Source organism: Manis pentadactyla, chromosome 8, assembly GCF_030020395.1.
Source record: "Manis pentadactyla isolate mManPen7 chromosome 8, mManPen7.hap1, whole genome shotgun sequence".
NCBI classification, from domain to species: domain Eukaryota; kingdom Metazoa; phylum Chordata; class Mammalia; order Pholidota; family Manidae; genus Manis; species Manis pentadactyla.
The window spans coordinates 87,467,357-87,539,445 of NC_080026.1; the positions used below are offsets into that span (position 1 = coordinate 87,467,357).

General features: G+C 35.4%; 1 long non-coding RNA gene across 2 annotated transcripts; it reads left to right on the plus strand.

Annotated features, from left to right (window-relative positions):
• Nucleotides 1-3,803: 3,803 nt before the first annotated feature.
• Nucleotides 3,804-23,391, plus strand: LOC130684585 (uncharacterized). Of its 2 annotated transcripts, XR_008998916.1 has the most exons (4): nt 3,804-4,008; nt 15,670-15,809; nt 19,264-19,417; nt 23,145-23,391. It is a non-coding gene; the product is annotated as an uncharacterized LOC130684585 (long non-coding RNA). The 2 variants fall into 2 exon arrangements; XR_008998917.1 differs by lacking the exon at nt 15,670-15,809.
• Nucleotides 23,392-72,089: the final 48,698 nt, after the last annotated feature.

Genomic DNA, 72,089 nt, shown 5'->3' on the forward strand with positions numbered 1-72,089 from the left:
GTAGTTTTATTTGTAATACCTAGTCTCATGAGTCAACCAGGGCCACCAAACTATAATTTACTGACAGATTGTTTTCTAAAGACACAAAAGAGTTTCAGATTAAGCGTAGTAATGAGAAGACTCTAAAGTAAAGTCGGTATTATACACTGGCTGCAGACACCAACACTTTTCCATATATACTATAATAACACTGAGATAACAAGGGGAAAAAATCTTATAGGGGTAGGACTATAGTCACATTTTGAGTTTTAATAAATGGGGCATAACTTATAAACAGCAATCACTTTAGAAAAGAAATAGCTTTAATTTTGGCATTACTGTGGACTTTTTCAACTATTTAAAGTATACTACATTACAGAAATCAGGAAAGAAATAGTCATATGTAATTCATCAGTATATAAAAGAGAAATCAAAACAGTTTTATGTGATAGCTTTAGTACCTTTACAATCTCATATAAAGCGTTTACCAATGTCACAAGATTGGAAGCTGCTGAAATAGAAAATAAAATATCATTATTATACTTTAGAAGGAGTAACTCAATAGCATATTTAAAATGCTAGTTTCTCTGGGTCTTGAAAAGATTTCCAAACTTCCCAAAGACTGTTTTTTGAAATCACACTATAACATATTTGTATTTAAAGGACTAATTTCAAATAATATGTTATGATAGTAGCTCTGAGATCTAGGAACATAAGAAGTAAGAAGGCAAACTCATCTCATCATGACATCTAAGATCTAATCCCAATATATACCTGGGAATATTTTTTTAACATCCTTGTCAGCTGTCCATGGAGTCTTCCAACTTTGAAAGACCCACGTAGGAAAATGCATCTCTGGTTATTAATTTGTTTATAGTTATATAAAAGCTTTTGCCTAAAGACAGCTTCTTAGGCAGTAAATGAATATCTCAAAATTTATGAATATGATTATGTAATGATGTACCCTGAATGTCCAAGTGAAGTAACTGAAATTTTTTAAAAAACAGAAAATTCAGTAGAAGTGAAATACGCGAACTATCTCTTTACAAAAAAAATGTTTTATAACATAGTAAATATATAATATAATGGAAATTATATTAATGATAAACACAGTATACAGAAATACATTTTTAAAAGTAGTATGAAGTTTTTCCATTGGAAATATTACAAAATTTGACTAGAAACATAAGAGAAATCTAGATGAAATATAATTATGTAGCAGTGTATTTATGGATGGGCAAGCCTCACTACTGTTTAGAAGTTTATTCACAAAATAATAAAGAATATTTTGAGGGCAATAGGATTTCTATCCCACTAAGACTAGTATGTTTATGTTATACTATTTATTTATTTACCTGCTGAAGTCTGTACGGTGTGTTGTAGCTGTAGAATGTCTCACCTGTACTTTCAGAAAAGGGTCTTCCCCACTGGAGATTAAAGCCTTAGAAGCTCATTTAAGGGTAAAAAGAACAAACTCCTAGGCCAAAACAAGACTCATGGCTACTAGATAGTGTAGTCACTGGGGAAATTATATCCACTCAAAATTTCTTTATGAGGGCTCACTCTTGACAAAGAATGCTTCAACACAAATTTTTAGTCATAAATATCTGGTCATTAGGAAGAAAATGGATTAATGTCCTTATAGTCATCACAAAGGAGGAAATAACTAAAATCCTGGTACCTTCCCTTTGGTGGTTCAATATAATTAAAATTCCTCAATTTTATTTGAGGATTAGGGTAGTTAATTAGGATAGCCCCAATTGAGGGCCCTAGGCAAGAAGGTCACCAAGGGCCTCCTAATATGAGAAAATAGACTCTGGTGTAGTGATCCAGACACAATGACAGGTGTTGTGGGAAGATGGTTAGTTCCAGGATTATGTCACACTGAAGCTGAAAGTCGCTATGGACCAAGAAACCTGACATGATCTTATGCTCTTGGGAAAATATTATGAGCGTTGTCTGTGAACTGAAGTATCTGGAATCTTGGGAAACTGCTGTTCATAACATTTTAAAGCCAATTTGGCACCAAAGATCATATCTTACTGCCATCTGCAAAACTACTTCTACTGAACTTTGATACTACAAGTTCTATACTGAAATTTCTTTCTAGGACATTTATTCATTTTTTTAAGGATATTATTTATTTATATTACTCAATAGGTTCTTCATGAGCTTCAATGGGAGAAATTTTACTCCAGAATTGGTATTGCAGAGTTGCATTTCTTCTTGACAATTAGTCTTTATCTCATGGGACTTTGTAGATTTCCTAAATGACCAACCTTCCCTTTTTTATACTCTGGTCCTTGGAAAACTTATTGCTAAATTTAGTTACAAAGGCAAATGTTTAGAAGATTTTGCTACATATTTTTATTTTTCATTTTTTCTTATTCTACCTTTAATATATGTTATGTAATGGATATACCTTTAAACATCTCCTTAAATCCTTCTGTATTTCTGATTAAATGATAGAGAGCAGATACTGTCATTGGTCACCACATTCTCCTAATATCTACAAAAATGGTGGAAAAAAAATAAAGATAACCTTTTGCCCTTGTGGGTTTATTCTCTGCTACTGCCATCATTTTAATGTGATTTTGAAAGTACAGAGAGAGAAATGCATACGTTCATTTTGCCTTGTTTATATAGAGGTCAGCACAAACTTTTAAAAATAATAAGCTATGGCTCATTGAATCTTAATATGATAAAGGAATTGTTATGTAAAGCTGGAAATAGCAATTAATAGTAGTAATTTTAACAACTGTTTGTCTCCTGGGTGCCAAGTACTCTGCATTTTAAGATATATTGCCTCCAATCCTTATAGCAATGCTGTAGGTAAGTGTTAACATTGTTTTACTTATTAATGTTTAATTGTTACTAGATAAGTAATTTAGGAAAACATTTTTGATATGAAACATTACATTAAAACACACATATACAGGACAATATTCAAAGATCACTGCAGTTTTTTTCTAATTCTACCCTCCCTGAGATGCTGCCACCCTACACAGTCACATTAAAGCAACAACCTGTTATTAAACACAATGGTCCAGATATACATGCTGATAATTTAGCTTGGTGCTGTTCAGATAATATCTACTGAAGTGCCCTTCACCCCTGAACAGTGATCCTTTACTTTCGTATCAGCTGACTTACACCAACCTGCCCCTAGTGAGTAAAAAATACTTGAACTCAAGATGTATTAGCAATTTTCTTAGGTGGAATCTAATATTAACTGTAGTTCTTTTATTTGTTTGAAGCTTTAACATTACTGTGGCTATTTTTCTATTTAATTATACAGAAAAACAACAAAAAATGTACAAAAAATTTCCTATGGACTAGACAAAGAGTGAAAGCAAGAGCTAGAGAGAGAGAGAATGTGAGAGAAAGAGAGAGCAGAAATTGCCCCTACTAAATGCTTACACATGATCAAGTATTGCACATTCAGATAGATGATTGCACATGAAAATTGGTGCTTGCCTGTCCTGGAGGCTGTTTGAGAACATAATTACCCATCAGCACTTAAGGTTGTGTTTTTCATAACTCAAACATTAGTAAATGCATATTTTCCACTTCACAAACTTATTTAAGGGTCCTATTTTAGCACCTGCATTTGAAAACATTCCTGCTTGTGTAAACTCTCATTTATGATGACTTCCCTCTTAATACTTAAAATTTTAAGGACTTATTTGAATAATTTTCTTTTATACAACTTTATTCCAAAAAATATGGTAGGTATTTCCAAATTCCAGTGTTGAAGTCCAAATCCCCAGTACCTCAGAATGTGACCACATTTGGAAATAGGGTTTTTAGAGAGGCAATTACAATAAAAAGAGGTGATATGGGTGGGGCCCAATCCATTATGACTGATGTCTTTATAAGAAGAGGTAATTAGGACACAAAACAGAGGAAGACCATATGAAGCCTCTGAGAGAAGTGAGCTACCTACAAGCCAATGAGAGAGACCCACAGAGAAACTCAACTGTGATGACACCTTGATGTTGGCCTTCTAGCCTTCAGAATGGTGAGCAAGTAAGTTTATGTTGCTTAAGCTCCCCACTTTGTGGCACTTTGTTATGGCAGTCACAGAAGATCATTGTGCCAGGCATTAAAGAAAACATGAGTATGAGTTACTAAAAAGAAAGAAACCATAAAATAATGCAAAGGACACTGGTCAATAACTGGGTTTATGTTTGTAATCACATGAATTAGTGTACAGGAAATTGGTGATGAATTTAATTTAGAGACTATGCATTTGATGTGGATTTCTTTATGTGTCTAAATTTTCATGTCCACAGATTTCCAGAGTACTAACTTCTGAGAGCACTAATTTTGTTGAATTACTTATGAAGTACACAACAAAATACAGGACTTCTTGGATAAATAAAGCTTATTTGTGTAATTACAGGGTTAGAACAGAACTTGAGTCAAATTAGAGCTTTTCCTTTGATTGAAACTTAATGGAATATGCCTTCCAAATCACTCATGTGAAAGTGATTGTCTCCCACTTGTTATGGACATGATTTTCTTCCCTCTAAGAAGCCTCCTAAATTTTCCTTGATTTTGTAACATTGATTTCTGTCAAACTGTGATGAATTGGTAACATTTTGGGCATGTATCATCAATCTTGTTTATATAGGCATAACTTATTTTATTGTGCTTCACCTTATTTCACTTTGCAGACCTTGCATTTTTCACAATTTGAACATTTGTAGCCACCCTGTGTCAAGCAAGCCTATTGCCACCATTTCTCCAACATATCTGTTCACTCCATGTGTTTGTGTCATATTTAAGAAATTCTTAATAATACTTTGAACTTTTCATTATTATTATATTTGTATTGTAATCTGTGAACAGTGATTTATGACTCTGAAAACTCAGATGATTGGTTAGCATTTTTAGCATGAAGCATTTTTAGATTAAGGTATGTACATTTTTTGAGACATAATGATATTGCACACTAAAGGACTACAATATAGTGTAAGCAAAACTATTATATGCTCTAGGAAACCAAAAAATTCATTTGACTAACTTTATTGTATTTTTTACCTTATTGCAATGGTCTGGAATGGAACCCACAATATCTCTGAGATATGCTTGTAGTCTGGTTAGTTCTCTGAAACCTGAATTGAAGACAAATTGAAGTGAAAAACAGTTGCTTTTAAAAATACAGATACATTTATAGAATCAATATGCAAATTGCAGAATGATCAGTGGGTTTTGTAACACATGGTTTTAGTTGAATATCTTTGGGATATGTAATTAACTTATAATCAATCTTTTTAAAAAATTCAAAATGGAGATGCTAATATTTATCTCATGGTATCTTTTTGAAGACTCTATTAGATAATGCTTGTAAAATGCTTACTATAGTAATACTTACATTACTTGCTAGAATTAATGCATTATAAGTTCATTTGAGAATGCAATAAAGTGCCAAGTGCCCATCCATTACATAGTAGGTATATGATATATGTTAGTTTATTGCCTTTTTTCAGTTAAAAAAAAAAGGAAGTCTTTGATTGTGATTTGAGAGGGAGAGAAAGGAGGACCTGGTGGGGATGGGGAGATAATGAAAATTTCTGGATCTTCATATTTAAACCATCTTTCCTACCTAAGACTAACTGCTTGCCCTTTCTGTATCTACATTTTGAATTAGAGTTGTGCATTTAGGCAATGTGACTAAAACATCCCTGACTGATGTTTTTTATTCTTATTCAAGAGAAGTTTTCCAAATATTTAAAAATTAGTTAAAGATAAATTTATAATTTCCTTTTATAATTAACTGGAGTCATTAATTATTTCTACACTAACTAAATATCTGGAAATACATATGCATGTACAAGACACAAATATTAAACACTTTCCCTGTATAGTTGCCATTTACCTATATATTCTATACTTTGTCTGTAAATTCTACATGTCCTCTCATATTTTTTGCCCTGGGGTATATTTTCTGGTACTGTCTAATTTAAGAGGGTTTTCTTCTTTATTTGTGTATATGTTTGTGAATCAAACAGAAATCTCCCTGGTCATGACCTGAATTATAAGAGGTAGCAGAGGTAGGAAATACATGCTGTCCCTGTTAAAAGATATGATTGAGATTTGCAAGATTGAAAATACCTATGCCTCAACTCAGCCAGGAGTCTCAAAGTCAGTTACTCTGATTTTTGATACTTTCATCACTAAAATTAAAAGCTGAAGGTAACTTTTTCCATGAGTCTTATGCAGGATGAGGAGGGACTAGGAAGGAATCCATGTGGAATCTAAAATCCTTGCAGATAAAGGGCAGATTTCACTGATTTCCAAGGTCATCATCCAAAATTATTGTCATGAGTGAAGCAGTTTTTTCCCTCCTAAAGTTTCAATCAGCTGAGCAGCAAGCAGCAAACCAGAACAAATTTCTCATCTAGATACTGTGGCTTTTTCTGCCCTATCATGTACTCTGTTTTGGCAGGTTGCAAATCAGGTAGTTTTGTGACTGTAAGTTCAAAATAATTGGAGAAAATGACAGCTGTTCATCAAATCTAAAGCTGGAAGTAAAAATAGCTTCTACATAGTTTATACACTGCAAAATAAAATTTGCTACTAAGAAAGAGAAGAAGCAATTTTTGGCTTTTAAGATGTAAAAATAATTGAGCTCCCAATTTCCTTAAAAGGCAACCTGTAGTTATTGAGTGCTAGTTGTGGTTGCAAGTCTAATAGGAAGGAAAATAATGTAAACATATAATGTACTGCAGAAAAACACCTGGGGAAAGTGTTTTCCTGCATTTAGCATAATTGTGATTACATTGTAGAATGCGCTTACATGTAATTGAGCACAAAACAATCATGTCATAGATACCCCATTGGGAACCCTGACAATTATTGTTAACTTTATTTTAAAATGCATGTTTATGTTTTGAAAGGAAAAAAGTAATTTGATGGCCACTAAAATAGTCTTCCTACAATTTTGTTACATTGGAAACTAGAATTGTTTTAAGTGAAGTTGAAGTCTATTCAAGGTTTAAAAAACAAACAGGAATTGTCACAACTAGTCAAAACTCTCTGAAAATCCTTAGCTGGAATATCCATACCATAAAATCATGGAATATGTTCTTGTAAATGTGACATCATATGTATAAGAAAATTATGGCTTCCCTTGAAGATAGAAGTGTTGCTTTTCTGGGTGACCCAGTAAATATTTTGAGTATTGGGCGCACCCATACTTTAGAGTACTGTGTGTTGACTGAATTCAAGATGCTGCAGAACTTGTGGTTGCAAAAATCTTACCACCTTCCAGCATCTGCATTACTTTCGTTGGCTTTACTAAAATCTAGAACACAAAATGGTCCTGTCGAAAACAATCTTCTTAGACGTGAATGAGGGATAATATTTGCTCAAGAGTCGCAAAGGTTTTGTATTTTAGGCAATAGAAAAGATATATGTGACTTCTTAATTGCAGATTGTGGCCCAATGTCATTAAACTGGAATTGTCCATTATGATATCTAAAAATGAATCATCAGTCTTGCTTATAATCATTTTAATACTAGGCTCTTTTTAATAACCTAGCCATTGTATGACCCCATTAAATTTGAAATTTCAAAAACATCAAATATAATATATGAGACAATCAGAAAATGAAATAATAGATACTGTATATTTAATTGTCAAACTACAATGTATCTTATGCCCAGGATATATTGATATGTGCATCAAACAATTCTGGCTGAGTGTCACTGATTAAAAGTGAAAAGAAAATCAATATCTGATCTACAACTGCTCTGTGAATTTTTAAAATATGGTTTCACATGACATATACCATGTTTTATTAAACATACTGTTTAATTAATACCTTGATTTGTTTTAAGGATATCAGTTATATGCTAAGCTCAAAAGAACAGATTCTAAGACATAAAACTACCCAGTTCTACTTTTGCACAAGTTAGAAGTGAGTTTTAATTAAGTAACAAAAAATAATGAGAACCAAAATTGTCAATAGTAAGATATTTCTTCAGATATCAAAGGAAAATGAAGAGAAAAGAAATCCCATACTTGGAAGATATAGAATTCATAAAGATGCATTACAAAAGTAAGATGAGTAAAATAAGGGATAGTGAAAAAGTTGAATATGGTAATAATCCAGTCTATGACCATGACCTACATTAGACCATATGCCCATCAGTTTCCATACATACTACTTTCTGTACAGCACAGTTTAGTTCATCTGAGCACACCAACCATGTCCTCCTATTCACTCTTTGTTTACATTAAATAATGCAGAAAAGATGCCATTCTGGAAAACCATATTCCTATAGAGTTATAAACAGTAACGTGCTTTTACTGGCTAGACAATATCATCTGTAGGATTTTAATTGTATGATATAATATTGAGATAGATTGGGATCATAAAGATATGTAAACCAAAAATGAAGCAGGACTTGAAAATCAGCTCAGAAGATAATTATTAATTAATGTTCTTTTCCCTAAAGCCAGAGAAGACTTTTGAGTAAAGCTGGACATAGAAAGGGACAACATTTTAGAATATGTACTACTGGAAAACATTTTAAAGGTTTGTTACTTAGAAATCTTCATGGTCTTCCTGAGTGAGACCACTCTTATCTCCTCACAGCCTTAACATTCCATCGGAATGGGAGATTGGGAACTTAGAGCAACGCCTCTCTTCTGAGTGGGAGCCAGTATACACCTCTATTATATCATGCCCTTCTCTTCTTTTGAATTACACTCTGAGCGGAGGCTGGAAGGCACCATTGTATCTATTTTCTTCTCATTTAACCAGTTTCTAACACAAGATTGAGTAATGAAGGTTCCCTCTTACACAATCTTCTTGTTTCACAAATAATGAACTAAGGTCCAGAATAGTTACTTCACCCAGAATAGTTACTTCACATTCATCTAGCTAGGGACAAGGGCAGGATTGAAGCCCAGTTCAGTTAATAATTTCACTTCCATGTCAAGTTGCTTCAAGCAAGGAAATAATAATGTGCATTTTGTAAAGAACTCATTAATAGCCATTTTGTGTACTGTCTCAAGATCATCACACTATTATGAAGATTTCTTCCCAACAGCTATTCATAATTTTATAACATTAAGACATTTACTTTGTAATTAAATCCATAAAAAGCTTGCTTTTATGACTTTAACAGGTCAGTAAAATATACCTAAGTATCACTCTTGGAAAATGCTGAGTCAGACTTTTCTAAGAGTCATATATTTTTACGAAGTGTATTAGAAAGTTTGCTCTGCCACTCTTTCCTAGCTTTTTTGCTGTACAGGCAGAAGGTATTCTTTTCATTGTCAGATCCTTTAAAAAAGTTCCTTGCTTTATTGTTTTCATGGCATGTGCTCCTATTTTGAAAGTATCTTGTTTGTTTATTACCCTATGCAAGAATGGAAACTCCATAAGGGCAGAAACGTTTTATTTATTTATTTTCGAAGTAGTAACTGTTATAAATAAATGAATGCATGGCTGCATGGGAAGAAAGGGGGACATAGCCATCTAACATCCTAATACACTTCTTATGCAACTTATACAAGATTTTGGATTGTCTTCATAGAGTAGAGGGATGAATAGCAGCTAGAGTCTACTGCTCTTTCCCTGGAAAGGAAACCTCAGAAAAGTAGTCACAATTTCGCTGCTGTATTATATGGATTTGGAATATCTACTTAACTTCCCCTGAGTTTCAGACTTGAAGCATTCAGTGTCTGAATTAATGACAAGATTTTCATGTAGATGTCTGGTTCCCTTGCATTCAGTTTTATTATCCTCTCCTTCCTTCTCTTGGGATCATCACTATAGCCAATTTGGACTTGGCTGCCACCATTGTGCATCTGGTCAGTACTGGTTGCCTAGGAAACACACTGTAATTTCAAATCATTTCAGTAAAAATTGTATTGAAAATGTATAACTTCTGTAACCTTCCAGTTCATCCTGCTCCCAAATTATAAGAAATTCCAAAATCTCATAAAAATTACTCAAGGGTTAGTCCTTTCTAGTCTGGAAGAAGAAAGAGATCTCTTTTTTGAGCAGATGTACAAATCAGCATCTGAGAAGATTTTTTCTGCAATGCATTGGTACTTAGAAGCTAAACCAAACCAAACAGCCCTCCTAAAGAGAAAGAAGCATGTCCCCAGTAGAATTGGCATTCACTTTGGTTTTACACACTGTTATCTCCAGGGGGATTGTCTTTTGTTAGAATCAAAATTAATTTCTTAGCAGTTAAAATGTCTGAAGTCTCCCCTCACTTTTACTTAATCTTTGATGACTTCTCAATATATCACTGGAACTGAGAAAGAGGAAGACAAAAAGTTATACAAAATGAGCATAAATTTATGTGAGCTTTTCTTCATAATGAAATGTTTTTGTAGCTATGTCTCTGAAGAGATGATCATTTTTCAGACTAGGGACATGTTTTTCTGTTAATTTTTTGTTTTTATCTTGACATTTCCAAAATGTCAACATCAGTACTATTAATAAAAATAATAAACTTTTTTTTGTTGTAAAGATAATTATTAATGTTTTAAGAGAGTTTTCATGGATAATAAGATATTAAAACCCTCCAAAATGTCTGACAATAATTTTCTTTTGTCAAGAAAGAGTATATAATAGAGTAGTGCTTGTCAAGGGAACAAATCCTATTTTGTTTAAACTTGTATTTCTAGTTTGGTTCATAGCAGGTGCTCAAGAGATCAGTCCTGCTTGAATGAAAACAACAACAGAAAGCATTTACTTTTAAAACACATTATAAAAATTATCATATGTATTTTGGGTTGGCATCTTTATACTCCTTTAATAAGTGACCTTTTTTAAATTCCTGGGATATTTAATATTATTTACATCACTCATCTCTGGTAGTAGGCTTTTTTTTTTTAAACAAAGATCAAATAAAAAATATGAAGATAACATATATACATATATATACACACATATACATATATTCTATTCCAAGTAGATATTGTATATATTACATCTTTTTGTAAGTAAGGATTAACAGAGAAGTCAGTGGGAAAAGAAGGCAAAAGAGATTTTAGAAACCTATTTTGGGAACATTTTCTAGTTTAAAAAATTGGGTTGATGAAATTCAGAAAGAAATTCATTTCTTAAATATTTTTAGAGTTTAAACACCCACACAGAGCACCCTTATACTCTTAAATATGATAGAATTAAAGTGTACTGTTATATCTGAACTTAAAAATTAAACCATCTTCTCATATGTGCAGAAATAGCAATTAAAACAGTGCTGTGAGTAATTTAATTTAATGGCTATTTTACTGTTTTATCTGGACCTGGGTTGAAGATATGTCTATATTAATGTGATCATTAAAGAATATTATATTGTGTCTACTATAGAGTATGAACATTTTAAGATATGCAGAGCTTGTACAAATAACACTGGTAAGTTGCATCTCCATGTGTATTCTTAATTGAACATTGGAATAGACTCTGTTTTTTACTTCTGTCAGTAACAATTAGGACAATTGCAGTTTATCTTGTAGCAGAGTGAGTTAATAAATTTTTAAATGAATAAAGCTTTTCAAATGCCAGCATAACATAGAAAGAAATAAGGAGTGTGTTTGGGATCCTTCTCAAAGTATTAAAATACTTTAAAAAGTATGACAGTTTGCCTTTATTTGCATATTTTTCTTACAAATACTTAAACATTTCTCTGAGATAATTTGTAAGCAGAATATTTAGGAAAAAAATCTTAAAATTTACAAAATGTTGACTCTATAGATGGTTAAATGCTATTTTTACATATTTGATCTTAGTCCAATTTTGAAAGAAGGCAAATACCACATCTTAAAACTATTAATACAATTTTTAATTAATTCGAATACTTTTTCCCAGCTTTATTGGGATATAATTAACATACAACACTGCATAACTTTAATGTGTGCAAAGTGTTGATTTGACACACTTATATATTGGAATGTGATTACGACCTTAGTGTTAGCTAACACCTCTGTCACATTACATAATTGCTGTTTATTTTTTCTGATGAGAACATTTATGAATTACTCTATTAGCAACTTTCAAGTATTATGTAGTACAGTATTGCTATACGTGTTGACCATTCATATTTCTTCTTTGTAAAAATGTCCATTCAGTTCATCTGCCTATTCTTAATCAGATTGTTTGTTTTTCTTTTGTTGTTGAGTTATATGAGTTCTTTACATATCTCACATATTAACTGCTTATCAGACATATGTTTGCAAATATTTTCTCTGATTCCATTGGTTGACTTTTCATTTTGTTGATTATTTCATTTGCTGTGCAGAAACTTTTTAGTTTGGTGTACTCCCACTTACTTATTTTTACCTTTATTGCTTGTGCTTTAGGTGTCATTCAAAAAAGCATTGCCAAGACTATGTAAAAGATCTTTTTCTCTATGTTTTCTTCCAGAAGTTTTAGAGTTTTACGTTTTATATGTAAGTCTAATCTATTTTGAGTCCTTTGTTGTGAATGGTGTGAGATAGGAGTCTATTTCATTTTTTTTGCATGTGGTTATACAGTTTTTTCAACACCATTTATTGAAGAAATCCTTTCCATATTGTGTATTCTGGTCTCCCTTCTCATATATTAGTTGATTGTATAGCTGGGGTTTATTTCTGGACTCTCCAGTCAGTTCCATTGGTCTTTGTGTATACTTTTATGCTAGTACCACACTGTTTTGATTACTATAGCTTTGTAGTAGAGTTTGAAATCAGGAAGTGTGATGCCTGCATATGCTGGTCTTTTCTGCAATACATTCTGAGGCTTTCTCAGACCTTCTATGGATATATCTGCTCCATACTTGTTCCCTCTTGTGCCAGAATTCTTAAGCTTCTGTGTCTTCTCTACATTCTAAAATACACCAGGCTGGCTGCTAATAGACTTTCTTCTGTTTTCTTGAAGGTAGCACTGCATCTCAAGTTTGTGTTTTCTCCTAGGCCCAGAGACCCTGGCATGGCTTCTGTGCATTCTCCCTATCTACCAGAACTCTGGCTGCTTCCCTCTGGCAGCATGCACAGGGAGCCAGCCACAGAGAAGGGGGTGGGGGTGTTTGTCAAGTGGTGAGTTGGGATGTCCTCAGGTCAGTTAGAGGGGGGAATCTGTAGGTGAGGTTTTTCCACAGCTCACAAACAGGCTTCCTAATGGAGCTCTGGAACCCCATGTTAAATTTATTTCATTAGATTAAAAATTATATAAATTTATTAAATGCAAACAAATATATTTAAACATTAAAAATGAATATGTTTACATTTGACACATTAATTTAAAAAATTCATTGTCTATACAACATGCATTGAAGTATGTATGTACATATGTATTCCTGTGTGTATAAATACAAGCAGTGTTATTGAAAAAATTGTACAAAGTTTGATGATAATTATTACACTTGATAACATAATTAGAAAATGTTTTGCCTTCTATAGTGGTTCTTCCATAGTGTTTCTATGCTAAATTCTATACATTGTGTTCACAGATCTTTATAAACAGAAAATACAAATAAATGAAATATAAAAATGTATTTTAAGTATGTTTTGATATTTACTATGTACATTTATTTTTTCTTAAATTTTGACATTAGTATTGCAAATCTACTAGAACATGAAATAACAGAAATCCTAAAGAATAATAGAAATTAATTTCACGTATTTTTCCATTTTAAATGTATCATTTGAAACCTAATATTAGCAATATATGGGTTTTTTTCTTTAATTATTTTAATGCAATTCATACCTTAAAGACTGAAATGTGTTCCTATTTGTAAGATGTCTCACACACAGAAGGATTGTTTTTGTAAGTACGCTGAATTACCAGCCTTTTATTTAAACTGTTAGTCCACTAATTCTTTGTGTCTGGCCATACTAGAGTAGTTTAAAGAAAAATTGGAAAACATTTTCATTCATGTTCTTAAGTACTAGATCACCTTGTATTTTGTAAATGAGACAGGCTTATTGTACCTTTATCTTGCATGAGGACATACAATTTTCCAATGTTAGAGATTGACTTCTTGCTGTTATAAATTTGCTATGTTATTTTCCTTGCATATAATTCTGTTATCTTTAAGTTTTGCAAATACTTTGGCCTTTTGTTTGACAAAATCAGTAATAATACTTCTTAAGTATCTAATTTACTTTGGGTGCATAGGTTGTGTTTCTCCCTAAGGTTGCTGTGTGAGCAGCTCTAAGATGCCAAAGAGCAAACTGTGAGAAATGCTGGGCTTCAATTCTCTTCTCACCCTTCTCTAGCTACCTGCCCTTAAATACAGCTCGTCATGTACAATATCCTGTTTCTTCATCCACTAAGTCAATTGCATCAGAATTCTTTCACCTCTCTGATTTCTGAGGCAGGGAGGCACCAGACAAAGGGAATGGAAGCATTTCAGATACAGTTTCTGGACTCAGCCTCTTAAATGGTGGGCTTCTATTTCAAACAGTATCAGATTACAGTAGAAAATATGGCACTCTTTCTTATGTCCAGGGAATATTTGAATACCTAAAAATGATCTAGTGTGGATCTTTGTGCTACCTCTTTTAGAAGCTAACTAGGTCAGCTTATTGTGACTTTAGTATAGAAGGAAACTCGTGTATTCTCTGTGTGAATCTCCTTTTTAATTGCTTTTATCTCCACATGCTGTGGCTGAATAAACTATTTCTTTTTATTGACTCCCTAATATTACTTTAAAATAATCTACTACTATTTTCTCTAAAACCAGAACAACATAAAAATCTCTCTTGCAGGTCCCACTGGGGCACTAGTTCAAGAATTTGAAAGGAAGAAATAGTTTTATTGTGGTAGAGTTCTTTATATAAAAACCTCTGGCATTTTTCCTTTTCTCACACAGAAGACCTACTTCTCAAGAAAAAGTTTTGTCTTGGCTATCTATATCCATTTTAAAGATTTTATGTTTATGGTACTAATTACTGAAACTGGTACAGAAAAGCACTCTTTGTTTCCTTATATTTTACTTATAATTTCAAATGAAATAATTCTCAATTTTAATAAATAGTAATCATTAATCAGACCTTTTTATTATGAGAAACATTCATGAGTCCATTAAGAGAGGCTTAAGATATTAAGAGATATCTCCCTTGTCTATGTGATTGGCTTAAAATATGCCAAAGAATATGATAGCATAAGCACAGGTTTGCCCTGATAAGCTACAGCATATCTGTAGTTTATTGTAACTGTAATATTCTGAGGCAACAGAAGCACTGGAATCATACAGAATGCTTCATAGCATGACTTTGGGAGTTAAAACAGCATTTGAATTCTTGCTCTGTGCTTTTAGGAAGTTGTTGAACCTCTTATCTATAATGGGAGGCAATAATAAAATTCTCATCTATAATAAGGTAATAAGAGAAATTCCTCGAAGGGTTTTTGTAAGGATAATGTCTGTACATGGTAAATAATTGCCTAGCATCCAGCTAGCATTCAGTAAATAGTGCCTATACTTGCAAGACGTAGGAAGGGGAGAAGAAGGAGAAATTTAAAAATTGGGATAAAGAACTAATTAAGGAACTCACAAGCAACATCATCTTGGGCAAAGTCCTTGAAATCTCTAAACCTTAATTTTAGACTTATAAAATAAAGATGAAGATGCTATACCTAACTGTAATAGTTTTCTGTTACTGCCTAACAAATTGACAAAAATTAGTGACTTCATCATTAAGCCACTTAGCGCTATCTATACATTGTTTTACAGCTTCTTTAGGCCAGAAGTCCAGGCACAGCTCAACATAGCCCTCGCCTCAGGATTTCACCAGGCTGCAGTCAAGGTGTTGGCTGGTTGACATTCTCATCTGGAGGCTCACTGGGCAAGATTCTGCTTTCAGTCTTACTCAGGTTGTTTGGAAGAATTCATATCCCTGTGGTGGTATGATTGTAGGCTATCATTTCTTACTGGCTGTCAGGTGGAGGCTACTCTAAGGGCTCAGAGGCTGCCCACAGTCTGTTCCAACCTCTCCACAGAACCCTCTCACAACATTACCTCAGGGTGAGCAGCAGAATCTCTCACTCCAGTCTGCAGAGGGGTCTTATATAACATAATGTGATCAAGTGTGACATCCCATCATATTTACCTTACAAAGAAACTTAATCCAGGGAGTCAGATCTCATCACCTTTGCCATAATCTATTGAGTATTAGCGAGTCCTAAAATCCCCTTTTCCTGAAGGGTAAGGGATTTCACAAGTACTTGACCCCTTGGTTGCTACCTTTAATTGTGTGTGCCACATTATATCATAGTTTGGGAGAATATAAAATAATCAAAATACATATTTATGTATATAATTGCAATGTCTTTCTAAACTTCAAAGTATTATACAAATCTAAGAAGGCATTAACTTTTGATAGACTATTCTAAGTGAGAGTTATTTTAATAGTACTGACCCAAAAGCCTAAAAAGACCTTCAATCATCAAAGAATTCTCTGATACATGTATGTATGGATAGATATAGATAGATAAATAGATGATAGATAGATAGATAGATAGATACTATGATTAATGCAAGCAAAACAAATGCATAAATTTTTGAAAAATCACCATATACAGTAGTGATTAACATTCAGAGCAGGTAAAAAAATATGCTGAATTTAGACAAATTTTGCACTATTGAAGTTTAACATCCTTTAGTTCATTGAATTAATAAATTGTCAGTCATTTTTGAGTGAATTTGAAACATTGGAAAACTAGGTTTTACAGGTTTTAAACTGAGTTTTTATTAATACAGAGGAAATAATATTAAAAATTAAGTAATAGAACTTAGGTACATTTATTAACTTTTGAATAACTGTAATTTTAGCATTAGTTCATATATCATTTGATTGTGATGATATAAAATGAAAAAATAAAGATTTCTCTATTTGGCATTGGTTTGATTCTATTCCTTCAATAAATACATTTCTAAATCTTATTAAGAGATTAGTTAAAACTTGGTCTTTCTTTATATAATGCACAAAGTTTATGAAAGAATTTCAACATGCTTTTTAAACTTTGATGTAGTATAAAAATAAATATAAATCTTAGCTGGCACAGATTTTGTTATGTAAATGCTAGAAGTCTTCCACTAAGCTATTAGGATTGAAATACTAACTAGAAACAGTTTCACAAAAATATTTTATAATTCTGAATTCATCAGAACAATCATGTGGGCCTTCACGATCAAAGGAGATTATAAAGAACAGTGTCTCTAGGAGGCAATATGTAGACTGGTCTCTTTATAACAGGCATGTATGTTCTCAACTCATGCAAGATTTAAAAGGTCATATATATGAATTTTTTAAATTATTCTGTGTGATACAGAAACGTCTGTTTTATTCCTCATCCAATTCAGCAGGAATTGTATTACATTTTTAATTTTTGTATTTCAGAGTGGGAACAGAAGCAGAAAATTTTAAACTCCTTTAAGAAAGTGATCCTATTATGATACTTAATAAAGTTTATCATGTTGTAATAGCATTTAACATTTATTATTTGTGCCAGAAATTAAGATAACTGTTTTCCATATATTAACTCAATTTTTTCTTTCAACAATTCTCAGGCATGTACATAGATAAAGAAACCATGATGCAGAAATTTGAATAATTTTTCCAAAGTCACACAGTTGTTTAATGGCAAAGTCAAGATTTTAACCCAAGCTTTCTGAGTTCAGAGCACTTGTTCTTATCAAATCTGCTTCAGTGCCTTCATGTCTAATATTTTTGCTTCTGATATGAATTCATAATCTACTTATTAAACTTCACGTGAGCATGATAGCATTATATTGGCAGAAGCATGGAGAAAAAGGATTCCTCTCAATTAATTCTAAGTAGGTGTGGGTTTATTTTGTTTTGTGGTCAAATTTTAAAAGAAGAAGAGATATTTCAAGATGTTTTTAGACCTATTAAAGTGATTAATGGATGAAATATTTTTTTAAATCACTAATGAATAACTGACCAGAAAGAAAACACAGTTTTGCACTAATAAATTAGAATTGCAGTAAGATTCAGGAAGCTCAATAATAAATGAGGAAGTTTATTCCTATTTTGTCTTAATCTCAAAAATCTATCTTATTTTTAATGAAGAGATCTAGAAAATGTACTTTACTATGTGTGTGCATGCATGTGTGTGTGCAGCTAGGCATGTGCTTGAATTGGTCAATGTGCTTTCACCATGCAGTTTAGTATCAGTGAAGAGTTAGAAGGTAGGCCAAGAATCCTGTTCTGTTTCTGCTAGCCATTTTTGGATAATGCTACATTAAATAAACTGGTCTAAAAAATAAAACATATGAATACAAAAAAATAAACAAGCAAGAAAACAAATAAAAATTTTATTTATTTAGCATCTTACCTTGGATGCATTGTTACACAGCAGACGTAATTTATACATCAGTGTAGTTGGCTAATTATCAGATCCTCACATATTTTGGTGGTAAGCAAAATAGCAAGAGATTATGGAAAATATGGAGAGTTTTTTAACCATAGAAATAAGAAAAATCTATGTCGATTATCTTCCCTAAGCACTGTGGTCACTGTTTAAGTTTTATTATATTTTTATGACCTTGCCTGTTCTGATTTTTTTTCAAAAAATAATCCACTAGAGTACAGGAAGAAAATATCAAACATCTACTGATATTGTTATTTTCTCTAAGGAAAATTAATGTTAATGCACACAATGAAATTAACTGAATTCATGCATCAGGCAATCACATGTCACAGCATGTAAGGCACAAGGGAAGAAGGGAAATTCCAAAAATGCAATCAGCAGTGCTTTACCTCCCTTTTCGTCCAGCATATGACTGTTTACATTGGCCAATTAAGGCATGATTGAGTTATCTAGTTTTAACTACACTGGTCATCAGAAAATAACCTTAGAATATTCTCTATAAAGGAACGATAAATCTGAGGTAGCATCAATATTCAGGCTCAAGAATTAAACAAGATGGTGGCTAAGCCAATACTTCTACCTCTGTCTGAGCATTTTATCAGCGCTTTACATCATGGGCAATTACAGTACATTAGAAAATACATCTTTTGACATATGCATTTACATTCTTAGTAATAACCTTTCTCAAAGTGCACACTGAATACTATATATATTGATTTTTTGGTGATTATATGTTTAGCTATAATGGAGAAAACAAGTATTAAAATAAATACACTAAGAATCTAATCTTACAACATTGTTCTCACTAACACCATTAAATCCATTATTAAAAATAAATGAGAAAATGTTTTACAGTTATGAAATGAAATAATGTTATACTAAATTATTGTTTAATTTACTTTTTAGAATTTTTATTCTTTTCTATGCTTTGCAGAGATCATAATGCATTAGTAGAATAGTACATATGTAATTTATAAAAATATATAAATAAATGTAACTGTTTGCTAAATTGGATGTGAGATCTTCATTTTCCCTGAGAGATGATTCATATGATCTAAATATTTGGAAACTTTTCTTCTGAATAACCTGTAAGCATTTATGTTATTTCTATACATGGTGCATTAAAAAATAGCCAAATAATACACATCTATACAGTGTAAACTCTAAATTACTTATTAAACCCATGAATCCTTTTAAGAACTTCTATTAGCATATTTTGGACATTGCTCTGTCATTAAATGCTGTTTTGTTACCCTTCTTCTGTACATTCTAGTTAATTTTAGTTTCTGATGGTATAAATGACTACTGCCAGCCTTCCCTCTATTGGCTCTCTTCCCTCAATAGCATAGCAATTGGTCTATGACTTCAGTAAATTCAACACATATTTTTTTCACCTTTCTTCTCCAGACTTATCTCTTCCTTTCTGTTCAAAAAAATCATTATTTACTCTTGCTTTTCTAATACAATGCTTTTCAGTTTTCTTTCTGCTTCTCTGACTTCTTTCCATCTTTCTAGATCATTCTCTACCTTGACATTAAATTTTCAAATTCCTGTGAGATATGCACTGTACCTTCAGACCATCTCACACTCTCTGCCCTACCTACTCTCCTTAGATTACCTAACTTACACCCAGGAGTTCATTTACCACCAACAAAAATAAGAAATCATATCTGCAGAGTAAATCTCTTTTCTGAATTCACCATCTATATATCCAACATCCTTCCTTATATGTCCTTTTTAATGTCGCATAGACTCCCCAAATCCTATTTTCAAAGGTAAACTCATTATCTCCATCCAGGCATCCCTGGTAATTATCCAGAAAACCCTGTTTATAAACTAAGCAATCAACCTAGACACTTCTGCATCTTTATTCCCTTGTGAGTTTTTCCTACTCAGTATATTTAGAAATCTATTCATTGGTTTCTTTCTCTACCTCTATTCTGGTCCATTCTATCATCATCCTTACTTGGTCAAATTCAGTAGTTTATGATTGGTCTTGTATCAGTCCTCTCCATTCTAAACTTACCATCACAGCTAGAGAGAGATTTTGAAATTATAAATTTAAGTATATCAGTGTCCAGCACTGTCTTCCCACCATTCACAGCTTGGTCCTCTTAGGTGCTGAAAGACTCAGTCCCCACCTGTATCTAAAGACTCCTCCCTCACCAAGCCCCATGTGATCCCATTTACTCCAGCTTCACTGATTTTCAGTTACTTGCACTTTTCACACTCCTTTCCTCAGTGTCTATTATACCGCTGGTTCATTTGGTCCAAATGTTTCTGGTTTATTAACTTATTCCCATGCTTCTCATATTAAATTGGGATTTCCCTACAGGGAAATTCTTCTTTGGCCTCCATACCTGGATCATTTTTACTCTCATGGGCACACATGGCTCTTCACGGGTTTACCACAGTTGCAATTTTGCATGTGTAGGATCACTGGATGAGTGATCAGCCCTCTGTGCCTCTCTGTCTTCCTGGTTATTTTCTTAAGAAGTTTTCAGAGGTGGAGTTGCTGAGCTAAGGGAATGTAGTGTATTAGACCTTTGAATAGGTATGTTACAATTAATTTTCAGAAAAAAATATTTATTTGTATTCCAGCATCAGCATATGAGTTATCTTCTTCACTGCAATGGAAATTTGATATTTTTCTTCACAGTATTAAAAAGATGAAGGTTATGAATGTCAATGGAAAAATTGTTCTGGATAAATGATATACTTGCCACCACTGGTGCCAAAATGTCACCTCTGTGGGAAGAAGACCTCTTACAATACTGGTTAATAATGCTTTCACAAATCTGCCTCCATCAGGGAAAAAATGAACTTGCCTCCATTATGTAAACTGAAAGGTAACTGATGTAATTCATAATTACAGTGGTTGAGAATTACTAGGCTTTGGGTCATACTTTGGTTTAAAATTACTAATACCATTTTAAAAAACATTTTTAAGAAAATAACTATACTTGAACTGATTCCACCAACATATTTAAATTATAAAGTACCTCCCATACTAGTTTCCATAAACACAAATGTATGATTCAGAATCATAATCTAAACTTAAAAGTAATCTCTATTAGTTACTTTTAAACTAAATTAGTTTCCTAAATTAATAAAAAATAAATGGCCAACAACTCCCATTACAGCTAAAGAAAACAGGATAAATTATCTATAACATATCATAAACACATTTCTAGAGAAATGTCTTTAAAAGGTTTTATAAGTCTTCTTATCCTGAAAGATATAAACATGAGAAAGATATTGATTTGTGGAATTATGTGTGCCAGTTCAAGTAAGAAAGGTTACTAGTACCGAAGAAACATTTGACTATCCACCCCAAATTATTTTTATTTGGCTGATTTACATTTACATTTCAAATGGCATTTATATTCAGGAGGAACAAGTTTATAAACTGTCACTCATTTCTCAATAGGCTGATGAATCCAGTTAAATTAATTTCTAGTTAAGCCATCTAAGACCATCGAACATGTTGGTTAGCTTCTATTTGGTGGAATAGACTACTGTTTTTCTTATGCTGATTATAATAAAAAATCCATAAATATTAAGGACATAAGGCATTCACATGGTGTTTGGCATAATGGAATGTGTCAAACTGTTTCTAGTGATGCTGACAGGGTTTGTACAGTTTGCACTATATTAATGGCGTGATAAGATTTCTATGTTTACTTGGGTATGAAAAAGCAGAGGGGAGAAAAAGCTTTCCAAATGTGAAAAGCAGGAAACGAAATCACTTTTTATGAAAGAATATATAAAATCTGTTACCACTGATGGATTTATAGGAAACTAATTTGTGGAATAAATGAAGTGTAGGGGTTAAACTGTGCTTGAAGTATTAAAACTTACCTTGCATCATCCATTGTGATTACTGATAACTAGGCGTTTATAGGGGGTTGAAAATGCCTTTGATATGAAACACTGGGGTTGTGAGGTTTCATCATTTTTTGGGAACTTCATTTGACATCTTTATTTGTTATGCAGTAATGGCTCTCTTAATGAAGAAACCTCTTCCTTGAAACATACATATTTCTCAGAAATTTCCTACGTAGAGGAAAAATAAAACTAGGTTTGCACATTCTTGAGCTTTCACAGAGAGGACTATAGTTTTTAAAATTCCAAAGGAAATGTCAATAAATATGTTAAAAATAATAAAATACTTTTCTAGGATTTTAGCTACAGAGACTATAATATTTTGATATTAGTATCAAATGATCATATCATGTTTGATATCTAATGGTCAGATTAGAGTTATGTTGGGAATAATAGAAAGTAGGCTTTGCTAAGAAAGAATATTCTGATAAAAAACCTAGTAGTAGAACAACAAAACAAAGACATGGATCCCAGATCCCATGATAAAAGATCCAGTGATGAAGTGACACAGACTTTAAATAATCAAAACTTCCTAAGACTATTTTATGAAGCTCCTATTGCACCCCAAGTGCTTCCCCACTTCCTCTGGAGATCTGGGGGCTGTTTGTGAAGAGAAGATTTCAGATCTTCTGACCAGTGCACCTTTCCCTGAGGTGCCCTCTAGGCAGGCACAGCCCAATCAGTGTGACAGCCACTAGCCAACACAGTAGCCCTACAGAGATACCAAATGTTTAAATGTGTATAGTCTGAGTTGAGATGTGTCACATGCATGAAATACACATTGGATTTCAAAGATTTAGTGTAATAAGGAAATGCATAATACCTCAGTAATTTTTACTTTGATTAGATATTGAAATGATAATATTTTGGATATATTTAATTAAATAAAATATATCATTAAATTTATTTTTATTTATTTTTCTTTTGCAGTGAGGCTACTAAAGTATTTAACATTACCTACAAAACTTACATTATGTTTCTACTGGACAGGTACCATGGTAGACAATGGATACTACCAGGTTCTCTTCTCTGTCAATTCAAATCTCCCTAGCCTGTGTCTGAAATTCCACTGGGTTTAGAATAGTGAGAGGGAAGAAGGAAACCAGGGATAATAGAGAAGGCTTAAAGTGCTAATGTCTGACTGAAGTAAATGTTGTAATGTGAATATTTAAGAAGAGGATAAAGTCAAACCAATTAAAAGGGGGTGCAACTGATAATTAATAAAATCATTTCCTGTTTTGGCTCAAGGAGGGCCAGTTGAAGTGAAGGAAAGAAAGGCAGATTTTGAAGATGAGAGAGTTTGGGACAGATTAGAGGAAAGGAGTTGCATTACAGTATGGGATGGCAGAGGAAGGCTACGAGACAAGTGCTTATGAAGGCAGAAGACAGTTTTTATTAATAAATTTCTATAGTTATGTTAAAAATGCTTTGCTCAATTAAATCATGTTAACCAAATTAATACAAATTATTCCTGTTGTCCCTATAAAAAGGGGAAATGTATACAGACATTCACAGAGGGAACACTGTGTGAAAATGGCCATATGATGAATGAGACAGAGATTAGACTGGTTCGGCTGCAAGCCAAGGAATACCAAGGATCACTGGCCACCGTACGTGGGAAGGCAGAAAGAGGCAAGAAAGAATTCCACCCAGAGTCTAAAAGGGCCAGTGGCCCTGCTGACATCTTGATCTGGGGCTTTAAATTGCCTAAGCCTATCCTTTGCTTGCCAGGTCATACATTCATTGTCCCATGTGTGACTTTATACTGTCAGTTATACTATTCATTTGGATATTTACCTCTTCTACATTAGTGATGAATTTCTAGAGTCTAGTGCCTTGTATTAATTAAATTCTCAAAATCTTTGGCTATTGACTTATACATTAACCAGTGTAATTGTGGATAACATCATGGACCATGAATTATTGATACTCTATCAAAATTTTAGCACTAAACTGGAGAGGGTATGTTCTAGGGGAACAGACAAGAAGGGATGTCTTTGGACTAGATATTTCATAAATATTGCTGTTAAGTGATGGTTCTAAAGTGGATTTTCTAAAAGGATAAATTTTAAATCAGTAAATCAAAATGAAAGACATTTGCAGAATTGAGAAGAATATAAGTAGCACTGTGGAGATAAGGCCTTAAAATCTATTTATATCAACAACGGCCAGTTAAACTAGATTGGAGATTGTGTGCATGTAGGAAAAGTAATTGAGATTAGAATGATAGATGGGTGCCTGACTGTAGATGTTTTTAGATCCTAGTTTACCATGAGTTATTAATGGTCCATTTTTGAGAATTTTTTAAATAAATAAGACAAAAACAATGTTTTGCAAAGAATAATCTGGAGGCAATGTAAGGAAAAAATTGGATGGAATTGAAATTTGAGGTATAGAGATCAGCATTTTTCATTTAAGCTACGGTTGATAAGAGAATGAATTAAAGTGTTGGAAGTGGGAACTGAAAGGAACAGATGTGATAATTACTGAAAGGAAAATTTTGCTTTCGTATTTTTATTAGAAATGTTTCCCTTTATCATGTACTTAGACCTATGAAAAGTTTACGGCTATACCTATCTGATGCCAAAACTTTTTATTTAAATGTGGTCAAACAGCCAGACATCATAAAATTCTTTTATATTATAGGCATTAGGATTTTAACACTGACCACATTTTAGACTTTATATCTAGACTTATCTTATCCAGATAGTACAGTTTGCTCCAGCTCATGCCTCTGTCCCAAGAGACTTCTATTGTGTGCACATCCATACCCAAGCAGTGCTTAATTCTTTGCTGGGAAATCACTCTTCAATGGAAACTTTGCCTACTCTGAATAATAGTTTTTGTATAACTATTAACAATATAATATGCTTTATTGATGGATTAAGAGAAGATAAAAGCCACTTGACCAATAGTAGTCTCAAAAGATGTACTTACTCCTTGAATGTACCAGGGCAGCTGGTAACCTCAGTTTCAGGGTAACTGTCTATCAATGCTTATTCCTTTATGCTGCCAATTTCCTTCCATCTCAATCTTTTTCCAGTCCAAAAGCTGTGACACCGCACATTATATTGGAAATAACAGGTTTAGGTTGCATCCTATTACCCACTCAAACTCTATTAAAATGTACATGGAAAGAAGATGGGAAGGAAGGAAAGACAGAAGGGAGGGAGGGAAGAAACTGGTATAATAGCAAGTCAGGATTTTTACTTTATTAAACATAAAAATTAGTACACACAATATTTGTCTATAAAGAGTAGAAATTGCAGTGGAAGTGTGGTAGGTCTTCTTTCATATATTAGCTGATTATCATCTCCTGAATACTATAGTTCTATCAAAAGATTGTACAATTTGTAAGATGGTTATCGCCTTAGGAAATGTCCTATTATCTGATATGCATTAGACTTCCAAAAACCATCAGCCTTTAGGGAATTTAACCCACTGTGTCTTATGATGTGTCCAAGTTTTGGAGACATTTCTGCAGCATGAATCACATGGATATTATCCATGCGAGCTTTAATCACAAATTTCACCAGGACTGGTTTCTCGGGAGACTTTCTATAAACATGATGGCAAGAGACAACCCAAACATATAAAACTCAAACAGAGATAATAACCTAAAATTGTCAAGGACAGCAGATCTCCTCAGCTTTTTCCAAATACATACCATTTACGTAATGCAATGTGGAACTGAAAATTAGAATGTGTCCCCATTTCCTACAGAGCAATGACATCTCACTAAATGTTGAATATATTTCCCCCAAAAATGTAGGAGTTGAAGCATCCCAATATAACTTTTCCATTCCTACATGAGGAGGAAATAATTATTTCTGAAGCACAGTAAAAATTTCTCATTTCTATTAAATGTGTGATATATACAAACTTTTATTTTCCTGTCATACTTTTTTTTTGTAGTGAGATACTTGAAAATATGCTTATTGTGCTAAAACTATAACTTAAAAGACTAAATTTTGAATACTTTTTCTTGCAGTGAGACAGGTCTATTTTCAGAAAAATCTGAATATGTAGCAGGACATTTTATCCTCATTTAACTAATGGATATCTTTGTTACATAAACTATATTTCCAAGGTATATTTTTCCATTGAAAAAGTAAAACAAATAACTGTGTGTTTAAGTAAACATATCTAAATAAAATTGATGAAGCAAAAATTCACAAACTCTATACCCAAGGGATATTTGTTTCATGGATTACTGTGAGTTTTATTCCTAAAGGACTGAGTATTCAATATTGAAAATGATACCAAATAATTAAAATAGTGATGATCTTATTTTAGAGAAAGATGTGTACAATGTAACTGCAATTATTATTGGAGGGATTAAGTAATAGAGGAATAAATTAAATGTTGCTATATTATTTTCTACTTCAAGGACATATATGCTGATTATTTTAAGTAAAATATTCATTAAACATGGAATGATAACAGGACAAAATAGATACTGTAGTTTGAGAAAGGAATGGTATACAATTACCAAGAACACATGGGGATGATGCGGGGTTCTTGTTTGCGGAGTCAAAGAATGAATTTAGCAAACACCCAAGGTGGGAGAGCCAGGGCGGAGGCTTTTATTTAGAAATAAAGTGAGGGGAAAGAGCTCCTGGCTTACTCCAGGAGGAGACGAGAGAGCCCGGGATGGTGTGTCATCTAAGGAATTTATAGGTAGTTGAGGACTTTAGGGAACTGAGGGCTTAGGGTGTGGACTTGTACCACCCAGGTGGGCTGGGTTATTGTCTGTTTGCTAGGGCTGTTTACAGTGAAGTCACAGGTTATGCTGAGATACCCTTGCAGAACACTCAAACGTTCAAAGCCAAGTTGCTCCTGGCCTTTTGACCTTTAACTGAGCTCAATGAAGATGTCTATATTCCTAGTCTGGTATCTTTACCCTAGAGAATTAGTGTGACCTTGACTTTGCATAATGCTGAACACAGAGTTTCAATAGGGGCTTTACATTGCTTTGACTGTAAATATCCTGCCTTGCTTTTTCAGGAGACCCTCACCCTACTCTGTCTAAGCCCATGGTCTCTGTCTCAGGGATACAGCCTGGAATGGGCCCTTTGGCTGACTTCACAGGCACCTACAGTCACACATCATGTTGGTGCATTTTTGCCTGATGGACCCATGGGGTCTGTAACACCAGGAGGAAAATATTTTCCCAGTCCAGGGCAAAAAACTGAAATCAGTCAAAGGGAGAAATAAAGTGGGAGAAGAGCGTTTACTACTTACAAGCAGTCACCCACTTCTGCTCTCCTGCCACCGGCTGCAGAAAGGGACCCCACCCAACTTCTCTGGTCCAGATAAGCCCTTGCTACCCCAAGTAATCACCTATTGATATGGAGATGGCCTACTTCTCTCACCTCTTGGAAACACCTATTGATATGGAAATATTGCAATTTTACCATAAGGTCTCTGCATTCCTTAATGATGGTTCACATTAACTGAGCCCCTGAGGCTGATGAATAACATTAGAATGCCAAGGAATTAATTTAAAATTTAGAGTCTCTCTATCACAGGGATCATAACACACCAGCTTGGGAAACCAAATTTTATTCAGAAAGTTGTTTGATGAGCATGAGATTAGAACAAAAGAATTTTGTTATACAGTTCAAATGTTTAATGGCCTTAATTATCACTTCCAAAGGAAGGTCACCTGCCTAAATGCCCTGCATTATCACCTGCTTGACAAGAACTTGCTTTCATGTGTAGAATGTTCAGATTTCCATTACAAATGTTTATCCTTGCGACTGTCTTTTTACTTTTTTCATGTGCTGAAAAAGACCTTGTCTGAGTGACATTTTTTTTAAAGAGAGTTTACTATCTTAAAGTAATAGTTGTTAGTGTGTATTTGGTATATTTGTGCTCTAACTTCTGTGAGTCAATTTTTTCCAATTTACTAAGGAAAATGTTAGTGTGGTACCAATATAATAATAATAATAATATAAATAATGAGAAATGCATGTGCAAATGAGAACCAGAAAACATATGTAGCAAATAGACTTTAATGACTCAACTGTTTTACAAGTTATTTGAAATTATATATGAATGTAAATTTGTTAAATTCAAAAAAACTTTTTTACCCACAGGGTAAAGTTTTGTATGAAAAACATGAGTAACATCACAAAATAGCCAAAATCTTAAGTTTAAGCATCAACATCACTACTCCTAACATTCTTCGCCTCCCTTGGTTTTCCCCCTACCTATTTCTGCCTAAAGACTCCTTCAAAGCCAAAAGGCCCATCCATTCCATCCTCCCATCACCTATTTACAAATAGAAATCTACTTTGTTCAGGAATTGAGAAAATTGTTCATGCTATTTTGCTTTTGGTGGCAATTTTCTCTTCCTTTTTATATTTCCTTTGAAAAAGGAAACTTTCTTTCCTGCTGAATGTACAGTGAAATGTATTTTTAAAATGTATATTTTAAAATAACAAACAGTGGAAATGTTCCTTTAGTCAGATTTTTTACTAAATTCAAGTAAACATTTCTATGTGGACCTTTGTTCGAGACAGAAACAGTTACTTTGTTAGGCTATAACTCAGGAGTCTTTCTTTTTCTCTTATATACAATGAATTACCAAAAAATGTAATATCTGTAATTAACGAAGAAAGATGCAAAATATAGATGTAGGTCAAATTTTATTTAAAAACATACATTTTCAGATGGTACTAAAAATAACTTCCTTTATTATTGTATATATATATAAAGAATTAATATTATATATTTTATAATAAAGTATAGAAGTGGAAAGAATTCATTGCATTACATATTTAAATGATTTCCAAGGAAATGCATTAATTTTATATGCATAATTCTTAGATAATATAAATTATATATGTAATATAAATATATATACTTACATACATATATTTAAACTCAGAAGCAATTTTTTCTTATTAAGGTATCATTGATTAAAAGTCCCCACCACATACCCCATTACAGTCACTGTCCATCAGCATAGTAAGATTCTATAGAGTCACCACTTGTCTTCTCTGTGCTATATTTCCTTCCCCATGTCTCTGCTATATTATGTGTCTAATACTAATGCCCTTTAATCCCCTTATCCCTCCCTTCCCACCCATCCTCCCCAGTCCCTTTCCCTTTGGCAACTGTTAGTCCCTTCTTGGAGTCTGTGAGTCTGCTGCTGTTTTGTTCCTTCAGTTTTTGCTTTGTTGTTATACTCCACAGATGAGTGAAATCATTTGCTATTTGTCTTTCTCCGCCTGGCTTATTTCACTGAGCATAATACCCTCTAGCTCCATCCATGTTGTTGTGAATGGTAGGATTTGTTTTTTTCTTATGGCTGAATAATATTCCATTGTGTATATGTAATACATCTTCTTTATCCAGTCATCTACTGATGGACTCAGAAGCAATTTTAAACTACAAAAAATGTGGAAAGTAATTCAGATATTATTACTTAGAAACATTACATTTTGCTTTCTAATGAATACATTAAGAAAGTTCCATCATATTTAAATATTCTTTGTAAACATGACTACATTACAATCCATATAAATATAACTTAGCTTATTTTGCCATGTCTTTATCTGCATCTATGTCTGTCTATCTATAATAACTCATGCCTAACGATTTCATTGATGGTTAATATATATACATATTAGGAGATATTTTCTTTTTATAGTCATTAAGAATTAATCATCAATGAAGTTCCTAGGAATGAATTTTTGTGCAGTATATAAAATGCATCATACAGCATACCCAAATATATTCATCATATCAACAGGCTAAGAAAATTATGATCATCTTTATTAGTGCAAATAAAACATTTGACAAAGTCTCTTGATAAAATGTTTCATTCACAAAGAAAGAGGAGTATATTTCCTCAACCTGAAAAACATGTTTTAAGGAACACCACAACTAGCATCATACATATGGTGAAAAACTGAGTTTTTTCCAAGAATGTGAAAAAGGCAATTATTCTGCTCTTTTATTTTTTACTCTCTTTTTTCATTGTACTAATCATTCTACCTAGTGGATAATGAGAGAGAGAAAGAGAGATTTTTTATGTATATATATATATACACCAAATAATATATTTAAAAGACTAATAAAATTAGTAAGTGGGTTTAACAAAGTTATGGGATACAACATCAAAATACAAAAATTGTACTTACGTTTGTGATCTGTTTCCCAAATTGCTATGAAAGCCACCTTAATTTTGAGTACAATCTTTTGAATTCTGAGCCATGTAATATCATTAGATTATTCATACTCTTAAGAATATCTAAGTATAAAAATAAAAATAACAAATATAAGTTATTAAATATTATTAACATTTATTTGCTATACATATAAATTATATGTACATAAATCATTCAAGTATTAAAGTATTAATGTTGTCTTCATTAGGAGAGTTGGTTCAAATTATCTGGTTCACCATTTTTGGAAGAAATCTAGAAGGTCCTAATATTTCAACCATTAGATTGGCAAATGTGAGAAACTATTAAAATATAAAATATGACTCTCTATTTCTGCCCAAAAGCCACATCAACTGGTACAATTGGTATCTATAAGTTTCTTCACTGCAGAATTGTCTTTGTTGTTGTAAAACTTAGAATTAACCAAAATATCTATAAAGAGAAGAAGAGCTAAACATGTAAAGGATATTAGTAGTTATTAAATAGGAAAGACCTCCAAAAATATAGTTTTTAAAAAAATAAAAGGCAAGTTTTGAAATATTTGTGGTATGATACAGTACACATAACATTTCGGTATTCTTTGGACTACTTATTTTTGCTCCCTAGAATCACAGCATTTTCCCCAACAATATGCTTTTGCACTTCATGTTTGAACGTGTGTTTATTTTTGAGTATTGGACAGCATTATTTATTCCAACCTTTTTTTGTATAACATTGTTACATTATATAAAAATTAAATCCTATCATTCTATAGAGTTGTAAAATTTTTTCATGAGAATTAAATTTACTTAAGACTCAAGGTAGTTATATTTTATTTGTTTGATATTGTGCACTGCTTTTGATGAGCTCTCATTATTATTTGCAAAAGGCAACAAAAAGTATTTTATTAATCTAAGATTATAATGTGTACATAATTTTTAAAGGTTTTTAAATAAAAAATTTTATAAGTAAAAAAATGAGTTTTGTAAATTATAGTGTGTTGTCACTTGGTAAGGACTAGAGAAATTGGAATTTGGGTCATATTAAAACAATGTAAAAAAATCTGTATGTGGCTCATTGACAGATTGATGCATCAAAAACATTAGAAAAACTATCTCAATGTTTGTGGGTAAAATTGCAGTATTTCCAGAATCTCTCACCTGGCCTAGTGCATCTCCATATCAAGAGGTGTTTCCAAGGGGTGGAGAGGTGAAGTCCATCTCCATATCAATAGGTGATTATAAAGGGGGTGGAAAGTGAGTGTGCACCTATCCGGAGAGGTTTGGTGGGTCCTTTTGCAGCTGGGTCACCAGAGACACAGGTGAGCAGAGGTAGATGACTACTTGTAAGCAATAAACAAGGTTTGCCCACGTTATTTCTCCCTTTGATTTCAGCTTCAAAGGTTATTTGCCCTGGAGTGGGAACTTGTTTCCTCACCCTGGAGTTACAATGTTATATTACAGCTTTGGAGTTTTCCCAGTAAATTAAATGTTTATCCAAAGGAAATTTAAGGTAAGTATAAGTCATGTCTCCATTGGGTTATCAAAATATATCAGAATCACAAATATTTTGATTCCCTAAGAAATGAAGCTAAACTGGCTTTATTGCTTGCACTGCATATAAAATGTGAGTATATATATTTTTTAACAAGTATGTCTGCTACTATGTGGGATTTAAACTAAAAGACATAACAAATTCAATAAAAGAACCATTACATAGAGTTCTACACTGGGATATGAAGTTCTTTAAATTCTGCTGGTTAATCATGTTTACCAGCATGGTAAATTAAGCTTTCATGTTTAATATTAATATGAAGAAGCTCAAGAGTAATCCCAAGGGGGATGGCATTGGAAAAGAAGTCTAAATAGTTTTAGTGCTACATTAGATAATCTTACTTTATTAGAAAAATGAAGTAAATTCGAAATACTGGTGCAAAGGTGAATTTACTGAGCTCCCTGTTTTTTAGTTTTATATTTAAAAAAATGGATAGTACCGAAAAAAATATTCTCAGTGAATATTCAGGAATAAATGGTGTGATTCTAGAACACTGTCCTATCTGCCTTTGAAATTAAAACAGAAATTATATAGCTGAACAAAATGAACTGTCATAAATTCACCATAGAAATACCTGGAAGCTCAAATATCTGTGATCAAATTCTAACCAAAGCTAATAAACGTATTATATAGGTTGCTGTAAACTGCATCCTACATGACTATACAGATTTTAAAGGCAGTCCTTGAGGTCTCGGTTTACAGTAGGATAATCTCTACTTCACCTTAATTTCCCCAAGCAACCCATATAAGTCTTCTATGCAGAAAATGCTTTTAAAGAAAGAGCATCAGGTACTAGCAGAAATATCACCAGAATGAATATCGGAAGACTGTAAGGTTTTAGCTATGTGACCTTCTTTCCTTGTCTTTGGAGGCAATCCTGCTCCAGTCCTGGGAGGGCTGGGAATTGTAGTTACTTTCTCTAAAGCACTTCCTATCTCTGGATCAAGCGAGAACTTTTAAGAGGATTAATATCTTAAAGGTCCAATGTACTATGGAGTTTCTATCATAAAAACAATAAGATTTAGGTGGCACCTAAATGGTAAACATTCTAGCAGAGTCAGTTTCTTCCTGTGAATACAAGCAATTTTTGGTCTAATTCTTTCTTATGCAATTTCAAACTTTACTGTGTTTTAGGGTAACTATGTACATATCATTTCTCCACTCATGTATTATTCTTGTTCCATCCAAAATAGTGCATTACTGATAGTTGGCATTCAGTAGGAGATTATTAGATGGATGAATGAAATAATAAATGAAAGAAAAACAGACCTTAAAGTCTAAAAAGAGCAGATGTTGTAAGATAAAAATATGACAAAAAGCTAAATAGTCTTGTAAAATGAGTATGCATTTGTGGATTATAATAGCCCATTTTAATTTTAAGAGAACAGATTACCTTGTAGGTCTCATAGAAGGCAGTCAGTCTTTTTTCAGAGGCAAAGTAAAGTTTATTATTCATAGTAATAACAGTGCCCAAAGTATCATCATTTTTCTTATACCAGTTTCCCAAAGCCCAATTCCTGCAGAGTAACACAAATAGGGTCAGATGACACAAGCACACATGTGGATGCATTACAGGGGAGGAACCTGAGCTTAGGGAACACAAATATTTTAATATGGATTATAAACTTGCCTGATCTTTACCATACAGGGAGAATTTTTTTTATTGAAGTATAGTTGACATACAGTCTAAATTGATTTCAAGTATACAACACAGTGGTTCAGCAGTTACCCATATTATTAAGTCCTCACCCCAACTAGTATAATTACTATCTAGACAGCATTTTTTTAATTGAGTGAATGAGTGAATACAATTTATAATGTGATATATAGAAAGCTTAGACTTGATATTTTTAATAATGTGAGCTGTGGTAATTAACCACTCTATCCCACATTCAGTTCATAAATATTACTTTAATAAGCTATATAGCATTTGGGTCAGATGTTTGCTTTAATTGCAATTTAAATCCTATATCATTTCCCTAGAATAAGAATGCAATCTTGTACATAAATCATTGGAGAAATAAGTTTGTGTTTAATAATTAAATATAAAAGAAGAGGAAAAAGAAATTCTCAACATGTCATTTGGTGGGAAAATGTTGGAAGCACACCTTTCACAGAATTATGCAGACAAAACATTGTGGTAGGAAATGAGCTCAAATTGAACATCCATTATTCAGTATCTGGGATCATGCATACTTATATGGTGGTAATGGTAAGTTGCTAGCAAATCTTTTGCACACTTAAGTTCCATAGGCCTGAATTTAGATAAATACAAACATAGGAGATAAAAGTATTTACAAAAAACATTTCAATAATGGATAATTAAACCTATTTTATTAAACATTTTTAATACATATGGATCTGTATTAACTATGTTTTTTGGTCAGTACAGTTGTTATCACTATTTCAAAGAAAGCACAGGATCTGAAACAGCACAAAAAGAAGTTAAAGTTTACTCATTATATTATTGATAAAGTACTTTATTATATTGTGCTACTTTGAAAATGGATGGTATCCAATTTATGTGCAAGTAATGTATCCTGATAAACATAAAAGCTGACTGCCAAAGCACATAACTTACTAAATATGTTTGAAAATTAAGTTGTCCTTATACCCAAATAAACCTTCCATAGACCTATTTCCAACAGAAACTCTTAAAAGAGGTTAGATAGAATATTCTAAGTATAAATACTCTAATACAGCTAGTAAAGTTTTATGAAATAAATCTTGAAAATATAGCCATGTCAGGTTGTGTTTCAATATTTTTAAAAAACTAATTATATAATCAAAAATTCAATTTTGTTTTAACCAATATTATATATAAAATTAATTTCTTATCTTCACACCAGAAGAAGCAAATTCTATATGTGCAATATCCTGAATGTTATAGATGCTCTGTAATATAAGACAAGTTTTATTTTCAAGTTTAAATAACTGCATTCTAACCATGGTAGCATCATTCAAATTAATATTTTGTAACTTGCTATGAAGTGCAAATATTAATAACTACTTGATACTTTCAAATGTTGATCATAATTGGCACTTGTTGGAAACTAGTTAACAATCTAATGAATATTTGGCTCTTTCTTAATTTGAAAGGAAAACCAATGTTTCTGACAGAGTGTGTTCTACTGGGGCTTTGAGAGAAACACACAGACTAGTGGTTTTCAGAATACGGTTCTCAGTCCACCTGCATCAGTATCATCTTTGAACTTAGAACCACAAGATCTTGGGACTCACCCTGTGTGTACTGAAACCTTGTTTTATGAAGTCATCCAGCTAATTCTGATGCAGACTGAAACCTATATTCAGGTGCAGGGTAGGGAAACTGAAACCCATATTCAGGTGCAAGCAAATGAGATTTTAAAAAGCCACCAATTTCAAGAGAAAGTAAACTGTTCTAACTAGAGAAGACTGTGGGCTTTGGTACAGATTGAGTATATGTACAACCTCAAAATAGTCACTTAAGTTCTCTAAAACTCATCATCTTTGAAATGACACTTGAAGAATTCAGCTACTTGTAGAATTATCGTTCATAGCAATAGTTAACGTGAAATGAGCACCTTCTATGTTACAGAAATTCTGCAAGAGCTTTAATGTATTATCTCAGTTGAACACCTCACAGATCACATGAGGTTGTCATAAATAACATCCTCAGTTTACAGAGCAGGAAACTGCAGTTTAGAGAGTTTTAGTGTCTTGCCTAATTTCACATGGTTGGAAAATCATGGAAATGAGATATGAACAGAGGGAAAAATATGGAAGCCAATGCCCTGCAGATAAAGTACTTAATACCTATTTCCTAACACAGAGTAAATACTCTAAAAAAATGGAAAAGGGATACAAGAAAGGTTGTACAAAACAGTCGGAAGGAATCAACTAACAAGACCAGAAATACCTTCTAATCCATCAGAGTGCATTTTGTTTCAGTGATTCATGCCTATTTTGAAAGACAAGGATAAAACGGGAATTGACTTGAATGCTATTGTATTTATCTTCAATGCTATTATTATTTTGAAATTTCTTTCACTGTATCTGGAAGATTATAACTCAATTTATAATTAAATTGTTAAAGAAATACTACACTACTGTGAAATTTTGCTAGTATGTTGAATTTGAATAATCTACATCTAAGAAAGTGATTGACAAGGCTTTCATTTTTGCTTTATCAAATTAAAAACTTGGAAATGAAGGAGAGATGGAAAGGGAATATCAGGAATTACAACTGAATTAGAGGTCAGCTAGGAAATTGCTGTTTTTCATTTTTATCCTCATTTCCATTGACAATTTGTACAGATACTGTGTTATGTAACTTTCCTGATGAGCAAAATATGAAGCTGCCATATCCAATCAATAATGTTTCTGATTAGCTCCCATGGATTAGACTATTGCTAAAGGAGTATCTGTCAAAGATTATTTGGAAATTATTTATCAGGGTGAAGATAATAACTCCAGCAGCCTCTGAGCTCTAAAATGAAGAGCAGTCTGGTGCTGTATTTCACAAAGCCCTAGAACAGTTGGAGTTATTAAAAAAAAGAAGTGCTATATGCAGGAGAACCTGACGACTTCACAGAGGGAATGTGTTCCTGGAAAGTCTGCGCAGGAGGGGGCGCTGCAGCTCTGTGACACAGCAGGAAAGGACCCCAGGGCTTCTCAATCAAGTTGCCGGTGGAAACTGGGCCAGAGGACAATGTTACGATTCTGAAGTATATTATACTTGGTAGGGACATTTCTTGTCACGTCTGCTCTCATCGTATTCAAGGAGCAAAATCAGAATTTTGTTGACCAATTAACAGTAATTTGTACGCAAGAAAAGCTCCATAATTTGTGAATCTCCTCCTCTGCCCCACCTTTGTCTTCCTCAGGACACGCGCAACAGGAGCCGTTGCTGAAACTCCCAAACACTAACCTGGACCTGCTGCTTCTTTAGCCTTTGGCAAGTTATTTTGTCTCTTTCTGCCTCGATGTTCTCATTTCAGAAATGAGGACAATAATACTTTCTTCTTTCCCAGAGTAGTGGTGAAGATTAATGCCTTCTGAAAAATGTTAAAAGGGAAAAACCAAGCTGTTCAGTATTGTTTCCTTTTTTTTTAAAATAATACAAAAATTGTCCAGTGGCATCATGAAAAAAGATCTTTCTTCGGTTCAGCTCTTCAGTTATGTATATGCGAGTATTTCTAGTGGTTTACATTAACAAAAAAGGTTGGTGGATGTTTGCTGTTTTTGCTACTAAGCATCAATTTCTTCTCACTCATAACTGCAGGTGGGATTTCTTTCAAGGAAGTGTCTCTTTCCTGCTCTTGCTCTCTTGGTGGCGCTATAATTCAGTATGTCCTGCATTCTTTTTCTGCAAACTGTGTACTAAGCCAATATGTTACTCTCTTCACATGTATTGTGTATCTTAATCAAAGTTAATAATTAAAGAATATAAAACTATGTAGTGCACACATTCCAGTTACTTTCCGAATTTATTTTCCTGGTTTTCCAGCTGATTCTGTGATTCACCAAGTATCATTCCAATCAAAAACTGACTTAATTTAGCCAGTCAATTAATTGATTTTTGATTATTTGAAAACAAAAGACCTGTAGGAATAAGAATGTTCTGGATATGGCTAATAAGCAGGAGACTTCTAGGAAATTATGAGCATTCCCCCAAAGTCAAGTTAATGACATGTGGTGACTCCCCCCCACTCCCCAAAAATTCCAGATTTGATTAAAGAGGAATTTACTGAGTTGCCATGATAAAGTTACAATTTTTTCACTAATACCCACCCTTGAGTCAGTTTTGCAAACTCAGATACCACTAAATGAGGAGGAGGTTGAGTACCCCTGAAGGAAGACTCCTGTAACAATACAAGTGCGCACAGCCAATATTCTAATCTTCCCCTAAATACCTGTGGTCATTCTTGTATGTTCATGTGTCCTAAGCAAGGAGAAAAGCCAAGTCTTATGAAACCACTAGATTTGGATCTGAACGAACACTAATCTCTGTGTAGTCATGTGCCGCTGTGTTCTCTCTTACGTAGAAGAGAAATCAAGTTATTTTTAACCCTCATTCAGATCTTGGAAGAATCAGTGGGACTGGAAACCCATGGTGGGATTATTTTCCCAGTTACTAAATATAGAGATACAATAGATAATTTCAACAACCAGAAAGATTTTCACAATTCCTGATTTATTAAACTGCCATTAAGGATAATATATTTATGGAACACTGACCCTTGATAACAGTAGCACAATGGTTTCTTAATAAGTGGTTAAGGAAGAAAATCATAAAAAAGTAAAGATACAGATATTTTAACGTGACAAAATTTAGCACAGCAGAGCACCTCTGTTGGTTTACTTGTTCTTTCCTTTATATTTATACATGTTTAAATAAGTTCCCTCTCAATTTCCTTTCTTCCTACTGCATCTAATATGTACTGGGAGTTATTCAATCACTCACCACTTAGTTCATCAAATGAAGAAAAACAAAGACTGAATTGGGACAAAAGTAGAAAGGAATGGACAGCTTCTAGACATAGAGCTGTTGATGGTGACAGTGAAACTTACCTCATTTTGAAAACACCAAGCATATTTATGGTTGAAAAGTAGCTCCTTTATTTTGGGTGGGAGCACTGTGGGAAGCCTAAGTGTAGGAAGAAAAGGCATGTAAGGCAGCCCAAGGGAAAGGTTCCATGAGCATCAGGTGTTTTGGGCACTGTTCATCCATGGCACATTACTAGAAGATCCAAATTTGCTTTGTGGTAATTATTTTTCTCCTGTTGTATGCTTGGGAATCAGGTCACCCTGCTCTCCCTCATGGAATCCAGTGTTAGAGTATCCTGCTCGGTATCACTGGAGTATAGCCAAGAGCTTGCCTCATGATCCACTTTTGTAGGACTGGACACCTTCTCTCAAGGGGAATGGCAAGAGAATGGAGGAAACTACTGGAGATTATTATTTCTTTCATTATATAATCAAATCAAGGTGAGTTTTTAAGAAAATATTCTTAATGCAGATACTCTCTGAAGATCCCTGATTCTTTTAAGTCCCAAGACTGATGATTCATTGAACCCTCTTTTAAAAGCCTGTGACCATCCCTTCATCTCATATCTTCTCATTAATTTTCTTCTTAAAGTCTGTGTGTGATATTTACAATAAAATTACTGTAATTTGCATTTGAACATAATTTCAAATCTTTGTTGGCTATTTATATTATTTTGTGAGTTATATCATCATAATCCTTGCTTATTTTTCTAATATCCCATTTTACCTTGTTTCAGACTAGTTCTTTACATATTCATGGCACTGAAACTTATCTTTCTAATTTGTAATAAGCATATTATCTCCTGATTAAAAAAATTATGGTACAGTTTTACTTCAGAAATTGTAAGTTTACATTGTTTTATAAATACATATATACACATATTTTATAAATATGTACATATTATAAATACATATTTTATAATTAATATATAATGTATAACACAATATACAATTTATAACATAGTTGATAATTGATATATAAATTTTTAATTACATATAATATTTATAGAACTTACATATCCATTTGTATGTTTTATATCCTATTTTTTTGGTTTTTCCAACTTATAAGGAAAAATAATATTTTCTTATTTTGTTTTTATACTTAGTACTTCATGTGGAATTTGTTCATAATTTGAAGGCAGACATTAAACCTTTATTTAAATGGATAGCAGATTTTCTCAGTACCAGTTTTGAGTAGGTGATGCTTTCTCAGCTAACACGGGATTCCACATTTTTATCATCTCTTTTATTTATTCTCAAAATAGGACATTATCATAATCTTACTTATTTATTATTTTATTATTTTTTTAGCCCATCTGGAATTCAAGCTTCATGAGGGCAGTGAACTCATCTGTGTTCTTTAACACTTCATTTATAAAGCCTAGAAATCACTGGCATGTAGTAGGTGACAAAAATATTTGTAGAATAAATAAAATTTTTTAAGTAAGTGGCTGATTAAATTAATTGAGTAAAGTGTGAGTATGTGTCTATATACTCATACACACCCACCCAGACATATTTGTGATTATGTATTTGCATCTTATTTAGGTACTTGCTAAACTGAGGCTTATTTGATCTATTGAGAAAAGCAAATTAAAACCTCTTAGTGCTGTTTTGTTTCTCACAATGTCCTAGTTTTTTATGTTATTCTTTAAGAATATTTCTTATTAGTTGCTTAAGAAATAGTAACAGCTATTTACTTTCAATAATATCTATAGCATTAAAATGCCTTTATTTGTCTCATCAAATACTTTTGTCTTAGGTTTATTCTTGGTGTTTTACTTGGGTTTCTGTAGTTTTTCTGTTTTTCTCAAGCCTTCGTTTTCAGTACTGTGGCACTTTGCTGTAAGGTGGTTTTCCCATACAGAATTGAGTCCACTGCCTCAAATAGGGCTGGTATAGAATGTTGAATAATTGAGTACACACAATTTAACTGTTCCTTCTGTAGATTTATTTATTTAAAATTACTTGTGATTTAGTTAATTTTTTAAAATTAACTTCCAACAATCCTCTGACATATGATGAATGAGAAATAGCTTAAACAGGAAGAGCTATGTAACATTTGTGTGTACCACCTTGGGGACTGACCTGGGGGGAAAGGCAGGCTGCATTCAGGATGCTTTATCATTGTTAGTGGGCCCACCTCTATTTGTTCCCCCAGCACAACATTCAATCACAAGAACTTCTAGCCTCTAATTAGCTGCTGACAAACTTGACATGAATATTTGAGAGAAGGTGCAACATAATAAAGAGCTGATGTTTTTGAAACCAACATGTGATCTCCATCCTGAAATAGTTTCAATTGTTGACTTAAAGATCTGATACTTTGATCATATTTGATATTCTAGGTGATATTTTTAGACACTTGCTGTAAGTCAACTAAACGATGTGTACTGTGTTTTGCATGGGCATTCAATTTAAATTCTAAATCACTTTTTCAGTGACTTTTCCTTGAAGTATTAAATTTTGTTTACTATTCAAAGGGAAAGTGCAAAGAAAAAAGAAAAAGAAATTTGTCATTTGGGAATACAAAACTTGAACCTGGAGACCTGGTTTTGGGTGAAAGAAATACTTTATTTCGTAATATTTTCCAAGAAAATATTCACCTTTTGCTCCTCATTTTTATAATGGAATTTTGTCAAGGAATGTTCCCTTTACTATTCTTTTTGTGAGAAGAAAGAGCCAAAACTTTTTTTCTTAAGAGAGGTCATTTTCAATTAAAAGCAGGAGCTACATTCATTGTTTTGTGGAATGAATAGTTTCATAAAATATGGTGGGGATTAGTATTTGCTTTGAGCAATTTAATTAAAAGCTCAAACAACTAAAGACCACGGGGAATTTCTACCTGAGGCTAATTTATTGCTAAATGCTATTCTGAGTAGTACAGCATGGAAAATAGAATGTTTGGTGCATGTTGCCTAATTTATGAAAGGAATTAATAAATTTAGCAGTTCTTGGAAGGTATACCTTTCTATGTTGCACATTCTCTCATATATTCATGTCAGGTTTGTCTTCAGCTAATGAGAATAGAAATTCTTGTGATTAAATGCTGTGCTTGAGGACAAGTGAGGGTGGTGGACCCATTAACAACTTTAACTGAGTCTTAGAAAGATCACTGCAGCATTCTCTCAGACCAGAAGGGGAGGGGGGAAGCACATAGTAAGATTAGTGAATTGCATCAGCACGGACCCATTATTATGATTCTTCTGGTGTGAAGTGGGTTCCTTGATCAGAAGTAAAGCTTTGTGGGATATCACAACAGTGTATGAGGCATTCTTTTAAGTTCACAAACGGTAGTTTTGGCAGAAGCATTGTATGCAGGGAAGGCAAATCCAAATACAGGTAGGTGTTTATTCCTATAAAAACAAAATGCTGCCCCTTCCATGATGGCAGTGGTCCAGTTTCATCCATCTTCCACCAGAGCTGGTTGATCACATAGGGAATGGTGCCAGAGTTAGTCTCCTTTGCTGAGAGATTAGCACTCAACAGAGGCCATAGACAGGTCAGACTTGGAAACTGGAAACCCATGTTGCTGAGTCTGGACATAACTTCCATCTCTGCCACTTTGTTCATGAGCCCACTGGGTAAAGACAGAAGTAGCTGGGGAAAGAGGCTGACTCGTATCTGCAGGATATTTCATCCTTTATTTAATTATTAAAATCCTCCTCAGCCAAGGTCACCCTATGTTGAACATTCACACGGGACCTAAATAGCTTCACGTTTTTGCCCATTCAGAGATGCTACCCACTTTTGGTGGATTTATTGACAGGGATGGAGAAAAAGGCATATGCCAAATCAATGACAGCATACCAGACACCATGGGATGCATTCATTTACTCAAGCAATGAAATCACATCTCGGACAGCAGCTGCAATTGGAGTCATCACCTGGTAAAGTTTACTATAACCTACTGTCATTTTCCAAGACCCACCTCCCTTCTGAACAGCCCAGATAGGCGAGCTGAGCAGGGCAGTGGTGGGGATCACCAACCGTGCATCTTTCAAGTCCTTGATGGTGGCACTAATCTGAAATTTGTTGAAGTTCTCACTGTGTTCATCCATTTTTTTCCTGAGTTCAGTGAGCAACTTTATGTCCATTACTTTGAATTCTTTATTGAGTAGATTACTTATCTCTATATCCTCAGATTATTTTTCTGAGGTTTTGTCTTGTTCTTTCATTTAGAACACATATCTGTTTCCTCTTTTTGCTTGATTCTGTTTCTTTCTATGTATTAGGTGAAACAACTACCTCTCTCAGTATTGAAGGAATGGCTTTGTGTAGGTGGTAGTCCTTCTTGTTTAATCTTTCCCTAGCTCTTGGTTGTCTCTTGAACCTCTGTTATTGTCTAAACCAGTTGATTAATTTCTTTATATGCCCCTGTCATTGAGGGTGTGCCAAGACCTGTCAGCGATCCAAGTGGAGGAATCTCATTTAGCATCTACTTTTAGGCTAAATGGAAGCCAAATCCACAGGCTGAAGCTTTTAAAATATGTATATATACAGTCCTGTGGGGCTGCAAACATAATTCTTGTTGGCCTTCAGATCAGTGGTCCTCTGGATAACATTTGCAAACATTGTCAGAGCTCCAGACAAATGTGTAAGTTCCTTTCTGGAAAGTTTTACTGAACTGTGGTGACGATGAGAGGGTATTTCCCCCATTTACATTCCCTGGAAGTGCCTCTTTAGTTTCTAGATATGTGGGAGACCTGAAGCCTGTCCCTTAGGCTAAAGCTCTAGGCTAGGTAAATCGTCCTTTTTCATAGGAAGATTGGGGATGTGTTTCAGTCACTGCCTGTGTGGTGCTCTGGGGGTGGTAGACTGCCAAGATCTGTCTTTCCAATTGTTAGATTCCCATGGAGCTTTGGAAATTCAGCCTTCTTGGCCACCAGGGCCAGGTGGTCCAGTGGTGTGCTCTGTGTGTATGGTGTGTGCCTACTGGTTTTAGTCAGGCAGCTGGGAAGTGTAGTGCACAGAAAATGTCTTTGCTGCATTGGCTGGTGGGCTTCAGGAATGCAGCAGGAGAGGGTGCAGACTGTACACAGACAGCAGCATTAGGCTGGGAGTGGGAGAATGTCGCAATCACTCATGCTCACCAGCACTTGCCAGGGAACAGGGTAATGCTGCTAACAGTCACTCTCCAGTCTCATCAAGTGTTATGACTGTTCACCATGTCCATCTCAGCAAGATGGTGAGGATGGGGTAGGTGGTGGGGGTAGTGGTGGTATCCAAGCTCATCTACTTGTGCTAACAGGCTATGTGGAGAATGCAATGCCACAGTGACATCCACCTTTTCCTCTGGAAATTCACTGGTAATCCTCTCAAATGGCCCTAGAGAGGCTGCTACCACTGAGGCTGGGGAAACTCCTTCTTCTACTAAGAGTGGGTGGGCCACTTCTTCTGGGGGTAAAGAGATTGCTTCCACTGGAGTGAGGTGGCCTCTTCCATGGCAGAGAAGCTCCATCAGAATTTTGGGACTCAATGTCCTCAGTTTCTTCAGGGTCTTCCCACATGTGCTCATTCAAATTTACTGGATCTGATTCTTTCCCAATCTTTACTTTAGCAGCAGACATGCTGCAATGTTGTGAGTTCAACTAACACTGTAACTCAGTCAAGGGCTGAAATTCTGAGTTTGATATTCAGTAATCTCAGCCCTGTGGCTACATAAAATATAAGGATCTCCTTCAGGGAACATATAGAAACATTCACACCATTTATTTGTTACTTGAACTGGAAATTCAAATATCCAAGATCATATTTTTCATATGTATCATGTGTCATATATATGTATATATATCATATATTATGTGTGTGTGTATGTATATATACATATATATAGAGAAAGAGTAGGGAATTGATTCACACAATTATGGAGGCTGAGAAGTCCCAAGATCTGAGATCTGAAGGCCTTAAAGCAAGAGAGCTAATGGTGTAAGTTCCAGTCTGAGTCTGAAGGCATGAGAAGACCAATGTCACAGCTTGAAGACCATCAGGCAGAGAGAACAGATTCTCCTTTTGTCCCTCTTTTTGTTCTATTCAGGCCTTCAGTAGATTTGATTGTGACCTCCACACTGGGGAAAGCAATCTGCTATACTCATTCCACTGATTCAAGGGCTAATCTCATCTAGAAATACACCCAGGAATAATCTTTAAATATCAGGACACCCTATGGTGCAGATTAGTTAATGCATAAAATCAACAATCAAAGGACCTAAGCTGTGAATTTATACTGCAGGTCCTAGTGCCAAACAAAATACTCATGACTAGAGAAGGAGAACTTAATGTCAGAATTGCCTCAGTGTGAATAGTGTACAGGTTTGCCAATCATAGATTGGTGACTATGATAAAACTTTATCAACACAAGTTTCCTGTCTATAAAATAATTTTGATCACATTTACATAATAATATTATTTAAAAGATTAAATGGGACAAATATGTAATGTGTTCAACATGACACCTCTCATGGTATTCAATATCTGAAGTATAGCTACATAGAAGCTTAGATTAATATAGATATTATATTATTGTTTATACTCTTTCACCAATTATTCAAGATACTTTTTCATATCTCATTGAAATGCCTTCTAAACATAATTCTAATAATTGGGCAATATTTCATGAAATGGATTAAATATGATTGCCTTAATTATTTTCCTTCATTGTTGAATATTTAATTTCATTCCCCAATTTTTTTAGTATGTAAATAATGCACTATCATAAATTTTTGTCTGGGTTTTGGATTGTTTTCCCTAGAAGAAAGTTATTCAACTGTAATTACTGGTCCAAAAAAATAAACATTTTAGAATCCCATGGCACACATTTGTAAATTGTTTCATGAAAAGGTTGAATGATAAACTTATATCCCAGCAAATAATGGATGACAGTCTCACCCCCAGGTTGCCAACACTGAATGTTATCATGTTTTGTTTTTGTTAATTTTATAGTAAAGGTTTCATTTATTACTAATGAAATTGATTATATTTATGAATTATCAGATTATGTATTTTCTCTTTTGTGTCCTTTCCCAGATTCTTATTATTGGAATCTGTGTGTCCTGAATGACTAAATTAAGGGTTTTCCATGCCTGGTTCAGAGTGATGGATAATGAGAAATGTATTCTTGTCTACTTGTAAGGAATCAATTCAGAGACTTGGACACTGATGGAAAGATTTGAGAGAAAGAGGTAGGACCCAAATGTAAATATTTTCTTGAGCTTGTGGGAATGTTGAGGATCCTAGTCCTTAGAATTTTCCCTATCTGAGGGTTACCATACACTTTTCCAAGGAAAGTTTTATCAATAGCTTCTCAACAGAGTAGGGAAAAAAAACATTTTACTTTAACATTAGGAAGAAAATTGAATGATTAGATGTGGAGAAAGAAGGAAGATATGATCTTCATAGGGATTTCTTATAATAAATATTTGTGATTATGTAACTTTTGATAGATTTGAAACACTTTCATATCCACTGTCTCATTCAGTATTTATAATAAATATGAAAGGTAGAAAAAGATAGGCAAAGGACATATTCAATAGGGTGGATCCAACCAGCTTATAGAATTATGAAACATCCCATCTCCTATGTTTTGAGACAATAATGATTCTGGAAAATAAAGGCACATTGAAGAGAGAAAATTTGAAGGCTGAATATGTGAACATGACGTTATCTCTAAATCCATTGCTGTCCTTTCTTCCTAGGCTAGAAGGGAGGTCAAGAGAGGAAATTCTCCTTTGCGTTTCACAAGAGTACTAGTAGCTGGGATGAATAAGCAAAGATCTGTGAATGGAGAGAGGGGCCAGGTGAAGTGCCTTGGTCTTATTCAAAGCATCAACTCTGCAGTGGTCCTAGGGTCAGAGCTCTCATATCCCTGCATGCCAGTACTGACTTCAGTAAAGGTGGGGCAATTCCAACTTGAGGACTGAGATGGTGGGCGTGATGGAGGCCTAGCAGAGACGTGCTGCAGCAAAACACTTTTTCTGTGGTTGGCACCTCTACGGACTAGGGAAGCCAGTGGCTACAGGGTTCTGGTTTGGCTAACTCCAACAGACATAACTTTTCTCATGGATGGCGATGAGGCATTCCTGGAGGGCTTTCGGAATTATTTTGGACTGAAGAACTTTGTAAGGGGCCAAAATTCCATCCAGCCAGAGGCATCAGGAACATTATAATTTCAGTTTTGTAGTAATCACTTCATAAAGGATCTTCCCAGCTCACAACAATGCCCTTAATTTTTTCTCTCTCACACACAGTGGTTTATCTTAATTAGGCATATTTTTCTAAGTTGCCCTACCTCTTGGACATTGTTGACTGTAAACAGTGGACATCTGACATAAATCATGCAGATCATTGGGATGCAGATAATGTAAGCCAGGAAAGTGTGGGATGTCAACTTTTGTTCACCATGTAAATTTGACTGCCTGGATTCCTAGGATGGCGCCAGTGATTTCAGCCCTGGTTCTGGCCAGGGTCAGCGTTTTAAGTCAGCTGCATCCCTGCTCCTGAAGCCTATCCCAGCTAACTATACATTAATGTTAATGTTAGAACAACCTGATGCAACTTGGAGCATTTGGATCATGTCATATCATGTTATTGGCATTTGATTTTTTTTTCATCTCATTTCCCTCTTCTACCTTATGAATTTCTCAATCTAGTACAATACATTATATTTTAGCTACATCTCCATGTAACTATGTGATATTTTAGTACACATTAAATTTTTATCGAATTCTTCTCTTGTAAAATAAGAATGTATCTTTTCAAATTAAGTTCACATTTGGAATCTGGAGACAGTTCTCATTTTGAGAACCTACATAGTAAGAAACTATTTTATCTGGAATGTTGTAAAGGTAGTCAACCATTAGTTGGGAGATGTACTATATGAAATTTAAGATCAACATGTCCCATAGCATTCTGCATCTAAATGAACCATATATCAGATAATTTACATGAAATTTTATTTCACAAAAAACTATGGAAAAGATTCAGTATTTAGCATCAGCATTCTAGGTAGGAAGAAAGCAGATGAAATAAAAAACAATGTCTCTTCAAGATGGAAATATAGACAAGCTAGCAGTATTGAATGAACTTTGATCTGCAGCAGAAGCTTCCTGCTGTTACTGACTTCCCAAAGACAGGGGGCTAATGAGGTTCCTGCAGAGCCACACAACAAACTAAAGGTAGATTCACTGAGCCCAACGTGGTTGCTGTGCATTAATTTTCAGATAATGGAGCATAACTAAAATAGGTGCAGGCTGAGAGCTGCAATCTAGACTTCAAATTTAGAGGAAGTCAGTGGGACATGAAGAAGAGTAGGCAGTCCTCCCTGCCAGAAAGTTAAAAAAAATCCTGAGCAGATGTTATCAGAATTAGATGTGTTGCAATGGCAGCCTTATTAGCTGTGCTCTAAGAAGATAAAATTGTATAATAAATTTATATAAAGACATTGAACATAAACATAAGCACTACTTTAGCATAGAGTCTTAAATTTTATAGAATGTTTGTTCCTTATTCAGTGAGCATAAATACAATTAAATATTTGCTGTGTCAGGCCATGGGTGTAGAGAGATGAACAAGACCCTGTTCTAACTGTCTAGGAGCTCAGAGTCTACCTAGTGAAATAAAACACCAGTGATTCCACCAGAATGTGGAGAATGCTGGGGTCACATGTGCACAGGGTGTTGGGATACAAAGGGGATGACCTCATGAGACTCAGGTGGGTTTTCAGAAAATATTTTCCTATGGAATGTACTTTGGCCTCAATGCTTCTCACAGTAGGTAAACAGCTTTTTGTAAAAATTGCTGAGCCAAAATCTGAGGTAAACATGCATTTTAACTTACTTTCTGTATTTTTATTTCAATGCATATTCTCAAATTCTGTGGTAGACTCAACACTATTTTTTTGAGAAAAGAAGATACTTCACAGAGGATTTATACTTCTTTCTTTGTGACAGTCATAAGCATTAATAAAAATGACTCTAACTGAATTAGGTATTATGCAAATTATCCCATACACTAATTTCCTCAAATTTTAGTACACAAACATAGGTGTGTGAATATATGTTTATATATACATATCCATGTATATCTAAAATATCATATACATATATATCTGTTTACACATGGGAAACTGAAGTTAAGGTGGATTTTAATAATTTTTTTCAGGAGAGGTACAGGGTAGGCTTTCTAGAAATAAAGGTGCAGTGGTGATAGGTCTTGGTGCCCCTTTTTCTTTGAGGTGCATTAAACATAAGATGTATTTTCAAAGAATCAATTTGAGAAATGGAGAAACAGTAATGTTATAAAGAAAAAACGTGGTAAACACTAAACTTAACCAGTGATATCATGTGAATATCCTGTGGTATACCTTGATATGATACAATATGATATATCATATATGATAGGACATAATATAATATAATACCCTTAATTATTTTATACTCTTTCCAAAAAACACATAACCCTAATCTGATCATGTGATAAATGTTAGATAAATTTAGAATGGAGGACATCCCATAGGGTATCTGGGTAGCATTCCTGGAGAATGTCAAGGTCTTAAAAAAAACAAACAAACTGAGAAACTGCCCCAAAGCAGAGGAGACTGGAGACATGATTAATAAATGCAACATGGTACCCTGGATTAGACCCTGTCAAAGAAAGAGGACAGTAATAGAAAGACCAGTGAAGTCTAAATAAAGTCTGGAGTTCAGTTAATAGTCATTATCAATGTTGGTTTATTAGTTTTGACAAAACTTAATTTGTACCACAATAATATAAGGTGCAGGTAATTGTAAAAACTGAATCATGTGTACATATGTACCCTGTACTGCCTTTGCAACTTTTCTGTAAATCCAAAACTTTCCCTAAAAAAAATAATTTGTAAGAATATTTTAATATGATAGTAATAGTGATTGGTTTCCAATATACCATTTTTTAACTTTCACTTCAAACCAATCCAAGAAATGAGTCAGAATGTGTGTAATTTAATGAGAATGTTTTGTCAAGACTTTGTAGCTGTGACTGAAAAAGAACCCAGGATAATAAGTGACAGAAATTATTAGTACCTACAACTGAACAGATATGAGGCATCTCACCGAAGTGAAATTCACCTTCAAAGTTTAAGTATCTTATTCCATTTCTTTTTCCTGTAATTAGCTATAATTAGCAGTGTGTTACAGATAGGGGCTGACAAGCTATAAAAGTTATTTAAATATGTTACAGAAATCTTTTTTTTAAATTTTTTATTAAGGCATGATTGATATATACTCTTATGAAGGTTTCACATGAAAAAACAATATGGTTACTACATTTGCCCATATTATCAAGTCCCACCCATACCCCAATGCAGTCACTGTCCATCAGTGCAGCAAGTTGCCAGAGATCCGCTATGTCCTTCTGTCACAGAAATCTTTCAAACACCATTCAAGAGCTGTCAACCCAACAAACTTTAAAAATGACACACAACTACCCCAAATTTCTGTGCATATGCTAGCCTAGAAAAGAATATAGTGCCTTTTAATTAATTTTTCTTATTTTACATATATTTAAAAATAGGTTAAAACAAAATTAGCACATAATGGAAAGTTTGGACGGCATAGTTTCTTGCACTTGTTTATGTTGTGTATGTATGTATATATATATATATGTTTTACATGTACACTTTTTAAACAAGAGATTCCTTCTTTCTTAACTTCAAACAATCATTTAAAGATACTATAAATGCCTTGCTAGCATTCTTCAGAGGCATCACTATCCAGATTCTTGAGACTCACAAAGGACTATCTAGCAATCTTTGGCCTGCCCAACTCTACTGACACTTTCCAGTTTAGTTCACTTAATTGTTAAAATCATAACTCAGACCAGACCTCATCATCACACTGTTTTCTCTTGGACCACAGCAAGTTGATGTAAATGATCCTCAAATCATGGCTTTTCTTTTTTGCATAGTGTAATTTTGGTAACACATTTTTCTGTTTTTCTAAGCTCTGCTTACTCACCGGGAAAAAAAGGAGAAATGGATAAAACATGTTTTATCCTTAACATGTTTTGTGAATATTACATAAAGGTAAAAATATGTATGTGTGGAGTAGAGAGGTATAGTAGATAACTGATAAATGGTAATTTCCTCTCTTTAAATCCTCTGGTGTCACCACTAGTATGAATCTCAAGGTCAACCATGACAACCATTACTGGTGCTCATTAGAAATTATTCTTTAAGCAAGTAATTGATGAGCTCCTATGTTTCTCCACTGTGCTGTGCTCTGATGATAACTGGCACATGAGAAAATACTTTCCCTTATTGAACCTAACATTTAATAAGGAAGCCTGTCAAAAAATGAGTAAACACATGAGAACAGAATTGCATTAAATATAAGGGATTTGAAGAAAACAACCCAGTGTTAGAATAATGGAATAAAATCAGTGACTCAGTAGGAGGAGGCACCTCTCTCCCTGTCTCTCTCTCTTGTCCCTCTCTTACCTTCCCAGTCCAATATTTCTGTCCTCACTGATGCTTCTGATTGGTTAATTTTGCTGAAGGAAGTCAAAATATGTGGATGATCAATGTAATTATCACGTATTCTCTTTGAACCTTACTGTTGTTTATGAGCCCTCAATTACAGGGTTGGTAAGTAAGTTACAGAGAAATTTCTTCAGCAACACCTTAAATATCCTTCCATATTCAAACAATAAGGATTGGTGACCTGGGTTACTTGGTCCCAGTTCCTTACTTCGGAGAATGTAGGGGAAGAGCAGGTACTAGCCAGAGAAGTAGATTCTGGAATCCACCAGCGTCCCAGGGGCCGTGAGACTGCCCGTAATGACCAGTTTCCCTTTTGAGCCAGCAGCTGCTTCCTGCTCTTGAGCCCAACCTGCCCTCCTTCTGCTTATTTTACCTTCATGCTTGCTTGTGGTCCTTCAGGAACAACAAGCTTTTGAAAGCTTGCTTATCCATCATTTCCAGCATCATTTTCAAGGTGTCTGTCATGTTAACTTGCACAAGGTAGGTATTTAAAAAGGTTTGAAAGAATACATTTGATACAATTAATATTTATCCACAGTTCTTTACTTTCTAATCATCAGAAAGGACATAATTTCTGCAGGTGTCATTAGGATGTTTCCAATATCAAAAGTCACTAAACTTTCTCAATAAAGATGTTTTGTTAAGGTTGTGGCTCCAAGTTTGACTAGATAATTTTTTAGATCTCAAATATGGGTACTTTGAGGTGAGCAATATTTCTAACAAAGTTAAGACTTGATCTGAACAAAGGATTCCTTCACTGAAAGAACTAAAAATGCATGAGAATCTTTGGCTGATAGAATTAAACTATTTCTTTCTCAGAACTTCTCAGGTTTTCTCTACTTAACTGGCATCTAAAATAATTGATATGTATCTCTGTGAACAGTGGTGCTCTGGGTACTTATTATTTAAAGAAACATAAATGTATCACTACCTCCAAAGTTCCTACTTCTTTCCTTTCCTCTTTTCTTACTTTTGACCCACTTTATCCTTCCTGTTAGTTTTATTCCTTCATACGTTTCAAACTTGCCACTGTCATGTATGGGGACACATTGCTATGTAGGGGTAAACTAATTATGGACCTTCATTCTAATTTGTTATAATTTGAGAATGTACTTGGCGCTGTATTTCTGATCCACAAAGGAGAAGAATGATCAATAAGTCTCATTTATTTATTCCTATATCTCCTGAAGTGTTGAGACAGCACTGTCAACACCCTTGCTGTCCTCAGAGCCAACACCCAATACACTTCCCCTGAACATGGATGAAGAATGTAAATCATCTGTCCATCTGTCTCTTTGTTCCAAGGTAGTGTTATCCTAGTCACGGCAGTGGATATTTTTTGGTCAGTGACTCTGGATAAATAACTCTCTCAATTTATCCTAGTGGAAAAAATTGGCAAACAAGTCATACTCTATCTTTTTATTTTTCCAGACTGGTATGAGATTGCTAATAGAAACATTTATGTAAATGATACATATTAGCAGCTGACCTTGAAGAATAATAGCATTTCCCACAGATAAACAAGTCTCCACTTGGCACTTCATGACTGATAATGATCCAGAACAGGTGTTAATTCTCAATTTGCAGGTTCATTATGGATCTGTTCAAGTTTAAAAGTTGAGCATTTCTCTCATGCAATTCCAAATTTTGCTATTTTCATCTATATAGTGGGTTTATGTTCTCTTACTTCCAAAGAACATATGTTCTGCGATGGTAATATGGTCCATAGCATATTCAATATTACATAAACATTCTTTTTCTTTAAACATTTACCAACAAATGTGACATATTCTTAAATCCCTTCCTCATTTTCAAAGTTCACATAGATGACAAACTGTGGATTTCTTTTAAATGTTTTACTTTTTTCCCAAGCACCTATATAAAGTATATACATGTTTTTTATGTTGTATTCTCAAGAGCACTTATTCCAACAACATGGATAAATAGATTGTTGCCTTTGGAATATTTTGTGTTGTTTTCTGTGAGGGAGGGAGTAATCTGAAAACAAAGAATTATTCGTAAAGGCTTTATCAAAAATGGAAGTAAATAGTATATTCATAAATGCATTGTCCCACTTTGAAATGGCCAGCAGTAAACACTAACCTTATTTAAACACAATAATTTTCTAAATGTGGTAAATACAGAAACTTTATAAGAGAGGCTATTTTTCAAGATAAATCATGGGTAGCATCATAAAGTTACCTGGTGAATTATCAAAATGGTGGAAACAAGAAATCATACTGGAGTAATGAGGGAAATATCTGACCCAATATGGGATGCACTGAGGTGTGAGGGATAAGTACTGGAAATATAGTATACTGGAAATTGCATAATCAACATGGACGAGAAATGAAAATGGTCTAACATATGACAAAGACAAGAATGTTCACATTGTTGCCAGGCAGCTGCTTCTGGGAGGTCTCTCCCTGCACACTAGGTAAAACCTCATCCTAGACGAGGGAGGATTCTTGACTCTGAATGAGAAGTAATTCTCGAGCAGGTAGGACAAGTGTAGGTAAGGAAGGAATTTATTAAAGCAGGAGTAGAAATGAATGGCAGTGGCCTTGCAGGCAGCTGAGAGCAGGAAAATGAAGAGGTGCAGAGGGAAAGTTTGCTGAACATTTTCTTGTTATAGGGCAGATTCCCTTGCCCTCTCTCAAGACCAGGGTCCCTGGGAGTCCCATCATCCCATGTCCGCTTGAATTCACACTGCACGGAGACTTGCCCTCACCACCCCATGATCTGGGGAACTGTGGAGCACAGGATGGAGTGAGATTACGTTCTGAGAGCTTCCCAAAGAAAGGAGACTTTCAGGCAGGCTCCTGAAGCTGCAGTTCCGTCTGGGTCACCCAGATGGTAACTGGCAGGCCCAAATCTGAGCTCTCAGCAGCCCCTCCCTACTTATCAGGAGTAAAGTGGAGACTAAGTGAAGACTTGGAAATAGAATGAAATAGTAAAGAAAGATGCTACTGGAAAAGCGCAGAGAGACAAAAACCAATTAAGTTGAGCAATGAGAAAGCTTTATGTAAAGGTGTTCACTTACAGAGAGAAAAAGTGTGCGCGTCCTCAGAGACGAGGCATTAAAGGCTTGGGGGTTCCCACTTTTAAGGATTTTTCAAAAGATCAGGGGCTATAAACTTGTAAAATGGTCTCAAAATGCTCATCTCCAGTGAGAGAAATTAAGTCTCTTCTCTTCTGTTACCAGTTCTCCAGGTAGCTCTACAAAATTAACTTAACGCAAGAAATTTACTGATCTGATTCCTCCCCAGGATATCAGCTTCCCTCTGGGAACATATCAATCAAGACAGCCTGCCCTGCCCTGAAGGTGGGCTGACTTATTGTCTGTTTGCTAAAGAATATGTTAGGAATCTTACTTCCTAAATTTGTGGTTTTTAAAATGGAATCTTAGCTTTAAGATGGAATCCTTCCTGCTCTTACTATACTGTTTATATTTCGGCTTTTTTGGAAAATTAATCATGTTGCTTGTCTCCTGCCTCTGCCCCCCATCAACATAGATATTAAGTCTACAATGTGTATAAGTAAAAAACAAAAATGAAATCATTTGAGAAGTAAGCAATTTAAATATGGTTATTTTAGTTCACAATGTAGTATTTGGGTACTTGAAATAGTCTCATATATTCTGCTATTTTAAGCTCATTTTAAATATTTTTAAATCAAATGAGTTTATGCATTCAATTAAAGGTACATGGGAAATTATTTCAGAAATGCAAGACAAAAAAAAAGAAATAAAACTAACATTTGTTTAGTGTCTACGCATGCCAGATACTCCTAGAGAAATTTTCACACGTTTTTCTAGTTAATCCTCACAACTAGCCTGACAGATTAAAATATAGGTACTTCATAGATAAAGCAATTGAAGTTTAACATATCTGAGTGCACATAAGTGCTGAGTAGTGGAACCAAAATTCAAACTGATCTCTTAGTCTACATTTCACATTCTTCTCAGAGGAAGCTTAGTGACCTCCAGTTGTACAGAAATATATTTGATTGCTTGTAGGAAGGATCTGAACTTGCATTAAGAAACAATCTATAACTATTTCAGTTGGAGCAGCCATGAGGCAGAGATATTAGACTTTTCATGGTCATTAATTACAGTGGGAGGAGAGCTACTATGTTATATTCAGTTCAATAAGAGCTGTTCATGGCAGAGAGAGCAGGAATGGTGCAGTAAGAGCTGAGTCACCATGTGTGCTTTTCTCCTGGCACATTTGACTCCCAAATGAGGGCACTCACTGAAAATATAAAGCATGAGACCAAGTAAAGTTCAGTGCCTGAGGAACAAGGAGGAGATAACCCAGTGTTCATAACCTCTCATTAAAATGTGAAGAAAGCACATTTTGGAAATATTTGTTTTCTCCCTTCTTTTTGTAAGATAAATTCTAACCAAAATAAGCAGGTGACAAGAGGCAACAAAGGGCCAGGCAGTTTATTTGAGCGCAATACCAGGCAAGGTTCACCAGTCTGCGTAAATACAGGCTGGAAAAGTCACGCGCAACTAGACAGGCGGGGAGTTTTTAAAGAAGGTAGGGGGAGGCAGAGCTTAGATTTAGAGCAGCACAAGGATTGGCTAGCCTAAGGCACATTTTTCAGGTTGGGAGAGGGCAGCAGCCGGGGACTTTGGCACGTCATCAGTGTCTGAGGTGCTCACCCCTGCTTCCGGTGTCTCCAACCTTACATTCCAGCCTTTTGGTTATAATGGGTGTCAACTCAATCTGGCTACTTCCAGCTGAGGAGGGGCAGTGCAGGTAGTGTTGAGGCTGGTAGGAGGCCAGAAGAGGCTTGGAGGGAAGGGGCAAGTACTGATGTACCCACATGGTCTTGTGCACTTCTACTGTCCTACCTCCCTATCGGTGGCTGGAGGTTCTAGCAGATATGTTGTCTTCGTCTCTCAGGACAGATATATCTAGCATGATCATCCAGGCTTTGCCCAGTCTAGTACTGTAGTCCAGACGATGAGACAGAGACTGAGGCTTGTTCGTAGCAGGCAGCCTCGATGAAAGAATGGAAAGATGAGCATTGGGTGGGACAAGGGGGTATCTTTCTTAGGAGTGAGAAGTAAGGCAGGTAGGAGAGGTGTCCAGGGGAACTTGAGATAAGAGAGTATAAGGGTTAGCAATGACCAGGTGAAGAGGGACTACAGCCTCATTGATTATCTGCAGGTCTTGAACAAGCTGGTAGGCCCCCGATGACTTTTTGACTGGAAGGATTGGAGTGTTACAGGGAGAATTAGTTGGTACCAGAAGCGTTTAGGAAAGAAGATGGTTAATGATAGGTTGGATGCCCTTGCGATGGGCTTGGGAAATAGGAAATTGTGGTCTAGAATGAGAGGAGGATGGGTCTTTGAGGAGGATGAGGACTGGAGCATGATGGCTCAACACTACAGGAGTAGAGGTGTCTCAGACTATTGGGTTAATGCCGGTTGATGGTACAGGAGGGTCTATGGAGGGCTCAGGGCTTCAACTTATATTGGCTAAGACGATGAGTGAGCTTGGTTGGGGATGACTAAGAGGCAGGGAGATAGAGGCACCAAGCTTGGAGAGGAGATTTCTCCCTAACAAAGGGATGGGACAGGACAGGATGACTAGAAATGAGTGGGTAAGAGGATGGCTCTCAAACATGCAGGCTACCGGACCTGTCTCTAGAGGCTTAGAGGGGATTCCTGTGACACCCACGACCGAGACCTGGGAAGGATGTAAATGCCCGTAAAAAGGAAGGTAAACAGAGTAGTCAGCTTCTGTGTCCACTAAAAAGGAGATGGACTTACTCGCTACCTACATCGTGGCCCTGGGCTCGGCAAGGGTGATAGGGGTGTTCAAGTTTAGGCATCTTCAGTCTTTGAATAGGCCCAGCAGGTCTGGAGGGGAGTCCCTCAGGGGGACTTGCCTCCCATGAGACTCTGTCACAGGGGTATGACTTTCCCCAACTGGGCACTTTACTTTCCAATGACCTCTCTTACCGCAAACTGTGCAGGGTTTAGTCGCTTGTTGGTCGGGTTGGGGCATCTCTTTGCCCAGTAGCCTTCTTGGCCACATGGGAAGCAGGGTCCTGGAGGCTCACGAGCTCTGGACCAGTCTTTGGTGTGATGAGACCCCTGTCCTGCCGGCCGCAGGGCCGCCATGAAGGCTCAGGTTTGGGACACTGTCTTTCTCTCATGTTCTTCATTATGGATATTAAAGACTTTAAAGGCCATGGTTGCCAGGTTATGGAGTGGAGTCTGTGGTCCCTCTTTGGCCTTTTTAATTTACATCTTATGTAACTAATACTTGTTTTGGTGAAAACTAGTTCTTTACTAGTTTCGGAGTAATAAAACAGTGACTATAAATGACAGAAGATTTACAAATGACAATGGTTAAAGATCTGATGAGAGCTTACTGTAAGACAGTTGACATAAGGAAATTTGGATATTTTTCTAACACAAAACATTTAGTAACAAAGTTTAGCATCGTTCCCCTTGACAGTGCCTTCTAGGCAATTTAGCAGGTAAGTTTATATCAGATAAATAAGCTAAATGGGCTAAATACTTTCTCTAATGAGAAAAAAAAAGCCAAATTGGCCAAATAGTTTCTCTAATGAGAAAAAATTCTTCTGACATGTTCTAGGGGCCCTCTAGAAAATATTGGAGTTAAGTAAAGGTAAAAGCACCTTTTTGAATTTGATTTTGGGAAGCTGTTAAAGTTTTTTTAAGTCATTTGTTTAAATAGAATCATAAGTTGCTATGATTATCTATCAACACTTATCTATTTAACTAGAATGACAATAAAAGATTTTAAAGGCAAATACAGAAGATTACACAGTTACTAGCAAAGCTTAGCTTTTAGTTTTTTCATATTAAGATCTCATTATCTTAAATATTCAGACAACTCATTGAGAATTTAAGCATGAGAAACTGTTTTGATAAAACAATTAGAGAACACTTTGCAATCTTTCAACATTGAGAGCAGACTAACAGTAAAGAAAACTTTGTCTTTTTAACTGAAAACAAAATTCTAATTTTTCTGTGTACTTGATATCGTCACTCTTTTGCTTTAATTTTATATAGCATGACCATATCAATTCTTCCACAAACTTTCTACAACTTCCTTTTACATTGAGTTCTCCCTCTTTCAATAAATAGCTGTACTTTAGAACAATTACTTTATTTTACCCTTAACAAAACGAATTTCTATTCTTTATACTTTTTCTTATTTAAACACACATCCTGGGAGCCAAGATGGTGGCATGAGTAGAGCAGTGGAAATCTCCTCCCAAAACCACATATATCTATGAAAATATAACAAAGACAACTCTTCCTAGAATAAAGACCAGAGTACACAGGACAACATCCAGACCACATCCACACCTGTGAGATCCCAGCGCCTTGCAAAGGGGGTAAGATACAAGCCCCGGCCTGGCGGGACCCGAGTGCCCCTCCCCCCAGCTCCCGGCAGGAGGAGAGGAGACAGAGCGGGAGGGAGAGGGAGCCCAGGACTGCTGAACACCCAGCCCCAGAGATCCGGACGAGAGCGCAGACACAGTGCATGTGTGGGGTCTGGGATACTAGGGAAACAGGGCAGCAGGACTTGTGAGCAGGTACCGAAGGCCAGCACCAGAGGACAAAAAAAAAGTGAGTGGCCATTTTCGTTGTTGTTGTTGTTGTCGTTTCGTTTTGGCGAGTGCTTTTGGGTAGTCTTAAAGGGACAGGGACCCCAATAGTAGGGAAACAGGGCAGCAAGACGGGTGAGCAGGTGCCGGAGGCAGGCACGGGAGAATAAAGAAAAACGAGCGGCCATTTTTTTATTGCTGTTGGCATTATTTTTATTTTGGCGGATGCTTTTTGGAAGTCTTAAAGGGACAGGGACCCCAACACTACAGAAACAGGGCAGCAAGACCTGTGAGCGGGTACCAGAGGCCGGCGCCAGAGAACAAAAGAAAAGCGATCAACCTTTTTTTTTTCTTTCTTTTTTTATTTATTTTTAATTCTTTTTTGTTGTTGTTGTCGTTTTGTTTTGGCAAGTGCTTTTTGGAAGTCTTAAAGGGGTAGGGCGGAACACTTAGTCCAGAGGTAGGGAATCCGGGGATCTCTGGGCACTCTAACCCCCTGGGCAGCAGGGAGCATGGAGGCCCCTTACGGAGATAAACAGCCTCCCGGCTGCTCCCCCTCCAATGCAACTCCACCACACTGGAGCAGCTGCCCGAGACAGGCCACGCCCACAGCAACAGTGGAGATAAACTCTGTAGCAGCCAAGCAGGAAGCAGAAGCCCTGTCTGCATGCAGCTACACAGCACAAGCCACTAGAGGTCGCTGTTCTCCCAGGAGAGGAAGACCACAAACCAACAAGAAGGGAAGTTCTTCCAGCCGTCACTCGTCCCAGCTCTGCAAACTATTCCTATCACCATGAAAAGACAAAACTACAGGCAAACCAAGATCACAGAGGCAACACCAGAGAAGGAGACAGACCTAACCAGTCTTCCTGACAAATAATTCAAAATAAAAATCATAAACATGCTGACAGAGATGCAGAGAAATATGCAAGAGATATGGGATGAAGTCTGGAGAGAGATCACAGATGCCAGGAAGGAGATTACAGAAATGAAACAAACTCTGGAAGGATTTATAAGCAGAATGGATAAGATGCAAGAGGCCATTAATGGAATAGAAACCAGAGAACAGGAACGCATAGAAGCTGACATAGAGAGAGATAAAAGGATCTCCAGGAATGAAACAATATTAAGAGAACTGTGTGACCAATCCAAAAGGAACAATATCCATATTATAGGGGTACCAGAAGAAGAAGAGAGAGGAAAAGAGATGGAAAGTATCATGGAAGGAATAATTGCTGAAAACTTCCCCAATCTGGGGGAGGAAATAATCGAACAGACCAAGGAAATACACAGAACCCCCAACAGAAAGATTCCAAAGAGGACAACACCAAGACACATAAAAGTTAAAATGGCTAAGATCAAGGAAAAGGAAAGAGTTTTAAAGGCAGCTAGAGAGAAAAAGGTCACCTATAAAGGAAAACCCATCAGGCTAACATCAGACTTCTCGACAGAAATCTTACAGGCCAGAAGAGAATGGCATGATATATTTAATGCAATGAAACAGAAGGGCCTTGAACCAAGGATACTGTATCCAGCACGACTATCATTTAAATATGATGGTGAGATTAAATAATTCCCAGACAAGCAAAAGCTGAGGGAATTTGCTTCCCACAAACCACCTCTACAGGACATCTTACAGGGACTGCTCTAGATGGGAGCACTATTAGAAAGAGCACAGAACAAAACACCCAACATATGAAGAAAGGAGGAGGAGGAATAAGAAGGAAGAGAAGAAAAGAATCTCCAGACAGTGTATAAAACAGCTCAATAAGAGAGCTAAGTTAGGCAGTAAGATACTAAAGAGGCTAACCTTGAACCTTTGGTAACCACGAATTTAAAGCCTGCAATGGCAATAAGTACATATCTTTCAATAGTCACCATAAATGTAAATGGACTTAATTCACCAATCAAAAGACACAGAGTAATAGAATGGATAAAAAAGCAAGACCCATCTATATGCTGCTTACAAGAAACTCACCTCAAACCCAACGACATGTACAGACTAAATGTCAAGGGATGGAAAAACATATTTCAGGCAAGCAACAGCGAGAAGAAAGCAGGGCTTGCAGTACTAATATCAGACAAAATAGACTTCAAAACAAAGAAAGTAACAAGAGATAAAGAAGGACACTACATAATGATAAAGGGCTCAGTCAAACAAGAGGATATAACCATTCTAAATATATATGCACCCAACACAGGAGCACCAGCATATGTGAAACAAATACTAACAGAACTAAAGGGAGAAATAGACTGCAATGTATTCATTTTAGGAGACATTAACACACCACTCACCCCAAAGGATAGATCCACCAGGCAGAAAATAAGTAAGGACACGGAGGCACTGAACAACACAGTAGAACAGATGGGCCTAATAGATATCTATAGAACTCTACATCCAAAAGCAACAGGATATGCGTTCTTCTCAAGTGCACATGGAACATTCTCCAGAATAGACCACATACTAGCCCACAAAAAGAGAGCCCCAGTAAATTCCAAAATATTGAAATTCTACCAACCAACTTCTCAGACCACAAAGGTATAAAACTAGAAATAAATTCTACAAAGAAAACAAAAAGGTTCACAAACACATGGAGGCTTAACAACATGCTCCTAAATAATTAATGGATCAATGAACAAATTAAAATAGAGATCAAGGAATATATGGAAACAAATGACAACAACAACACAAAGCCCCAACTTCTGTGGGATGCAGCAAACGCAGTCTTAAGAGGAAAGTATACAGCGATCCAGGCACACTTGAAGAAGGAAGAACAATCCTAAATGAATAGTCTAACATCACAATTATTGAAACTGGAAAAAGAAGAACAAATGAGGCCTAAAGTCAGCAAAAGGAGGGACATAATAAAGACCAGAGAAGAAATAAACAAAATTGAGAAAAATAAAACAATAGCAAAAATCAATGAAACCAAGAGCTGGTTCTTTGACGAAATAAACAAAATAGATAAGCCCCTAGCCAAACTTATTAAGAGAAAAAGAGAATCAACACAAATCAACAGAATCAGAAATGAGAACAGAAAAATCATGAAAGACTCCACAGAAATACAAAGAATTATTAAAACTACTATGAAAACCTATATGCCAACAAGCTGGAAAACCTAGAAGAAATGAACAACTTCCTAGAAAAATACAACCTTGCAAGACTGACCAAGGAAGAAACACAAAATTGAAACAAACCAATTATGAGCAAAGAAATTGAAACGGTAATCAAAAAATTACCCAAGAACAAAACCCCCTGGCCGGACGGATTTAACTTGGAATTTTATCAGACACATAGAGAAGATATAATACCCTTTCTCCTTAAAGTTTTCCAAAAAATAGAAGAGGAGGGAATACTCCCAAACTCATTCTATGAAGCCAATATCACCCTAATACCAAAACCAGGCAAAGACCCCACCAAAAAAGAAAATTACAGACCAATATCCTTGATGAATGTAGATGCCAAAATACTTAAGAAAATATTAGCAAACCGAATTCAAAAGTATATCAAAAGGATCATACACCATGACCAAGTGGGATTCATCCCAGGGATGCAAAGATGGTACAACATTGAAAAATCCATCAACATCATCCACCACATCAACAAAAAGAAAGACAAAAACCACAAGATCATCTCCATAGATGCTGAAAAAGTATTTGACAAAATTCAACATCCATTCATGATAAAAACTCTCAGCAAAATGGGAATAGACGGCAAGTACCTCAAAATAATAAAGACCATATATCATAAACCCACAGCCAACATTATACTGAACAGCGAGAAGCTGAAAGCTTTTACTCTAAGATCGGGAACTAGTCAGGGATGCCCACTCTTCCCACTGCTATTTAACATAGTACTGGAGGTCCTAGCCACAGCAATCAGACAAAACAAAGAAATACAAGGAATCCAGATTGGTAAAGAAGAAGTTAAACTGTCACTATTTGCAGATGACATGATATTGTACATAAAAGTCACTAAAGACTCCACCCCGAAACTACTAGAACTGATATCGGAATACAGCAAAGTTGCAGGATACAAAATTAACACACAGAAATCTGTAGCTTTCCTATACACTAACAATGAAACAATAGAAAGAGAAATCAGGAAAACAATTCCATTCACAATTGCATCAAAAAGAATAAAATACCTAGGAATAAATCTAACCAAAGAAGTGAAAGACCTATTCTCTGAAAACTACAAGTCACTCTTAAGAGAAATTAAAGGGGACACTAACAAATGGAAACTCATCCCATGCTCCTGGCTAGGAAGAATTAATATCGTCAAAATGGCCATCCTGCCCAATGCAATATACAGATTTGATGCAATCACTATGAAACTACCAACAACATTCTTCAATGAACTGAAACAAATAATTCAAAAATTCATATGGAAACACCAAAGACCCCGAATAGCCAAAGCAATCCTGAGAAAGAAGAATAAAGTAGGGGGGATCTCACTCCCCAACTTCAAGCTCTACTATAAAGCCATAGTAATTAAGACAATTTGGTACTGGCACAAGAAGAGAGCCACAGACCAGTGGAACAGACTAGAGACTCTAGACATTAACCCAAACATATATGGTCAAATAATATCTGACAAAGAAGCCATGGACATACAATGGCGAAATGACAGTCTCTTCAACAGATGGTGCTGGCAAAACTGGACAACTACATGTAGGAGAATGAAACTGGACCATTGTCTAACCTCATATACAAAAGTAAACTCAAAATGGATCAAAGACCTGAATGTAAGTCATGAAACCATTAAACTCTTGGAAAAAAACATGGACAAAAACCTCTTAGACATAAACATGAGTGACCTCTTCTTGAACATATCTCCCCGGGCAACGAAAACAACAGCAAAAATGAACAAATGGAATTATATTAAGCTGAAAAGCTTCTGTACAACAAAAGACACCATCAATAGAAAAACAAGGAACCCTACAGTATGGGAGAATATATTTGTAAAGCCTTGATGTCCAAAATATATAAAGAGCTCACACAACTCAACAAACAAAAAACAATTAACCCAATTAAAAAATGGGCAGAGGAACTGAACAGACAGGTCTCCAAAAAAGAAATACAGATGGCCAACAGACACATGTAAAGATGCTCCACATCGCTAATTATCAGAGAAATGTGAATTAAAACTACAGTGAGGTATCACCTCACACCAGTAAGGATGGCTGCCATCCAAAAGACAAACAACAACAAATGTTGGCGAGGCTGTGGAGAAAGGGGAACCCTCCTACACTGCTGGTGGGAATGTAAGTTAGTTCAACCATTGTGTAAAGCAGTATGGAGGTACATCAAAATGCTCAAAATAGACTTACCATTTGACCCAGGAATTGCACGCCTAGGAATTTACCCTACAGATGCAGCAATCAAGTTTGAGGAAGACAGATGCACCCCTATGTTTATTGCAGCACTATTTACAATAGCCAAGAATTGGAAGCAACCTAAATGTCCATCGGTAGATGAATAGATAAAGAAGAAGTGGTACATATACACAATGGAATACTACTCAGCCATAAGAAGAGGGCAAATCCTACCATTTGCAGCAACATGGATGGAGCTGGAGGGTATTATGCTATGTGAAATAAGCCAAGTGGAGAAAGAGAAATACCAAATGATTTCGCTCATCTGTGGAGTATAAGAACAAAGGAAAACCTGAAGGAGCCAAACAGCAGCAGAATCACAGAACCCAAGAATGGACTGACAGGTACCAAAGGGAAAGGGACTGTGGAGGATAGGTGGGTAGGGAGGGATAAGAAGGGGAGCAAAGAAGGGGGGTATTAAGATTAGCATGCATGGGGTGGTGGGAGAAAGAGGAGGGCTGTACAACACAGAGAAGACAAGTAGTGATTCTACAACATTTTGCTACACTGATGAACAGTGACTTTAAAGGGTTTTATAGGGGGGACCTGGTATAGCGGAGAGCCTAGTAAACATAATATTGTTCATGTAAGTGTAGATTAATGATAACAAAAAAAAAAAAAGAAAGAAAGAAAAGTGGGAATACTCCCTAATAAGATAAAACTAACTGTAAATCAATGATTAAAGCATGCTTTAAATATCCTTAATTTTGATCACTTAATGGGTGTCAGATGATCGGCTATGGTGGTACATTTTTCTGATAATATTCCTTTCTCTTAAAAAATAGAAAAAGCAGTTCCTGTGTAGTGACCTCCAATGAGTTCTACACAATGGTATAAAGGGCATATCAAAGTGTGGGCACAGGGTCTGTTTGTGTTTATACAGAGGATCAAAGCGTAATTTGGCTACCCAGAAAATGAACTAAGATACGATATGAAAAAGAACGTCCAACATCAACACTCTCTGGAAGACTCATGCCAGAAGATGATCATCAAAAAACCTTAACAAAGATCCAGGCGCTGCTACAGCTGTAGCTGCATTCATCCCACCAGTTCCTGGACTTACCATGGGAATGAAGAAAGAGATATCTAAGCTGGCCTGTGCATACAGTAAAACAACAAATTTGACTGGATCTATACTGTTGAAACTCAACCAAGAATTAGGAGAAGTGCAAGTTGTAGTGCTCCAAAATCTTACAACTACAGACTATCTACTGTTAAAAGAACATATGGGATGTGAACAGTTCCCAGGAATGGGTTGTTTTAATTTGTCTGATTTCTCTCAGACTGTTCAAGTTCAGTTGGACAATATCCACCATATCATAGATAAGTTTTCACAAATGCCTAAGGTGCCTAACTGGTTTTCTTGGTTTCACTGGAGATGGCTGGTAATTACAGGTATGCTTTGGTTATGTAGCTATACTCCTATTATAAATGTGTGTGCGCAATTTAAGTAGTAGCTTAAAACCTATACATGCTTAAGTTACTCTACAAGAAGATATGTCAAAGAAATAATCAATCTTCCCATGTTTTCTTCCGCCTGCTACTTCTATAGCTTTTCTTCTTCCTTCCTAATTACAACCCTTAAATAGAATTCGTGCCTCATATCGAATTTACCGAGTATCATAATTCCTCCAAGTGGCAAAAATACCTCAAGACAAATGCTGGGCATAGAAGCCACAGGGCATAAATCTGCAAAGAAGTAAAAAGCTAACCTTTTCAAACAATATGGCTTCTCTCTCACTTACCAACTTTACATTTCCCTGTATGACCCCGGAAGATGACTGGTTAGCCAGAGACGGGTAAGATTCCTCAAGGGAGTAACAACCTTAGACAGGCACAGTCGCAGGTGGGCCATCAGGTGAGAAATTGGGGATCAACAGAGGTGAGGCTTAGAACCTCACCCCCCCTGTTATGAGAGAAATCTGCATCTGTGGATGTTTTATTGCCCTTGTCTAGCTTGGATAAACACATAGTCTACAGGCACACACCTGATCATCTACATTTGTTCTCTTACAACACTAAACTATGTTTTCTACCTTTATCTTGCATCTACCTACCACTTCAGCATTTTTTTAAAAATAATAATAATAATAATTTTAATAAAGAGAGAAATGTGGGATCCACATATAAATCAAGTATAAAAATCAAATGAATATTCATATTTGACCTGATTGTTTATAGTTCATAATGCATAATCAAAACCGAAAGTTTCTGTGATGACTGCCCTTGTACTGTTCACCATGTAAGAACTTATTCACTATGTAAGAATCTGTTCACCATGTAAGAACTTGTTCGTTATGCTTCAGAAGATTGGAGACTGATGAGAATTAGGCTTGGGGTGGATTAATGATTGTGCATTGATCATTGACTCCCCTATACAGAATTTTATTGTTTTTAACAACCATTTGATCAATAAATATGAGAGATACCCTCTCAAAAAAAAAAAACAAAAACACACCTCCTTTGAGCAAGTAGAGATGTTTTCTTCTTTAAATAGCTTTAATTAGATCTCAGAACTATTAGGAACTTTAATTTTTAGTGGGCACTGAGAAGTGGGCTATTGTAAACCATTGCACTAGCATTCTTTAGATTTACAAATTCATGAACACAGTTTATAATTCCTGACACCATGTGCTTTACAGCATAATCTCTAAGCACAAAATATGTCTACTTAACTTAGCAAAACTTTAAGAATCTAGGTCACTACAAAAATTTTCAGGCTGCAGGCAGGTACACACACTGCAATACACAATCACTAAGATGTTCACTTGCTACACCCAGTTCACTCACTCCCAACAACCAAGCCAGACCACTTACAAAACAGCGGGTGTGGGGAGGGGTGTAGGGTCGGGAGAGAAAAGAGGCAGGTCTGTGCTGGGAGGAGTCTTGTCCGTGGCTTCTGGAACCGGAGGGCGGGAGGAGCATGTTCCGGTGGGGGAAGAGGGTGGTGAAGGTGGAAGGAGAGAGGGAGGGGGAGGTGCAGACACCGGAAGAGGAGAGGAGCAGGAAGACGGCATGATTGAGAATGCAGGACTTTAAGATGCCAGCAACATGGGGGAGGACAAAGAACTTAAAGATGGTGGCGGAGAGGGTTGGGGGTAGTGAGCTGAGAGAGGTGGGAGACCAAGGTCCTCCGGCAGATCTGAAAAGGAAGAAGGACTGGGCAGAGTAAGAAGCTGACAATCTTTAACTGGAGATTGGGCCAGGAGAAACTGAGTCATTGAACACTGAATGTAAAGGTCTGGGGGGGATCGAAATGTCCAAAAAGCCTGCACATATGGGATTTCACCCTACTTTCCGCTCCAGTGGCAATAATTAGTCAAGTCGGTGAGGAGGCCAAAATAGAAAGTGCCTCAGGGGGTCAGAGAGATTGATTGTCCAAGGGATACTGAGGCCCGGCCTCAGAGCAAAGAAAGACTAGCTTCTGTTTGTTAACTTCCCGGGACAAATATAGAGGAGCCAGATTAGAAATAAGACACCACAGCGGGGTCTGATCCTCTGCTTTTGAGGGCTGGTTCTCCATGTCTGCACCACTTCCCAACTAATCCTTCTGAGAGGAGCGCCCAGCGTCCCAAGCGCGCCAAGTCAGGGGAGACAGTCTGGGAGCCTGGGTGAGGGACGTCTTCCACACCACAGGGCCAGGGGTGGGTATCCCGGATACCCACAGCAGATGGGCCAGATGCCCAAGGGACTGGATGTCCCAACCTGGACATAGCTATGATTTCGACCAGACCAGGTGAAAATGGGTAAGGAAGGGAAACAGACTGGGGGAAACTGAGGGACTCACAGGAAAACATTCCATGCAATGGAGAGCAGGCTGTGGTCCTGGGTCAGGGAAGGAGGGGGCAGGGCCACCAATAGCCGGTCGGGGCCCCACACTCATGCCCCTTCCTGGGTTTTTTCAGCACCAAATGTAAAATAAATTCTAACCAAAATAAGCAGGCGAGGAGACGCAGCAAAGGGCCAGGCAGTTTATTTGAGCGCAATCCCAGGTGAGTTTCATCAGTCTGCGTAAATACAGGCTGGAGAAGTCATGTGCAACTAGACAGGTGGGTTTTTTTTAAGAAGGTAGGGGGAGGCAGAGCTTAGATTTACAGCAGCGCGAGGATTGGCTAGCCTAAGGCACATTTTTCAGGTTGGGAGGGGGCAGCAGCCAGGGACTTTGGCTCGCCACCAGTGTCTGACATGCTCACCCCTCCTTCCGGTGCCTCCAACCTTACACTTTTAATTGAAGATAGCATATGCATATATACTCTGAGTTACAAGATCTTAAAAGGGTCAAAATAGCCTAAAAACTTTTTCTAATACAAAAGCTGGCCTGATGATACTGAACCTCAAGCTTACCTTAGAGACAGTCAAGAGGTTGATTGAGAAAAGTCATTCAATGAAAAGTGAGGAATATTAAAAGACTGGTTGTGAAACAGCTCAAGCCTAACAAAGGTCGTGGACACTTTTCCTACCTCTCGGGCTGGCAGGAAGTTTCTATCTTTAAAAGGGCGAATCTCACAAATTCATCTTCCACCTGCTGTGCAACTGGCATCTAGTTGAATGGAACATGCTTTTTCCATCCAGCTGTCTAGCTCATGAATGAGCAAGGAATTATTATTTGGAGAACATGTTTTAAAATAGGGCATTTGTGAAATCTTGATTTTGAGAAATTTGGAATTCTTCAGCAATGGTAGATTTTCATCTCTTATGAACAAACATTTCCACTCCTAGCTATATATACTATAGAGAAACTCATGCACATATGCATGAGGAAAAATATTCCTGAAACTGAAAAATAGAAGATAATTTAAATGATCATTATCAGGAAAGCATGTATATTTGTATGATGGAATACCTTATAGCAGGTAAAATGAATGAGCTGGACCACATCTTTCAAACACATTGAATCTAAAAAAATGTTGAGTGAAAAAAATTAGTGGCAATACATGTTGATATTGATTTTAGAAAATTTTAAATGTGCAAAATGATATTCTATGTTATTTCTGATGTATATTTAATAAAATTATATACTTATAATTCAAATTATAGACACACATGTAATATATAGTTGTATATATATATTAAATATATTACATATTATATTATATATTGACACAGACTTCCTTCAGGAATGAACTTACTCTGGATTGCAGCACATATAGGATTAAGGAAGAATAGAAAGGGGACCTCACTCTGTTTATAAGTGCTGTGTGTGTGTGACACACAGATCGGGCTCTTTGGAAAGCAGACTCGGATTCAGAGTTCAGGTTGCAGAATGTTTATTAAGGAGGTCCTTGGGAGTCAACAACTGTTGAAAGAAAGGGAGGAAGCAAGGGAGAGCAGAGGGAGAAGTCACATTGCACTGCAGACCCAGTGGCACTCAGCTGACCCCATGAGAACCTCTGTAGCTGAAACAGCCAATGAGAGTTGCCTCACACTGGGTCAGAATACTTTTATATCCCAACATGAATCAGCCATTGGATATTGGCCACTCCAGAAGGTCTTTCTTGTAGAGAGCAAATACATTGAAGCTGAGGCAATCTGAGAAGGTGCAGACAGCTGAAGATTCAGCTGACAGACAGCCCTCCCACCAGGAGGTGGGTCAATAAATTCTTTGAAGGGGGTTGGAGCACAATTAAACCAAATCAAAAGACAAATGAGTAATAAAACTGAGAATAGTGATGCCTGGTGCTGGTGAAAGGGCCCCCCCCCCCAAAAAAAACTGAGAATAAACATTTATCAAGAATATGGCTGACAAAGGATTAATTTCCTTAATACATAAATTACATAAATATTTCTTACAGCTCATGAGAAAAGAAATCACATAATCTGATAGAAAAGAGAACATAAACAAGCTATTCACTCCCTCCATACTTACATATGCACATGCACAAAAGCAGGCAAAGACTTTTAAATAAATGAAAAATGGTAGCTCTCTTAAGGTCAAAGAATACAAATTAAAACCATAATTAATTTGAAGTATTTGTTTAAAAATAGAAAAATATATACTGTTAGCAAAGATGTATGAACTATTACAGTAATATATTCATATAAATTGTTTAAAATATATGAAGAACAAATCTGCACTATATTCTAAATTTTTAAAAATGTATAGCTCTTGATCCAGAAATTTTCAAAGTGTCCATCAACAGATGAATGGACAAAGAAGAGACAGTACATATACATGGTGGAATATTATTCAGCCCTGAAAAGAAAACAAATCCTCCCATTTGCAACAACATTTATGACCTGGAGCGTATTAAGCTAAGTGAAATAAGTCAGGGGGAGAAAGACAAATACTATATGATTTCATTTATTTGTGGAATCTAAAAACAAAGCAAAATAGAAGGAACAAAATAGCAGTATAATCAAAGACACTGAGTAGTGACTAGTGGTTACCAAGTCGAAGGGGTTAGTGTGGGTACTTGAGGAGTGTGAGGGAAATAAAGGGGTAAAAACATTCTCAATCATTAAGTAAGTTGGTCACAGGGATGGTAATAAAGCATGGAGAATACAGCCAGTAGTTCTGTAACATCTTTCTATGTTGACAGATAGTAACTGCATTAGTGAGGGTGAGGATTTAATGATGTGGGTAATTGTTGAACTACTGTGTGGTACACCTGAAACCAATATAATATTGTATATCAATTACACTTCAATTAAAAAATACACTTAAAAAATAAAACCACTTTATTATAGTTAAAAATATTTATATATCCAATAAGTATACTCACATATGTGCAAACAGACTATTCATTTGATTACATTTTGAAGTGTAAAAGAATAGAAATGAATGGCCAAAATCTTGAACAATATGGAACCTAGTAAACAAATTATTCTACAGCTACACAATGGAATAATAGGCAATCATTTAAAAATAATACCTCTTTTTCAAATTATAGAAATATTAAAAACTAAATTTTTCACAAATAATGAACAGTAGAGAACACTTTATTTAATGCCACCATTTATATCATCTCTCTTTACAGGAATACTCATTCAGCTTACACACACACACACACACACACACAGTGTATGTATATTTATGTGTAGACTCTAACTGGAACATAGGTAACATTGTTATGGGAAGAAGGATTAGGCAACTTGAGGTCAGGGAGAGAAGACCTTTCAAATTTGTAATGTTCAGTTATATTCCCTATGAATGCACTTCTCATTTAAAAAATCTCGTTTGCCAATCACCAAAAAATAAACAGAAACCAAACAAAGAAAGACTGTGAAAGAAATAGACCAAAACCCAAATAATTTTTTTCTTATGGTAGAAAGATTTTTCAGTTGTTCTTTCCTTACAGTGGGTATATTATATGAATATATAAAAATATATTTATGAACATAAGTGAATATATTTTTAAATATAAGCAATTTTACAGTTTGAGGTATTGAAGAAAGGACAGCAAAGTTCTATGTTTTATGTTTCTTCAAATCTTATTTCAAAGTGTATTTTCTGTATCGTCTTGGGTAATTAGACTATTTCTTGATGCAAATTAATAGAACACTTATAAAATACAGCAATAAGAGAAATACAAACATACAAGCTTTTCATAATATCAACTAACAAGAAATGACTAAAGCATTCATACTTTGGTAATATTTTGTGATGAGTACATGTGTACATTATTCTCATTTTTGTTTCTTTTTTGCACATAATCGACAATGAATATTTCTGTTTTTCATATTTTGTGCTTGTCAAGTAACCAATATTTGTGTTTCTATTTTAATAAATGATATTTTTGTTAATTTTTTTATTTTACAAAAATCTAATATTTGCATTTTGTACTAAAGATGATTGTATTTTAAAAGATGTTAATCATTTTACAGTCCAAAAGAAGGTACCTCTGCCATTTAATGACAACTTCCTGGAAGAGAAGCTGAAGGTAACAAGACATGATTGCAATCACTTGAGAAACTGCCTAGCAAATTTAGCTCAATATTAACAATTGCAGGAAAACATAGTATGAAAATGTTAGAAAGTAAACAACTCTTATAAGGAATCTAAAATGAAAATTACTGGGTGGCAAACTTTTGTAGTCTTTGAAAATATACCAACAAAAGCACTTCAGAACATTTTGAACTCATATTCTGTATAATGATCTTGTCTCTGAAAACGAGCAATGCATACAGAAGTGTTTGGGGACCT